Raw genomic sequence first — 71,526 nt, forward strand, 5'->3', positions numbered from 1 at the left:
TGTGCTGTTAAGAAATATTATAGTGTGTTACAATCTTAATGTTCTTTGGATGAAATTTCAAAGTTGGGATATCAGCAAGGGGACTTCTGAGAATTATGTTATGTATTGTCCTTCCACTGTAACTTTACCTTGTCCTCTTTCTTTGCATCCTTGTTCTCATAATTAAAAATAAAAAAAATTAAAAAAAAAAAAAAAAGAAAAATTTCCCAATTCCTAGGAAAATCATTGGTAAGGATAAGCTTTGCTAAAAGAAAAAAAAGACTGAAAAAATGTGTATAGAACATTCTTAAAACAATCAATTTTCAAATCTAAAATACTAAGTAATATGGTAATGTGCACCGTAAAAGGAGTCTACATCATAGACTATTTATAATTGGGTCTTGAGCATCCAGGTGCCCTTTCTGAAGGCAAGCTGAGAACAAAGGCATTATGATACAATTAATAGAAACTAGCTTGAATTGAAAATAAATTTCAAAAACATACTCAATGAATGACCATTCTAGCAAGAGTCTATGGCATGCAGATGCCTATTCCAGTGACACCTGTGGACAGAAACATTAGATCATATCAGCAAGCATAATCAGATAAAAATAAATAATTTAAAATATTTGTTAAGACATTATTATAATGAACACAGTATTAGGAGTCTAATGGAATAGAGCACTGGAATGCGAAACTAGGGCATCCAACCTATCAACCTATATCTACAAAGATTACTGTCAACAAAAACATTAAAAAGTTATTATAAGCATAATGTTATTAAAAGTAAAACTCTAAAATATTCTTATAGTGAAAACTGTATTGGGAGTCTATGGTTTCCAAATGCATTCTTCAGCTGTTTTTGTAGGTAAAGACACTAGAACATTATTCTAGAAATCTATAAAGAGCGTTAATTGATGACCTGCTTAATCTAAATAGCTGTCTCTTTGCTGCAGGTCTCTTTGGAGTATATAGAACAATATAAGCTGCTGGAGATTTCACAGGTGAGGTAGAGATTTCTTTTTTTATTTTTATTTTCTTTTGGTTTTTGGGCCACACCCGGCGGTGCTCAGGGGTTACTCCTGGCTGTCTGCTCAGAAATAGCTCCTGGCAGGCACGGGGGACCATATGGGACACCGGGATTCGAACCAACCACCTTAGGTCCTGGATTGGCTGCTTGCAAGGCAAACGCCGCTGTGCTATCTCTCCGGGCCTGAAACTTCTTGATCATCAAATTTAAACCAACATTGTCTTACTGCATCTTTACAATAGGCTGTGCAATGCCTTTTCCATTTCACCATAATAGTTTGAAACAGAGAATAAATTGTATTCTTCATGATTATCCTTAGAGTCCATGTGACAAGTCAAGGTTTTCTAAAGGAAACTCCATGTAGATCTGTATTTTTTTTTATTCACTTGCCATCATAGAAAAAACCTTCATATGAATTAGAAGCACAGGTGGCAATTTCCAAATTTCTGACCTTTTTAGAGAATTCCGCTGTGTGTTGCAGTGACTACAATAAATCCTATTATTGCCTCTCGGTTCTTCTTTGAAGAATAGCTTAAAGCAATTTCACAACATGCATGTATCTATTTATCTATGCATTTATTGATATCTACTGAGATATCAAAGGCAAAGATAAATGTGCAAAAATCTCAAGTGCCCAAGATTCTTGGTGACAGGTAAAACATTGAACTGTGGACTTGAACTGGCCTTGGAAAAGTGTATCAATAATAGACTCGGGTCCGGAGAGATAGCACAGTGGCGTTTGCCTTGCAAGCAGCTGATCCAGGACCAAAGGTGGTTGGTTCGAATCCCGGTGTCCCATATGGTCCCCTGTGCCTGCCAGGAGCTATTTCTGAGCAGACAGCCAGGAGTAACCCCTGAGCATCGCCGGGTGTGGCCCAAAAACCAAAAAAAAAAAAAAAAAAAAAAAAAAAAGATTTGATTTGTTAATGTTTTCATAATGGTTTTGGTTAAAATAATCAGCCAAACTTGGAATATTACACAGGAATTGTAATATTGAGTTCATGCAATAAATGTTTCCTAAATTATGAAGTCCAGTGAGAGCTTGATCAGTTCTCTCATCTACAGAACTGAAGTTCTGGAACTGGTCATTTCTGATCCCGATGGTCTCTGCATTAGTGTGAGGAGTCAGTTTATTGTTCCAGTTACCTGTAAGGTCACGGTTTGTTTCTTACTCTCATTGTCTCAAGTAGTCTATTGGCTCTGAAGGGAGACTTGCAGACTTAGATTTGGAGGGTTCCTTATTATGCATCAGTATCTGAGTTTCATCATTTGTGAGAATCCTGCTTCTGACAAGGCATAGTGGGACACAGAGTTTTTTGGCAGGGTTGCCATCTGTGAAAACATAAGCATATGCTTTCCCTCAAATGAGGAGATTGCCAGCAATCCATTCATTATCACTTTTTACTGAAATAGGTGAGTTAATTGATTTTTTTTTTTGTACCTGAGCATCCTCTTAAAGTGTCTTTCTGTAGCGGTATAGAATTCTCCTTGAAAGTAAATTCAAGAAGTTTAGTGAAAATAGTGTTAAGGATAAAAGGTCTGTCAGTGAAAAGCCCCTTTTCTTATATTTTAATAATTGAGCTTTTTCAACTGTGCCTTGTCCCTGAGGATTATAGGGGATACCATTGATATGTTTGATTTGCCATCTTTGCAAAACTATTGAAAAATTTTACTGGTGTAAGCAAGGCTAGTTTCTGCTTTTATGAATTGGGGGAATGCCCATGACAGAAAAACATTGTCGTATGAAGTTGCAAACAACTTTAGCTCTCTCAGAAGTCATCACTGTTGCCCCCTTCCCCTCCAAATACAAATATATATCCACAGCCTCATGGAGATACGGCTTCTTTGGGAAGAAGTTAGCATGACTAATATACATTTGCCATAGTTCATTTGTCTGCAAACCTCGAGGGTCGATATCAGGTACATGTGTTCTTTTATGCAAAGTGTGCAAAAGTACATCTATCCACTTGTTTGGATTGCCTCCGTGGAATAGGATAGTTCACTTGTCAGTGCTGACATTTGTTTGGAGGGTCGCATGTTCTTCTGCAGGTGACTTAAATATTCGCATGGCTAACCAATCATCAGTTTCATTTCCTTGAGCCATTTGCCCTGGGAGGCCAGAATGGGCTCTTATGTGAGTGATGAAGATAGACTCAGAATGCTTTTTAAGTTGGTCCGAGGGTTGCATGTTATTGTTAAGCTGTTTAACACTGTTTCCTGCTCACACCCAAATTGAACTAACTGGGAGTTTTTTGGGACCGAAGAGATAGCACAGCGGCGTTTGCCTTGCAAGCAGCTGACCCAGGACCCAAGGTGGTTGGTTCGAATCCCGGTGTCCCATATGGTCCCCCGTGCCTGCCAGGTGCTATTTCTGAGCAGATAGCGAGGAGTAACCCCTGAGCACCGTCAGATGTGGCCCAAAAACCAAAAAAAAAAAAAAAAAAAAAAAAGAATGCTTTTTAGAAGGGCCTGTGTTTGCTGAAGCAAATCTTGTACAACTTGTTTATGAGCATTTAGAGGCAGTGAATATACTCGGGAACAATCCTATCATGTAAGCTGAATTGTTTACTACATTGCATAGTTCTGAAACATGAAATAGTAAGTAATGTAAAATAGGAAGTTGAGTGGACTTGTGATTTGTAGACACTGTTGTGGTCAGTGATGACCCTTTATGTAAGACACATCATGTAAAACATGGGGGTGTGAGGTATAGGGGAGGAAGATACATTTAAAAAAATTACAAAATGCGTCCTTTTGGAAAAAAAAATCCCAAGCCTTTCCAGCAGGATAATGGGAGGGTGCTTCTGAAAAATCTAATAAGGCTCTTTGAAGGTAATCACTGAGAGGTAATATGGTCCAATTCCTGTGCCACCTCTGGTCCCCTGAGCTCTGCCAATAGTGATTTTCAAGTGGAGAGGCAGGAGTGATCTATGAGCTTGGTTGGAAACAAACAAACAAACAAAATTCCAGTTACAAAAAGCAACCTGGATTTCTCTAAATCAATCTGGATGTCATGTGTGGAAGAAAACATTAGCAAGCTTCTAAATGTTTGATATGTGCCAGGCACCTTGCAAATCTAGCTTCCTCTGTACAGCTCTTAAGCAGGACAACTAGTGATGTGGCAGAAGATGATACAGAAACATGCGTGTTCCCTTTACCTGGGATTGTCACTGTTCTTGTACAAAGGAAGAACAGTGCTTACTCCATGACTAGCTTCCATGAGACCCTCTGCCAGACCCAACAGAAGCTTCATTTTCTATGACTTTTCTTTTGACTTGTCTACCTGGAATCTCTTCCTTTCATTGCCCAGCCTTAGAATGGACCATTTCTCCTTTTTTTGGAAAATGCTATTTAGAAATCGATATCTGAAAGCTATTGTTATTGTATTTAAGGGGATTACTGTCAATATAATTTTAAGGGATGATGATGCTCCCCTTTAATGGCAATTGGACTGGGATACACCCAGGGGGATACAGGGGATACACCCCCTGTAACAGACAACTGCCCAAGTATAAAAAGGTAGAGCCTTGCAGTCAGGGGTCTCAGGAAAATACAGGAGTAGAAAGCCTGCAGGCTGTGTGTGTGTGTGTGTGTGTGTGTGTGTGTGTGTGTGTGTAGCAGAGACCCAGGTCCTGCTGGCCGGGCTGGTTGTTGTTAAGGTGTCTTAGCTTTTAGGTTGTCTCAATGGACATACGTATATGTATATCAATTATGCATATATCAACTACTTATACACACATCTGTTATATAAGTTGTATTAATTAGACATTGTATGAAACTAAATACACAAACATACATTAGTAGATCAAATGAAAATGGAAACATTTGGGCCCGGAGAGATAGCACAGCAGCGTTTGCCTTGCAAGCAGCTGATCCATGACCTAAGGTGATTGGTTCGAATCCCGGTGTCCCATATGGTCCCCCGTGCCTGCCAAGAGCTATTTCTGAGCAGACAGCCAGGAATAACCCCTGAGCAGCGCCGGGTGTGGCCCAAAAACCAAAAAAGAAAAAAAAAAAAAAAGAAAATGGAAACATTTGAGCAGCTTTGTGGCCCATTGTTTATAATGTAGTAAACTGGGTAGTGTTTAAATCTATAATTTTGTACAATTGCAGGTGAGCCTAAAGTAATTTCAGTAAACCATTTCATTAAAATAATGAAAAATAAATACATGTTCCAAAAGATTTAATTAACATTTTTCTGCACAGAGAGCGAGAAACTTCAAGTGAAAAGCTAAAATTCCCTAGTGGAATTTAGACTTATTTTATGTTGCATTTATAGAATATTTCACCAAAAATTAAAACCAAGCAGATTCAAAACTAAGATGTTATTTACATGCATTTAAATGTGTATAATCTTTGGATAATTACTACAGCTATCTTAGACATTTTATATGCTGGTCAGTTGAGAGTGAAGAAAATAAATACCTATTAGATAGTTAAAGAACAGGTCATTTATTCGATGGCTTACAAATATTTCTCTACTTCATCCTAATGAAGAGGCAATTTCTATTAGAATGAGTACTTACAGATGGGAAAGCCTAAGACTTAGATCACTTAAGTACTATTGTACGGTCACAGAATGTTTTCATGTTGCATTACTTCCATGTATGCATTGAGTATTTTAGAAAATAAAATATAATATTTTTTAGAATTAAGTGTGGATTATTTGAATAGTTCAGGAAAACATATTTTGAAATTTATGACAAAAGGCTTTATTTTAAAAAAAAAAGAATATTTCTTCCTTCTTTCTTCTTCCTTCCCTCTTTCTTTTCTTTTTTTTTCTTTTTTCTTTTTTTGTTTTTGGGCCACACTCAGTAACGCTCAGGGGTTACTCCTGGCTATGTGCTCAGAAGTTGCTCCTGGCTTGGGGGACCATATGGGACACCGGGGGGATCGAACCGCGGTCCATCCAAGGCTAGCGCAGGCAAGGTAGGCACCTTACCTTTAGTGCCACCGCCCGGCCCCCCTTCCCTCTTTCTTTTTCTTCCTTCCTTTCTCCTTCCTCCCTCCCTCTCTCCCTCCCTCCCCCTCTCTTTCTTTCTTTCTTTCTTTCTCTTTCTTCTTTCTTTCTTTCTTTCTTTCTTTCTTTCTTTCTTTCTTTCTTTCTTTCTTTCTTTCTTTCTTTCTTTCTTTCTTTCTTTCTTTCTTTCTTTCTTTCTTTCTTTCTTTCTTTCTTTCTTCTTTCTTTCTTTTCTTTCTCTCTTTCTCTCTCTCCCCCCCTTCCTTCCTTCTTCCTCCCTCCTTCCTTCTTCCTTCCTTCCTTCCTTCCTTCCTTCCTTCCTTCCTTCCTTCCTTCCTTCCTTCTTCCTTCCTTCCTTCCTTCCTTTCTTTCTTTCTTTCTTTCTTTCTTTCTTCTTTCTTTCTTTCTTTCTTTCTTTCTTTCTTCCTTCCTTCCTTCCTTCCTTCCTTCCTTCCTTCCTTCCTTCCTTCCTTCCTTCCTTCCTCCCTCCCTCCCTCCCTCCCTCCCTTCCTCCCTTCCTTCCTTCTTTCCTCCCTCCCTCCCTCCCTCCCTTCCTCCCTTCCTTCCTTCTTTCCTCCCTCCCTCCCTCCTTCCCTCCCTCCCTCCCTCCCTCCCTCCCTCCCTTCCTTCCTTCCTTTCTTCCTTCCTTCCTCCCTTCCTTCCTCCCTCCCTCCCTTCCTTCCTTCCTCCTTTTCTCCCTCCCTCCCTCCTTCCCTCCCTTCCTTCCTTTCTTCCTCCCTTCCTTCCTCCCTCCCTTTCTTCTTTCCTCCCTCCCTCCCTCCCTCCTTACCTCCCTCCCTCCTTAACTCCCTCCCTCCCTTCTTTCCCTTCCTCCCTCTCTCCCTCCCTTCCTCCCTCTCTCCCTCCCTCCCTCCCTCTCTCCCTCCCTCCCTCCCTCCCTCCTTACCTCCCTCCCTCCCTCCTTACCTCCCTCCCTCCCTCCTTACCTCCCTCCCTTCTTTCCCTCCCTCCCTCGCTCCCTCCCTCCCTCTCTCCCTTCCTTCCTTCCTTCCTTCCTTCCTTCCTTCCTTCCTTCCTTCCTTCCTTCCTTCCTTCCTTCCTTCCTTCCTTCCTTCCTTCCTTCCTTCCTTCCTTCCTTCCTTCCTTCCTTCCTTCCTTCCCTCCCTCCCTTGCCTTTCTTGGTTCTCTTTTCTTTCTTTCCCACACACAGTGGCACTCAGGGGTTACTCCTGTCTCTGGGCTCAGAAATTGCTCCTGACAGGCTATGGGGACTATAATGGGATGCTGGGATCAAACCTAGTTTGGCCACATGCAAGGCAATACCCTCCCTGCTGTGCTGCTTCAGTCCCTATTTATTATTTATTTCTGACTGTATTTGTTTTCTTTTTCCAGGGCTCCCAATTCATGGGGACAGTCATGGTATAAGTGCAAAACTAGGGATTAAGCTCAAGTCTTTCAGCTTGCCCTGGAAAGTTCTAAAACCCCTGAGCCTGCTTTGTTGTTGTTGTTGTTGTTGTTGCTGTTTGTTTGTTTTTGTTTTTGTGTCACACCCGGCAGTGCTCAGGGGTTATTCCTGGCTCTATGCTCAGAAATCGCTCCTGGCAGGCTCGGGGGACCATTTGGGGTGCCGGGATTTGAACCACCGTCATTCTGCATGCAAGGCAAACGCCTTACCTTCATGCTATCTCTCAGGCCCCCTGAACCTTCTTTTGAGTCCTTCATGCTGAGTTCCAACCGAGCCAGGCTGTGAGGAGTGCTTCAGAGCCTGCAGCGTGCTTTAGGGTTTGAACTTACAACCTTATACTCACTGGGTCATAAGCCAGAGCTTCTTAAATGTTTTCAATATGCGATCCCTTTTCAGTTGAAAAAAATGCAGCAGGGGTAAGTGCTGCCCAAAACACTTCAGACTCATTATGTGGCTGATTTTTATTTGAAGTTTGGTTGTTGTACTTTCAGAAACTTACACTTGCCGGACTTTTGGTGACTGCCACATTCAGCTATGAGAACCATGGCACACAGTTTAAGATCAGCTTCAAGCTACTGAAACATCATTCCCTATTTGTTATTATTTTCAATTCTTCTTCCCTTTCTCCTTCTGCTCGTGTATCTATGACTGGGATGCACACATGTGGCCTGCCCTGGAACTGGCTGAAGGTTGCCCTATTAGGCTATAAATACTTGAACAAGTATGTGGCCTTCCACCCCAGGGGTCCCAAACATTAAGGTTCCTGGGACCATGCTTGGAGCTTTGGGGGTGCTTCTACTTAGCATTCCCTAAGGCATCCAAGATGATGATGTTTTTAAAAGATTTTGCAGACTGTGTCTTTCAGCCATGAAATGAAAAGGGAGCTCCTTCAACCTTTAAATAAAACAAAATCAGAACCTCAGCGAAGGATTTATAATGTTTAATTTTTCTTGAGCATTGGCAAGTGACTTACATGTGTGTGCTCTGAGTATTAAAACACGGTATGTTTCTAAAGTAATTAGCTACATACATGTTTGATATTTCACAATGAAATTGGGACAAAATATGGACTTTTATTATTCAAAAGCTTTGTTTCTTCTCATTAGGCTATAGACCTGTAAAAACTGACAAACTGAAAATGATTGGGAGGTGGGGAGGATAGGTACAAAAGAAAAAGAAACTTGAATTCAAAGTTGAGTATAGCTCTAGACCAGAGGCCAGACTAGACCATCATTTACTGTGACTGAATGAAATGAGTTAATTACAGTGAACTATTTGGTTGTCCAGGTTAATCACCTTCTACACTTGTCCTATTTTGTTTTTTCATCCTTTCACTGATGAATATCTAAAATTATTTCATTGTCTGCTGTTTGTCCCATGTCATTAGAACTTAAGTCCAGTTTATCTTATCCTATACAGTGTCATATTTGTAGATCTTGTGCCTGAGAGTAAATGCTGTTGACTGAACATATAGGTATTAATTCTCTGATCTTAGGGCTTAGATTTACGAATGAATCTCAAATTTTCATTAAATGGTATGCACTGTGAGCAATTTTTCAAGTAATTATTATTATATTTTAGATTGACTGTGATATTTGGAGAGAAAGGGAACTCATTACTGGAGAAAGGGGGAAAGGGAGAGTATTAATTGGCTCAAACAAGTAATAATCACCCTTAAGTATGGGGTGGGAGTGAAGCAGCAGAAATTAGTAGCTTTGGATTCAGTGCCTGGCATTGATCAGATTCTTTGGAGTGGGATAATGAAGACTAAATTTTTAATTTGGTCTTAGAAGTTTAGCACCATGAAGGTTTAGCTCAGTTGGATAAGCTAATTGCCCAACAGTGCATATCTCTGATTGGTGTGCAATTGTGTGAATAGTTTCTATTCACATTACTGCTTGGCTCAGAGAGATAATACAGGGTTCAAGGTGCTTGTCTTATACATCACTGACTCCAGTTTGCTTTCCAGTATCCCTTATGGTTGTCTGAGCTCTGCCAGAAGTCATCCCTGAGCCAAGAGCAAAGAATAAAACCCAGAACTGTGCTCACGCCTTACTTAACTTTTCCCACCCCCAATAAATTAAAATAAAATTGTGCTGAGTTCAAGTATGTATGTACACACTAGACTTTGGTTCTCCTGGTTTATGTAGTCCATATTTTCTTCAATAAATAAACTTAATATTGACATTATACTCTTATTTACCTTTCATCATTGTTGAGTAGACATAAAGACTGAAAAGGTATAAGCATGACACATGAAGATAGAAAACATATGATTTGTTAGATTCCACTCAGCTTTTATTCAAAACAAAGGCATTCCACAACTTCCTTTTTCCTTTCACTAACCTCTTTCACTTGTAAAAATCTACCTTAATAAGTACTTTTGTTTCTCACTTGACCCTGCCCTCCCAGTTGAATTTGAACTGGTCAATAAAGAGAAGTTTTGGTTTGGCAGGCACAGAGGCAAGAAGACACCTGATTCCATAATTCTCTCTTCTATGCCTGGCTTGGTTTATTTTTTTCTTTCTTTTTTTTTTTTTTTTTGTTCTGGGGCCACACCTGGTTATGCCCAGGGGTTACTCCTGGCTATGCACTTCGAAATTGCTCCTGGCTTGGGGGACCATATGGGACGCCAGGGGATCGAACCGTGGTCCGCCCTAGGTGTGTTTAAGGCAGTCACCCTGACACTTGGCTACCACTCCTGCCCCTGACTTGATTTATTAATTCACGTGGCGACCCTGCTTCAGACCAACTCACCCAGCGTTGGAAATACAGTATGGTAATTTATTTTGCAACGAATCAAACACAATGATTAAACAGAGGCATCTGTAGCACAGTGGTTAAAGCAAGTAATTTTAGCAAAGTTGGGGAGTGCAAGGAAAAATAGTAAACTCTAAAGTGAAATAGGACTAGTAGCTAACCCTGAGGATTATGAGAGAAGACTTCAAAAAGGTTTATTTTCAAGGTATATAACAGGATTTTAAATTTTTTGGCTTAGACCCACTTTTCAATCTTAAAAATTAAGGACCCATCTAAAAACCTATGTCAATTATAATGATCTGTACTGTAATGAAAATTAAAATCAAGAAATTAAAATAATTTTAGGATCAGAGTGATAGTACAAACAGTAGAGCACTTGTTGCAAAAGATCTATCTGAGTTTAATCCCTAGTACTTTATATGGTCCCATCCCCTGAGTATAGAGCCAGGAGTAAGCCCCAGCACAAATGGTATGGCCCTAAAACAAGATAAGAAAACTAAAACAATTTAACTGATGTTTGTATCTCTCAAGCCCACTTATCTCTCATCACTCATCCCCAGGACTGCTTGGCTTTGGTTCAACTGGAGGCCAATTCAGTTGCTTGAGGATGATGCAGAGTTTGAGGCTCAAGTGCTATCCTGGTTTCAATCTGTGATGTTCAGGGGACAGAAGGTTGTTAGAAATCTGAATGGGAGTGTTTGCATGACATTAATATACATCATACAATGAGTTGGGCATTTGTCTTGCATGTGTGTAAGAAGAAATTGACTATTAACCAAAAACAACGGCATTTCCCCATCTTCCTCCTTCCATTTTTTTAAATTATATTTATTTATTTATTTATTTATTTATTTATTTATTTTTGGTTGTTTTGGGGCCACACCTGGTGATGCTTGGAGTAACTCCTGGCTATGTGCTCAGAAGTCGCTCCTGGCTTGGGGGAATCATATGGGACACCAGGGATCGAACCACAGTCTTTCCTAGGTCAGCCGCGTGCAAGGCAAACGCCCTACCACTGCACCACTACTCCGGCCCCTATCTTCTCGTTCTTTAAATCTATCCCTTTAATATGTAAAAGGCCACGTGGATCACTCAACCCTCCCCTGTCTGGTGGATTTTTATACCGGGAGAATAAAGAAAGGACAGTCTGGCTTTGGAGCACAGAGAGAGACACTACAAGGCGAGAAGCCACTAACTCCATGACTCTCTTCTGACTGGCTTGGTTTATTAATTATCGTGGCTACCCTACCTGCTTCAGACCAATATGTCTGGGGTTGAAAATACACGGGTGTGGTTATTTCACAACATAGGATTTATTTTTACAAGTGACGCTTGAACAGTGAGGACTCGAGAACCCAAGAAGACCACAACAATGGTGAGTGATTTTACTGTCTGATGGATTACCGCTATCATTTCCTTCAGATAAACTGAGTGTGCAGTGCCCTTAACTGAACATTGCTGCACATGGCCACCATTCTGAATGGCTTCATGTTGTTCTGGTCTGGTTGCTCAGCTGCCCCACCATCCATGATAGCAGAGATCCTCTCAGGTCGGACGGAAGCCAACCTGAGAAGGGGAGAGAGTTGAAAACTCTGAGCAGCATTTCAGAGGCAGAGGCTCACCACTTTTCTTCTACCTAAGGTACTTTGTGCAAGGATGTCGGCCTCCCAACCTGTAAGAGCTTAGTGAGGTCACTCATAGGGTAGAAGCCAATGAGAAAGCCCTATTTGATGGGAACCAACAGCAGGGATATGTGTGGGTCCCTCCAACCAGTTTCCTGCCCAGGTACTGAAAGCCTTTCTGTCCTAGGACTGTCCTAGGATATCCCAACAGCTTACTACAGGAGGAGAAGATAAAGGAGAAGATGGAGGATCCAAGCCCAACCGAAGCCCAACTGAGGAGAAGCTGCTTTCAGAACCTCCTGCAACTTTCTTCTAGGTTAATTTCTCCATCCTATTTGTATGGGTCACTATATTGCTGGTTAAACAACGTGTATAGTTTTCTATTTATTTTTTTAATGAATGAATTAATTTATTTCCTGTTATTTTGGGCCACACCCTGTGACGCTCAGGGGTTATTCCTGGCTATGCGCTCAGATATCGCTCCTGGCTTGGGGAACCATATGGGATGCCGGGAGATCGAACCACGGTCCGTCCTAGGTTCATCCTAGGTTAGTGCAAGACAAACGCCCTACCACTTGTGCCATTGCCCTGGCCCCTAGCTGTATAGATCTTAATAGCTACTCATTTTGTTCTATGCCCCACTGAAAAAAGATCATTAATTAGGTATGCAAATTTAGTGGTTAAATATTAGTTTGCACAATTCTGGGGAAATGCATAATGGTGCTAGATTTTGAAAAGTTCTCAGCTATCCAATTGGGAATGTTTCCCAATTGCTGTGATACTTGATTGTGTAAACTATTCTCAAATTTCTCATATAGAGACATTTCTCAAATATTAACTAGAAACGTATTCTCAAATTATGTCTACAAAAATGTTTTAATGTCTTCGTCTACAGAAGTTGATGGAAAAGGAACTTGGATACTATAGATCCTTATTACAGTTTTCATTATAAGAATGTCTTAGCAGCAAATTTATTTTCAAACTGTATACATATCTGAAGAAATGTTTTTATAATTTTGTTTAAAGAAGTTTATGGAAGGGCCCGGAGAAATAGCACAGCGGCGTTTGCCTTGCAAGCAGCCGATCCAGGACCAAAGGTGGTTGGTTCGAATCTCGGTGTCCCATAGGGTCCCCCGTGCCTGCCAGGAGCTATTTCTGAGCAGACAGCCAGGAGTAACCCCTGAGCACCGCCGGATGTGGCCCAAAAACCAAACCAAACAAACAAACAAACAAACCCAGAGTACATTCCAATATGAGTATGCAAAAAGCTTTGCATCTTTGCTATAAGGAGGGAATTTTGGCCTCATTTCTTGAGAAAAAGAACTTTGAGAATCATTAATTAATAACAATTAATAGTTAATCAATAATGAATAGTCAGCAATCACTAATTAATGACTCCATAAAATAGACAGATGGTTACAGAGGCCCGAGGAGGACTGATGCAGGCGTTCGGTTTTCTACCAAGAACAGGACATCAGAGAATACATTTTCCGAGATGGCTCAGTGCTCCTTGCAGAGTGCTCAGCTCTGAGACTAATATCAGAGACTATTTGGATGTCGCAAGACGCAGTAAGGAGGCCAAGAGGAAGCCAGGACACAACCCTCGGAACTCGGAGGGGCAAAAAAAAAAAAATAAATAAAAAAAGCAGAAGGAAAAAAAAATGGTTGCGATTCCTTTGCCAAGAGCTGCCGCTGGCTGGGTGCGGAGCTGCGGGTGGGCGTTGAGAAGCAGAAGCCCGCGTGGTGCCTGCGGCGCGGGGAGGAAGATGGACGAGCCGGTTGCTAGGCGACTCGTGCCGGTCCCGCCCTCCAGCCGGTTGCTAGGAGACGGCCGCCGGTGGGTCGGTGGGAGGGCGGGGGCAGGCGGTTGCCTGGGTCTGATGGACAGCTCTGTTGCTAGGCGACTCTTCCTAGTCCCGCTTCCGCTCCCTTAAGCCGGTTGCGGAAAGACGGCGTCCGGAGTGGGCGGGGCCGGCGGGGCCCGGTAGCGGATGACGGACGGCTGGGTTGCCAGGCGACCCCTCAGGCCCCGCCCCCGGTTGCTAGGAGACGGGGTTACGTCGCTAGGAGGCGAGCGACGTGCTGACGCGGATTATGTATATGAGCTCGAGCCGCGGGCTCTCGGCCTTTCTTGGCGCCGTCCGCTCGCTCGCGGCGCTCCCTGCTTGTGCCGGCCGCGCTTCCCCCGGTAACGGACGGCCCGGGCGGGAGCGGGGAGGGCCGGGCCGCCTACAGGCCGCGCCGGGCCGCGGAGGGGCCGCCCTCCCGTCCGTCCGCGTCGCGGCCTGAGGCCTCCCGTCCGCCCTCGCGCCGGCCTAGCCGGGCTGAGTCCAGTTGAACCGGATCGAACCGGGCCGAGCCGGATTGAACCGGTCCGAACCGGATTGAACCGGCCCGATCCGCCTTGCCCGGGGTTCCTGGGCGGGGGAGGCCCCGCCAGGCTGTCCACGCGCTGCCCAGACACGTGGCGGCCGCCCGGGAGGCTCGGGACGAGAGGCCGGGGCCTGCCAGGGCCTGGGCGGCTGCCCGGAGGAGGAAGATCGGGGGGTCGGAGGGATCGAGGAAGGAAGGATGGGTGGGGAGGGTGTTGGGGCGCCTCTGAACAAAAGGGGGTGTGTTGTGCGTGTGTCCATCTCCATCTGCCCGTCTGTCTGCTGCGTTCTGCGTGGCTGACTGCTTAACAAAAGGGAGAGTTTGTGTGTGCGCGCGCGCACCCCGGAATTTTGGCTAAACCGAGGGGCCCTTGGCTGCTTGCCCCCCCCAACCCTTCTTCATTCTTTCCTGATCTTGGGGTCCCCTTCCTGCAGATTCTGCTATGGAGGTGTACCCCCCCCCCCATAAGGTGTTTTCTTTTTGTAGCTCTGGTGTATTTTTTTAGGGTGCTGGGGTATTCATTGGGAATGTTCCCTGGCTGCCCCACCTGTAAGGTCTGTGCACTGACCACCCCTGGGGACATCACACCCGTCCGTTCCCCCCCCCCCCCCAAATGGACAGGCGATGTCAAGATCTGCTTTATTAGCTTTGATGGGAGAAGCGTCCTTCAGATTCTTTGGATCTGAGCAGATTTAAAGGCCTAGGTAGAGATGATGGCTCGAATGAATTTGGTGGGTCGCTCCCCCCAGAAAACAGACTGGCGGTGAGATTTCAGAGTCCAGACAAAAGTGCTGAGATAGAACAGTGGGGTGGGGTGGGGGGGACAGGCTCCTGATGTCGTCATCCCTCTGGTTAGGGAGGGCAGATGTCCCCGCTTGGCTCAAGGGTAGCACCATGCTTCATGCTTGCTTACTCGAGATGGGATTCTTGGGCTTCGAGCCCAAGGTGGCCTGGTATTCAGGGCTAATACGGAGGTGACTTGTGTTGCTGCACATTTTGATGCAATTCCAAAGTTTTGTGCCTTTTCATTGTTTATTGACGGAATTTGAGCTTAGCGATCTTTTATTTTCTGAGGTAAAGAGCACAATGGGGACATTTCGGCATATTTATTGAGTGATTGCATATCACTTGTTTTTAAACTAACCCTTGGTGTTCCTAGAAAGTAGGTAATGATATTTTAACAGGAAAACTTAAGGTGCAGAGTAATTAAAGACTTATGCATGGATTGCATAATCATGGTTTATGAAGACTTCATATTGGCTTTTAAAGGAAGCTTACCTCTGCACTGAACTACTATAATACTTGTACTTAAGCTTAACATTGGAAAGCAAGTTTTCCCTGTTTGCTTTGGGGCCACATTCTTAGTTGTTTTACTTCTGGCAGTGTATTCTCTGCCCCTTCAGTAACATTCTTTTTCTTCAAGTTTGATTTTATTGCAGTTGAGGCGATGTGTTAGAATAGCATTCACATTTTTGTCAAAAGCATTCTTCGCTGTGCTCGACGGAATCACACTTAAGTTCATAAACAGCATTAATCCCTACAAGCAATTTGTCCATGTAGCTGGATGTATGTAGTTGGCTCCTTCCTTAGTTTTACATCTAGGCATGTCTTTTCTGTATGTAAATACGTAAAATTTACATATTTTCCATATTTATGTTCGATGTGAATAGATTTCTTTAGTTTGTTAGATCTGGGCATATGTTTCTGCTGTTTGATCAGATAGTTCTCAGTATAATGAGATCCCTTCGAAAGGAGTGTCCCATTTTTGCCTAGGACTTTGAGTCAGTTCTATGTTGAGATTTGATATCCCTGAAGTGGAAAAGTGAGAGAAAATGAAAAGTAATTTTTTTATGAGGTTGTGTTGGAGCCAAATAGAGTAAGTGCTCAGCCCCTTCATCACTGGAATGTTTGAACAGAGCAGCATTGTCTGAAATTCGCTTAAAATGCATTGACAGTGAGATATGGGCCGAGGGAAGTCCAGGGAAACCTCACTTTTAGTCTAATGCTGTTTTCTAGATGAAATTTGCTGGAAAACACGTTGTTTTAGTGACAGTTGTGTGTGTCCAGTCTTTTAGGACTTCACCCAGTTGTGCTCTGCAGGCCTTGCTCCTGGCTGTGTTCTGGAGGACCTTAAGAGATGTGGTCCCAGGATGGAACTCATGTCACCCTGTACAAGCAAGTGCCCTGCTATCTCTCAGGCCCCCAGTAATCACTCACCTCTTGGAAAAGAGAAGTGACTAGTTGCCAGCTTCCAAGGGATGACATCTTGATTTTGAAGTAGTAGACTGGACTTGGGTTTTGGAATCAGTTTTAATTTTTGTTTGTTTGTTTTGGTTTTTGGGTCACACCCAGCAGTGCTCAGGGGTTACTCCTAGCTCTGTGCTCAGAAATAGCTACTGGCAGACAGAAGGGGGGAACCATCTGGGATTCTAGGATTCCAACCAACGTCCATGCTATCTCTTCGGATTTTTAATTTTTAGTTTTTTTCATTTACCCCTTTTTTAAATTTTGATAAGTAATTGCTTGATACTTAATTTGCAAAGAAGAGGAAAGCATATAATAGTCTCTTACAGAATTGGTTCCATAGCATTCTTGGAAATTATTGTAAGGAAGGAGAACGTGGGATCTGGGGCAAGGTACTTAGTTTGCTTTGCTCATGGCTGTCTTGTTTCAGCCCTCAGTACTGCATATGGCCCCTGAGCACTCCTGGAAGTGCCCTTCCCCCCAAGAAAGAAGAATATAAAAAAACCCAGTTATTCTAGAATGATAATTTATTTGATAGTGTGTGTCTGAACATCTAACTATTACAAGACCACAAAATAAAACCGCTTATGGTCAGATTCAGTCACATTTCCACTCTTTGGTGGAAGATTTTTCTGTGTTCAAATGATCAGGTGAAGGTATTTTCATCTATTGTAATGCATTTCCTTGAAGTCCATCTATCTAGATGTTAGTATAGTGATGTAAGATCTTATGATTGTGGGGCTGGAGAGATAGCATGGAGGTAAGGCATTTGTCTTTCATGCAGAAGGATGATGGTTCAGATCCCGGCATTCCATATGGTCCTCTGAGCCTGCCAGGAGCGGTTTCTGAGCATAGAGCCAGGAGTAAACCCTGAGCACTGCCGGGTGTGACCCCTCCCAAATATGATTGTTTTTGCTTTAAGTATTTTCTTATGTTTCTTGTACATGTGTCATATTTGGGTTTTTCTAAATATCCATCTTGACAGCATCGAATGGGAGGGAGCCTTTAGTTGATTTACATTCCATGTAACACTGATGTTCAGGTTTGTGTGGATGTGTTACATAGGCATGTGTGCAATTTTAGTTTGTCTAACCTATTTTCAGGTTAAGAAAAAATGTTACTGCTACTTTGGAAGTAATTTTTCTGTATCCTTTGGAGGAATACCCTACACTGGAAATACTATGCAAAAATTAAGGAACGTAGACTATTTCATCCCTCCTTGTTTTCATCCTGACTTAATGTAATTTGTTAACACGCTACTCTACACAATCAGATTTTCTTTAAAATATCATCTGGGGTGAGGTCTTAGGGTGCATCCTTCATGTGTGGGATCTGGGTTGGATCCCCAGGATTGCATGGCCTCTTGAGCACCGCCTGGTAGCTGCTGCCCCCTCTCCCTCACAGTACCACTTTCTTCGGCCTTAGCATTTAGCTGTTCGTTCTAGCCCTCACTCGTGTCCCCTAAACACTGCTTGCCCTCCTCAAATTTATTGTTTTACTTGTTTAGCATGCTTAGCCCAGTCTTGCATTAAACTCGTTTTTGTATTTAACTCTTCTTTGCATCCATTTTTGGCACAGCTTGCTTTTCTGCCGTAAGAAGACACCTGGAATTTTTATTAGGGTGCTTGGTTCTTTTTGCCTGAAAGTCCATTTCAGCTTAGTTTTTGCTTTGGGCCACATCGGTCTTCAGTTCTCAATAACGATCAAACCTGGGTTTCCTCTCTAGGACAGCATTTATTACACCTCATTGAGCTATCTCACTCTTTTTTCTTTTAGGAATTCTGAGGTGAGAAAAAAGCTCAGGATAGAATGTGGGCTTCAAAGGCAGAGAAAACCCCAGTACATATCCCAGCATAATAGGCCACCTTTTTAGAGAGAAAAGAGACCATGTACCAAGGCCTTTTTTTTATTCCCGTTCTTGGGCCACATAGGCTTGAGGGAACATATGGGATGCCAGGAATTAAACCAAAGCAAATCCATTGTACTCTTCTGGCCCCCTCTTTTTCAAAAGGATGCTTCAGTCTTTTTTTTTTTTTTTTTTTTTTTTGGTTTTTGGTTTTTGGGTCACACTCAGCAGTTAGTCCTGGCTCTATGTTCAGAAATCACTCCTGGCAGTCTCAGGGGACCCTATGGGATGCCCACATTCGAACCACCGACCTTCTGCATGCAGGGCAAACACCTTACTTCCCTGCTATTTCTCTAGCCCCGATGCTTCAGTCTTAAGCTACTCAGTTTATTGTGAAGATTTGGGACAACATTGTGTAGTGTTTTGGCTCTATTTGTGGGATTTTTTTTTAGGACTAATTCTTGGCTATTCTCAAAGTATTTTGCCCATTCACTTCCAGAACTTGTATTAAAGCCTTATTTAGAAATGTGTATTGTGGGGCCGGGCGGTGGCGCTGGAGGTAAGGTGCCTGCCTTGCCTGCGCTAGCCTAGGACGGACCGCGGTTCGATCCCCCGGCGTCCCATATGGTCCCCCAAGAAGCCAGGAGCAACTTCTGAGCGCATAGCCAGGAGTAACCCCTGAGCGTCACAGGGTGTGGCCCAAAACCCCAAAAAAAAAAAAAAAAAAAAAAAAAAAAAAAGAAATGTGTATTGTTGGGGCTGGAGCAATATTGCAGCGGTAGGGTATTTGCCTTGCACACGGCTGACCCAGGATGACCCTGGGTTTGATCCCCAGCATCCCATATTGTCCTCCAAGCCCGGAGGGATTTCTGAGCACATAGCCAGGAGTAACCCCTGAGCGCCACCGGGTATGCGCCCCCCCCCAAAAAAAGAAATGTGTATTGTGTGTTGAACTCAGGACTTGACACATGTGAAATGTGTTCACTGAACTTTTAAAAAAATCTTGAGGTACTTGTTGATTCTTTATTCTCTATTATAATTTGGAAGATATCTTCTAAGTTTGCTTCCAGGTCACTTAATTCTCTCTCTAGCTGTGTTTAGTCTGCTGTTAAATTGACCCACTTAGTTTTGTGATCTTTAGACATTCAACTTTTCCAAATTTGCTATGTCACCTTGAATTAGGTAGGTGACTGTTCATTGCAAATAACGGCCACTATTTTCAATAATCGCCACTATTTTCAAATCTGTAAAGCATGTGTGTTTTGTCTGCATTTGTACTTTTGTTTACAGTCTGACACTATTGAAGTCTTTGTCAGACTGCTTTTGTTGTATCGTCTTTGTGTCTATTCTTCATCTACTTTGCACATTTCTTGTCTGAATTATTTGAAATCTTAAGGTGAAAGAACTTTTCACTTTAACTGTCAGTGTAGGAACAGACCAGGACCACTTGAAGCAGTTTGGGGTTTTGAAGACAACAGATTATATGAATTGAAGCTTTTGTCTGGGACAAAAAAATTTTTTTTTCTCTCTTGGTTTTTGGATCATACCCGGCAGCACTCAGTGGTTCCTCCTGGCTCCATGCTCGGGGGACCATATGGAATGTCTTCTGCAAGCATGCTATCTCTCTGGCCCTAGGACAAAATTTCTAAGAAGATAGCATTTCAGAATTCTTCTAAAGATATTGGCAGATTCAGGGCTTTTGATTTTACCCCCATGTAGTTAACTCTATGTTAACTGCCTAGGTTCAGATTTAAGATTGAGGACTTAAGTTTATCCATTGGTTTTCTGTATTTGGAGTTAGTAATTCCTTATTTTATGGGCATCTCCCTCTGCTTTTGTATCTTCAGTATATTACTTTATGCTTTCCGTGATTTTCTTAATTTGTCAGTAGTGTTGGTATACTTGTCTTTGCAAGGAATTTAAATCATTCAGGTCTCTTAGAAAGCAGAAGCACAATACTCCAGATTTTTTCAATACTGTCTATCTCAGTAGGAACACTAGTTTAGACATCAGCCTGGATTCAGAGCCACCAAATGTTCAGAAACAAAACAAATAGCAAAATCAACTGGTAACATGGCTTAGAAAACCTGACAATGACTTAATGACCTCATTGTGAGGTGTTATAATTTTTCTTACTGTGCTACTTAAAAACTTTATTACACAATTACTTTGTGTCTATTGGAGGAAGGCAGGCTTGGCAATGGGTGGGTATGTGGGGACAGTTGGGGGGGGAGGAGGATTGGTCTTAAAGCAAATGTGTTCTGAGCATCTGTGTAATACATGGTCTTTTAAGAAAGTAAGTTTATAGGGGCCAGAGCTATAGCAGCGGTAGAGCGTTTGTCTTTCACGCACTGATCCAAAATGATCCCCGGCGTCCCATCTGGTCCCACTAGCCAGGATTGATTTCTGAGAGCAGAGTCAGAAGTAACCTCTCTGAGCGTCACATGGTGTGGCCCAAAAACCAAAAACCAAAAAAAAAAAAAAAAAAAGTAATTTATTAATAAAAGAAGACGGCAGATTCTTGTCTGATAAAATTGTCATTGATGTTGATTGCAGTAGAAAGAATATTAAAACAACAATGTACTGGGGGCCGGAAAGAGTACAGAGGGCTTGGCCTTTTCCTTGCACCCCATATGGTCACCTAACTTTGCCAGGCCTAAGCCCTGAGCAGAGCGGGGTGTGACCCAAAACAAAACAAAAAACAGTGTAGATGTTAATCTAAGCTTCACTCTTTTTCAGTATTGTATTATCTGATAATCAGCTTCTGGAGCTGAATTTTCATTTTAGATAACATTAGCATCTATCCCTCCATGCATGTTGGTTCAGACTCTTGACATGAAAACCTCTAAAGTGGACATAGACATTTCAGATTTGCCAGAAAAGTTGTAGAAAAGTTCAGAGATAACTTGCATGCTCCATATCTTGTGTCCTCTGACACAAGCATTATTGCTCAATACCTTTACTGATCAACTGGTAAGATCCAAGAAGGATCTGCTTCCAACGGTCCTTCCAGCAAATGTTTTTGTGGGGACATAGACCATTGCTATGGAAAACTCAGAATGGACAGAATTTTTCAGATATAAAGTATATTGTTTACCAGTGGTCAAACATGAATTTGCTTAGAGCATTACCAGGAGGGAATGCCTTTGTTTTGTTCCTGCTTTTTGGAGCTAGTAAAATAGGACAAAAGTTGTTTGCTTGGGGCCGGGCGGTGGCGCAAGAGGTAAGGTGCCTGCCTTGCCTGCGCTAGCCTTGGATGGACCACAGTTCGATCCCCCGGCGTCCCATATGGTCCCCCAAGCCAGGAGCAACTTCTGAGCTCATAGCCAGGAGTAACCCCTGAGCGTTACCGGGTGTGACCCAAAAAACCAAAAAAAAAAAAAAAAAAAAAAAAAAAAGTTGTTTGCTTGAGCTAGATTTTGCTGCAGTTAAGTTGAACAATCTGAATACAACTTTAGACTTAATTGTGTAAAAAGTATTTTAAAAAATCAAAATGGGTAGATTGCCATTATGGTTTGAGTGAGTGTGTGTGTGTGTGTGTGTGTGTGTGTGTGTGTGTGTGTAAAGGGATTTGGAGGATAAATCTTTTAGGCCTTCACATTTTCCTTAAAGAATCAAGGGCAGGAGGAGGAAAGGGCACACCTGTATAGTGATTAGATTTAGGTGCTTGCCTTGCACACAGCTGACCAGTTTCTAATTCTTGGCCTTTCTTCGGGTCCCTCAAGCTCTGCCAGGAGTCATTTCTGAGGACAGAGCCAGGAGTAATCCCTGAGTACTGCCATCTGGCCAACTGACAATACTTGAGTTACTCCAGGCTCTGCACTCAGGCTCAGGAGTGAACCCGGGCTGCCTGTGAACCCAGCTTTCTGCTATCTCTCTAATCCCAATGTATTCATAAAAACTGGAATTTAGAAGTTTCGGTATTATAGAATTAAAGAATTTATTAAATTTAATTGATTGAATTGCAAACTTAAATTTAAATTTTTTAAATTCTTTATAAACAGTTAAAGAATTAGATACTGTTTTCAGACTACCAAATATCATTTAAGTATGAAGGAAAACTAAAAATTGAAAATTGAAGCATAATCTTTTTGTTTGTCTTTGGGGCCACACCATGTGGTGCTCTGAAGTCACTCTTGGCGCAGCAGTGCTCTGGGAACTCTGCCGGGAATTGGATCCAGATCTATATGCAAAGTATGCTCCAGTGGAGTTTTCTTTAGGCCTGCTTTTTTTTTTTTTTTTTAGCTATATGTAGGTTGTAGATGTAGGTTGTAGCTATATGTAGCGCTTTTTTTTTTTGCCTCCTGATTGGGTTTTTGTCATAACATCTATATATCTGCTATGAAATTACCAACTCATTTTCCACTTAATCTCGTTTCTTTATTTGCATACTGCAGTTTGAATGTGTTGCTTTATGTACCATGAATGGGATACTATTCAGTGGCTTGATAAAGCAGTTAAATCCCTGCGTTTTTATTTTTATTTTTAATTTTTTTTTAATCCCTGCATTTTTAATACCATGGTCAGCTTGGAGCAGGCAGGTTTCTGTCAGATAGTTATATGATTTGACTTGCACAAATGTATATGACAGAGCATCTCTGAAGAAGTTAAATTGAGCTCTGAGGTTAGGAAAAGGATGAGTAGGGCTTTTCTATTGGATCTGGCAGAACTGTTGATGTTGAAGTGATTATAAGCATAGGTCCTTAGATTATAGTTTTTTCCTGATCTATTCTCATATGAATAGCTACACTGGCAACGAACATATTTCAGTCTTGAATTTCAGTAGCCAGATTGCTGTCTAGAAAGATACTAGTTTATAAATACAATAAGAATGGCATATGCCTCACAATGCCCATGCATTTAAAGAAAATCCTAGGACTGCATGTAGAGTGCTAGCTTTGCACGCGTCGACCCAGGTTTGATTCCTGGCCTCCCATATGGTACCCCAGCACTGCCAGGAGTAAGCCCTGAGTACAGCTGGGTTGTGGCTCAGAAAACAAAAACAAGAGGACAGAACAAAATATCCTTTCTGATTTGATAGGCAACCTACACTCACTCACTCTTATGTGTTTTGCTTGATCGGCCATTTTCCTTTTTATTTTTGCATTAGTGTTTGTAGTTGCTAAATATTTTACTGATGGTAGTCAATTAGCAATATTACTAGACAAACTACTAAACTGCATATTAATAACGAATGCAGTAGAACTCATTAGGAACAAGAACTAGTTCCTTTGTAATTTGTCTATATTGTTTTCTCAACAAATAGCTCACGACTGCTGAAATCTCTAATTTTTGGGCGAAGAACAGTAAGCCCATCGATGTCATGGATCATAAACCCTTTTTATTCCTTTTGATGATTCTGATATACAGTGATTTCTTGTAACCATTTAGTCCTTATATGATTCTGAACATGTGGTAGGCAACTTGTTTGCTAAGCAGTTACTTACTAAAAATTGCAAGTATTCCTCTTTTAAATTTTATACTTTTTAAACATTGATGTTTTTCTCCTTAGGTACATAGAATTTTTACAGCATGGCGGACATTGACAAGTAAGTGACAGACTTTTCTATCCCTGAAACTCAGCTTCGTTTTTTGTTCTATGATGTGGTTAAGTAGCAGTGTTTAAGTGCATGATCATGATTAATGCTTAGCATCTACTATTGTCAAAGTTGGGTAGTCAGTATATTTAAGACAGAATACAGCACATATAGTTATTGTCACCAATATAGTGAATGTGCCACTTTTTATAATGTGCACAGTAATGAATCATAAAATAAAACGTGCAGAAATCTCTTTCCCTATATGTATTTCCCAGGGATTTTACTATGTGCATTGTAATGTAAGCTTTCCACACAAGAAGCTCCTAAAATGTATTTGGTAGAAATTAAAGAATAAAAGGAGTTTGCACTCCTTTCAAATACAAGCTTTGTATATACATACCACTTGCTCAGTTGCATCCTGTACTTCTTGCCACAGATAGAAACACTACCTTGCCTTCTTATCTAATTTATTTCTTTGCTTTTCTTTACTACTTAGCAACATTTTTGCCATACCTATACAATCTCAAGTAAAATTTGTTTGAAAATTTGAATAGCAAGCATAGTAACCACAAAGGGAAAATAATGTCAGCACTATTAGTTGGAAGTGGTCAGATTTAAAAAAAGGAGCAGGCGGTTATTTAGATCATAGGTCTGTCTTCAACTTTCTAAATTTTACAAGGATTGATTTTGGTTGGAGATGTCTTGTAGAATATAGTTTTAATTACATTGACTTGATGGAGGTTCTAGTGTGGAAATCTTACTCAGATACAATCAGGATATGGGTGGGGCCGTATTAGTTTAAATTAGAATTTTATTGTAGCCTGTCTCAGAGAAGTCTGTAAGACAGCGCTTGGGGGTGAAGGCTGTATAGTGCTCAGTTTTGTGGGTGCACTTGGGAGGGGGTAGAAGTAACTTAAGGACAGCTTAATACAGCAGAGTCTGGCCAAACTTCTCATGTGTGCTGCTTCTGTGATGATTTCTCTTTAATTGTGTTCTTCCCTCAAATGGGGGCTGATGACATTGTAACTATCTAAGGTTGTGCCTTCACAGCTGTCATTGTGAGTCTGTGAGCCTCCAAGTAAATTATTTTGAGAGGTCATCGCTAAAAGTGATTCTCCTTACTCAGATTTCTGATAGTTGGGTAGACAGTTCCAATTTGGTCACACATTTTCCCCCCAGACTTCTGATTTTAATTTAAAGTCATTGTAATTTTTATCATTTGTTGGTGGTTTTTAAAAAAGCATACACAGGGGATATTCTTTTTTTGTGTTTCTTCATTCTGAAGCCCCTGTTATGTACTATGTTGAATTGATTCTTTGTCTTTTTTCCCATCTGTGTTGCTTTGGTCTTTCTGGACAAACTGAAAACATCTTTTCAACTCTTGCATTCGGTTCCTAAATTTCAGCTACCCTTGTTTTGGATAACTTTTCTCTTTTCTTGTACATAATATCTTTTCTCTGGATTTTTCTTTCTGTTCTGAAATTCTCTACCCTTGTTGATTAAACATTTGCCTATTAGAGGAGGAGGTTTGCCCAAGTTAGGGGAATTGCCAAGTTTGTGCGAGGTCATCAAGGAATTTGGCATTTTTTCCCCTCCAGGACTGTTAAATCATCCCTTGAAAAGGTATCTGGCTTAGTGTTTTGAAAGCCAGATTGAGAAAATTGTCCACATATGTATACAGTTGAAAATCACTGTTAGGTAGGTAGGTTCTCTTAACTACATGGCCCTTCAATCATGGCTAGTTGAACCTTCTTTAGGGAAGAAATTGTCATACTTCTGTTAGGTATCAGGAATTTTAACTGCTCACTGATTGTTGGTGGAGTTATCCACCTTCATCATTAGAAATTCACGTAGATACTGTGTTTGGGCTACTTTTTCGCTTTCCTTCGATTCACACTTACATTCAGTTCTCAGTGAAGTTACAGTCCTTGTTTTCTTTGTATTTGTGTATTGGGTTATAGGGGTAGTGGCTTTGGATACGTGGATATGTGCCACTTGCCATCTTAATCTTGTATAAACTTAAAAATAAAAGAAATTATTTTACTTAGTGACTTCATTTCCCTCTTCTCTCCCGGAGCACACACATTAATTAATTTGGAAAGTTTGTGAGTCCTAGGAGATGGAAAAGAAGTGTGGGTTCTTGTTCTTTAAAGCAGGAGCCAGAAATGATCTGTTGAGGAAGTTAGTATTTTAGGCACCTGGGGTCATGTAGTCTCTACATGCTGTATTTATCTACTCAGCTCTGCCGCAGTGGGAAAGCAGAGCTGGTAGTCTAGAAATTCATGTGTTCATGTGGAAGTCAGTAAGAAACCCTTAAGTAAAATGGGCTAGATTTAACCATATGTAGTATAGTTTGCGCCCCTTTTATAAATTCTAAAGATTGATTTACGTTCAATATGTAGTTGAAGTGATAATGAAAAAAGTACTGTTTTTCCCCATCCAGTAGCTAACTAAATATGCTAAAGTTTATACTGTCAGAAATATCTTAAATCTATATTTTCTGATTTGAAGACAGTTATTCCTTGACAGGAACTTAGATGGTGCTAGAAAAATATAGCTGGCCTTTTTTCTTTTCTGGTAACTTTCAAAATGCTGTTTCTAGTCAAGAAACATCTACAAATTGACTTTTAAAAGTGTGAAAGTACACCAGGGATATATGATATGATATGTGTGCACCACTAGTACATGCCTTCCTTTTTCTTTATTTTGGGGCCATACCAGTGGTGATTGTGATGTAAAGCATATTCTAGTCCTTTGCACTATCCATATTTTTCTTAGCCTTGTTCTAATAGTTTAGGTGACATAAGAACCTTTTCTTACTAATTCTTAGCTTCTCTTTCTTTAAGAAGTCTTTTCAACGACTTGTCTAAAGAGTCTTTTCAACAACTTTTCTTTCTCTTGTCTCCTATGAAGTGAAAATCATAGTGTAAAGAGAAAACAGGTTTGTACGGTTGCTCCATGACCAGCAGGGACCCAAGGTCCTCCTGTTTCTCAAAGGACTTCACCCATCACTGTATCTATCCATGTCTTGAACATCTGCTTCATAGCTGCTGGTACCTTTAAGGGAGACATCCTCACATTTTCCCCACTACTTTGCTTTTTTAAAATATCTTTGCTAAAATATAGTCTTATTATATCTAGCTAAAAGGTAGGCTAAGAATGATAGACTTTTGATCAGTGACTATTGCATAGTAGATATATACATTCTGTATTACATACCCTGAATAGCTCATTAAGTCACATTTTTAAAGCTTGAAGTATAACTGTTATACGTGCTATCATTTAAGATAGACTTTTAAGTATTTCTAATTCCTATTTGCTTATGGAGTTAGAAAAAGAGATTACCTCTTGAATTTAAAATATTTTTATACAAGGCATAGTGACAACAAATTAGGTTTTTCTGTAATTTTTTATTGTTAATTTTTGTAATTGGTACATATGAACCTTGGTGTGATACTATGATATTGTAGCAAAGAACAAACTGAACTTGATCAAGATTTGGATGATGTTGAAGAAGTAGAAGAAGAAGAAACTGGTGAAGAATCAAAACTCAAAGGTATTGTTTTAAATTACTTCAGGAGGCAGTGATTGTTAATGTGTCCTTTGGATGGGAGTCACAGTGCATTTCCATTTTGGATCCTGCTTCCTGTACTCTGACGCTTGCTTCAGTACAGTGAAAGGCTGGAAGTAAGGGGAGCAAGTGGAGGCTGTGTGCTCCATCAGAAGCTGTGCAGACCCCTTGTTGGTGTATCATGGCAGAGCTCCTGAGTTTGGTCTGAATTCAAAAATGGTTTGATGGAGCTTCTAAACACTAGTTTGTTAGATTACACCTTGTTTTAACCAAAACAATGATCATCCCTGGATTTTTTGTATCTCTTTGTTTGTCTATAACTTGTTTCACCCAAAACAAAGATCATCCTTGGTTTCTTTGTATTTATTTGCTTACAGCTTGGCTTTACCCCCAAACAGAGTACCACATGTACAGACTTGGATGGGACTGGCTCAGGATAGCCAGAGCTACTGTCCTTACTCCACCTGGGGGTGGTCTCTGTATTCTGTAAATACTACGTGTATTTTACCTCTCTTACCTAGGGTTGAAAATATAGTGTATGGGACATACGTACATCAGTTGTAAAATCACCCCATGTTCCTTATCTCCAACTGCGGGTGAAAGAATCTGAAGTAGGGTCACTGCACGAAATAATCCAAAGCAGCTGAGGGTGAAACATGTAGTTTGGAATTCTTGTGCCACATATTGAGAAAACACAGACACAGACACGCACACACACACACACACACACACTTGTGCCTCATATTGAGAAAACACACAGAGACACACACACATATGTAGTCTGGCATTTTGGGATAAAACCAAGTTGTAAACAAAAAGATACCTAGAAGCCAGGGATGATCTTTTGTTTTCAGTAAAACAAGGTGTAATCTAACATTAGCTTCTGACCTATTTGATATCTAGTATGCACTATTTTAAAAATCCATTCTAACCAAAGAACAAAAAGATGTATTAAATTTACACAAAAACATGGAAGGATTTCTTGAGCAAATTTTAGGGTGTGGTGGTGGTAGTGCAGTACTGGGAAATTAAACTGCTTTAGATGATGCTTGTGTTGAGGTACTAAATAACACAATTTTGAAGCCAAAAATAAGACTGCTGAGCTTCCAACTTTATCTCAAGAGATAGAGATCTGTATCATTAGTGGTCAGTATTCATATTTTACAAGTTATGCTCATTGTTACTATTGTACATTAATCAAATTAATGTTAATCATTGAAATTGACCTTTAAAACCATAAATCGGAGAAAGGTCATTTTATGTATCATACCTAAATTGAAAATATGAAATACGATATTTAGATCGAGACTTTTTTTTTTTTTTTATTCTTTTGGGCCACACCCGGCAGTGCTCAGGGGTTCCTCCTGGCAAGCTTGGGGGACCATATGAGATGCCAGGATTCAAACCACTGTCCCTCTGCATGCAAAGCAAATGCCTTACCTCCATGCTATCTCTCTGGCCCCAAATTTTTTTTTTTGGTTTTTGGGTCACACCTGGCAGTGCTCAGGGGTTACTCCTGGCTCTACGCTCAGAAATTGCTCCTGGCAGGCTTGGGGGACCATATGGGATGCCGGGATTCGAACCACCAACCTTCTGCTTGCAAGGCAAATGCTCTACCTTTATGCATGCTATCTCTCCGGCCCCGAGATAACTTTTTCTATTTAAGAAAAACATGCTGTCTGGAATGTTCACATTAAATTTTTTGTGTGGATTTGATTATGTAATTTTAGAGGTTTAGCTTCCCATCTCTTGAGTACAATCAAAACCACATTACCACCAACTATGTAGTGCCATTCCATCACCCAAAAGATGGCCTAAGAAACATTAGATTTTTTGTTCAGTAACGTTCAAACACTACATACAGCCCTCGTTACATCACTAGCTCATGGTATTTCTCCCAGGTTTAATATTTTAATTATTTGCATATTGTTTTTTTTTTTGTTTTTGTTTTTTGTTTTTTGGTCACACCCGGCGATGCTCAGGCTATCTGCTTAGAAATAGCTCCTGGCGGGGCAGGAGAGGTGGCACTAGAGGTAAGGTGTCTGCCTTGCAAGTGATAGCCAAAGGACCACGGTTCCATCCCCCGGAGTCCCATATGGTTCCCCCCAAGCCAGGGGCAATTTCTGAGCCCTTAGCCAGGAGTAACTACTGAGCATCAAACGGGTGTGGCCCAAAAGACAAAAAACAAACAAAAAAAAGAAATAGCTCCTGGCAGGCATTGGACCGTTTGGGATGCTGGGATTCGAACCAATCACCTTAGGTCCTGGACCGGCTGATTGCATTTTCTGATAAATGCTTGCTTTCAAAGAGTGATACTAAGTCATAATTAGGCATCTGAATGAAGCTTTGAGTTTTCCAAAATGCAAGGTGGGTAAAGTACAAACTAATACAGGAAGAAAAAATATTGTGTTAGGAGGTATGATAGAGGCCTTGAGAAATGACACGCAATCATTAGGAATCTGGTTTTAGAACATTTAGATTTTCCTAATGAATTTTCTTTAACTTGTTCTCATTTCAATTTATACCAGCAGTTTTATGAACCAGTCAGGAAAATTTAAAATAGCATAATAAATTTTATAAAATCCTCCTTTCGATGCCTTTTTTTTTTTTTTTTTTAAAGCGCGTCAGCTGACTGTTCAGATGATGCAAAATCCTCAGATTCTTGCAGCCCTTCAAGAAAGACTTGATGGTCTGGTAGAAACACCAACAGGATACATTGAAAGGTACAAGTTCTTTTCCATAGTTCCTTAATTTCTTCATTATAGGTGTATCAGTTTTGTAGTCCATATAGAATTTATGTGCAAAGAGAACGTTAATATCTGTTAATATCTAGTGTAGGATATTTGGGAATGAAAAATTATGCCAATTATCACCAAATTCGAGGTGTTTAATATTAAAGTTTATTTCAGTTCATCTTCATAGTAAGTATATTCATCTTTGTCTTACTGAGGTTTGTTAGAAACAGATTCAGAAGGAATACTTTTTTAAAGTGGTGATTAAAGAAGTCAATAACCTTGCAAATAGTTTTTTTTTTTTTTTGGTTGAAAGTTTTAATACGTTTGTCTTTATTTTAAGATTCATCCTACTTATTTATCCATGTCTTTTTTTGAGTAGTTTCTAGCCTTTCAGTGTTGTCCTGCCTTAATTACGTAGTGTGTGTCTCCCATATCTTCTCATTCTTTATCTTTGATGTAGACCTAGTTGGCCTCAAATTTCCATCAACACAAATTCCCATGGATTGGTTATCCTTGTGTATTCCCTCTTCAAGAATCTTGTCAGGGATTCCTTGTCTGGGATATGTCGTCAGCAATGGAATTGCTAGTTGTAGTATCTGTAAATCAGTGCTCTAGTTTGCCTTGAAGAACTATCCAGTACATGACAGCTGCAATTTTATCCCTTGTGTCTCTGTCAACAGTTCAGCTTCAGAGTTATTTTTGTCTTACAAATCTAAGGTGCTATTTTCTGTAGGGTCCTCATACAGCAATGCTTGAAGTGCTTGGTGCCAGGGATCAAACTTATACTGGAGCTAAATCTTGCCCCTACTTGTACTTTGGTTTTAGTTGAGTTTCATTGTTATACTTTTAATTCTCATGTGTGTCTTTTGTTCTTTCCTATTGGGGTTTCGGTTCCAAGTTTTGTTTTTATACTTTGCATAAAATCTGATGTGTCACTTTTAGCTATTTGTAACATCCATAGAAAGAAATTCTTGATTTTTATGTGTTTTTTTTTTTTAACTTGTGACTTGTTCTCTTGAAGTTAAATTGAAATATTTTCCTACTTTTGTTTACATAACTTACTAGATTTACTGTTTTGTTTTACTTCTGGTATAGTTAAGTCTTTCAGTTCCTTTATTCCCTTTTGTTAATGAACAGATTTTTATCACTTCTACTTATTTGTGGTACCATCTTTATATGCATTCATTCTTGACTTGATTCTTATATTATAATGTCAGTTTTAGCTTTATTCATTCACATTACACCATGCTGTGCTTAGTTTTCTTTTTAACATCTGGGCTAGTAAATACTGTGTTTCATTCTTTAATGAAAAAAAATCTCTGGTTTGATGTCTGAAAATCCTTTTATTCTATGTCAATTTTAGCTGCTCTTTGACTTTTTAATATATATATTTGGAAATAGGTTTCTGATAAACTAGCTTTTCATCCTTGAATACATTTTATCATAATGTATTATTGTTGCTTTTTGTTGGGTGTTTAAGACTTTTTCACTTCTTTTGATTAGTGAAATGAGCTTGTATGTATGTATCTATGTGTATATAAGTATATAAGTAGGATACATTCCATAATGGTAATCCTTACCTGGTTTTATTTATTTATTGATTTATTTTTTTAAAACTTTATTTATTAATTGGTTGGTTGTTGGGGCACACCCAGTGGTGCTCAGGGGTTACTCCTGGCTTTGCACTCAGAAATCGCTCCTGGCAGGCTGGGGGACCATATGGGATGCTGGGAATTGAACCTGGTCCCTCCCGGGTCGGCCCTCCAGGGTTGCTTGCATGCAAGGCAAATGGCCTACCAGTCTGTTGTCTCTTCAGCTCTACTTATTTTTGGGTCACTATTATTGCTTGGGGGGTGGGGATTGTGTAGTACTGGCGATCTAAACTGGGTTGGCAGCTTGTAATACAACTTTCTACATGTCTGGGACTGGAGAGATAGCACAGCTGTAGGGTGCTTTCCTTGCATGCAAGCGGCCGATCTAGGATGGAATGGTTCTAATCCCGGTATCCCATATGGTCCCCTGAGCCTGCCAGGAACAATTTCTGAGCGCTGCCGGGTGTGACCCAAAAACCAAATGCCTACATGGGTGTGCCATATACACTCTTTGAGGCTTCTTGTCTCTTGTTAGCTGACTGTTAATCAAGATACAACTGCTCAATGAAATGAGCAAGGTTGCTTTTACTTTCCCTTCCTTTGTAGGGAGTATTTATCTGTTATTATTCTTGAGTAATCCTTGAGTAGTTAGAACTCTTAAAAATTGACTTGGGCCTCAAAGGTTTGTTTGAGACCCAGTTGTCTTAAGGAATCTTCCTTTTTTTTTTTTGGTTTTTGGGCCACACTCAGCGGTGCTCAGGGGTTACTCCTGGCTATCTGCTCAGAAATAGCTTCTGGCAGGCACAGGGGACCATATGGGAAGCCCGGGATTCCAACCAACCACTTTAGGTCCTGGATCGGCTTCTTTGCAAGGCAAACGCTGCTGTGCTATCTCTCCGGCCCCAGGAATCTTCTTTTTATGCCAGTTTTTGTAAGAAATTGTTATTCAAATTTTAAAGTGATGAGTATGTAATAATGTTTCACCTCCGTGTTGTATTTTATACTTGGGATTTGGACCACTCCTGGTTCTTGGGCTATTTTTGACTCCTGTATCACTGACCTAGTGGTGCTCAACATATTTCTTTAAGCTCTTCTGGCTTGAATGTTATTGTTTCCTTATTATTGGGGCTTGCTATTTTCCCAGCTTCTTTATATACTTATTCATTAGATTTTGAAAAATTCATCTGTAATGTTCATCACATTATTATTTTTTTTAAAATTAAATGTTCTGTGACTATATGCAAAAATTAAACAGCTCAGGTCTATATTTATTTATTTATTTATTTATTTTTGGTTTTTGGGCCACACCCTGTGACGCTCAGGGGTTACTCCTGGCTATGCGCTCAGAAGTTGCTCCTGGCTTCTTGGGGGACCATATTGGACGCCGGGGGATCGAACCGCGGTCCGTCCTAGGCTAGTGCAGGCAAGGCAGGCACCTTACCTCCAGCGCCACCGCCCGGCCCCTCAGGTCTATATTTATATTGTTTCTCTTTATTTGTGGTTATTATCTGTTGGGGAGGAAACACAATTTTATCTCCCAAGCAAAGAGACAATATTGGGAACAGACCCCCTCTCAGGAACACCAGGTCATAATTGAGTGCTGCCTTGCACACACAGGCCCTGGCCCCTCCTCCTTGCAAAATAGTTTTCATTTAATTTAACCTCTTTCTACCTATAATTCTGTTGTGAGTTGGTGTATTTTGGAACTTTTACTAAGTATGTATTATGATGTGCACGTCCCTTATTTTCTTGTTTTAGTTTACTAGTAATAATCTGTGTTGAGGTAGTTTTTGATAGTATCAGACAAAACCTTTAATAACAAATGCTAAGATAGCTTTTGGTCTTCATTTGTTTGGCACATCTTTTTCATCTTTTTTATATTCTCTATTGTGACTGTTTGGCTTTCTCTTTTTTTATTTTTGGTTTTTGGGTCACACCGGTGGCGCTCGGGGTTACTCCTGGCAGGCTTGGGTGACCATATAAGATGCTGGGATTCAAAACACGTTCTGTCCAGGGTTAGCCACCTGTAAGGCAAATGCCCTACCGCTGTGCTATCACTCTGGCTCACTGCTGTGCACTCAGAAATCGCTCCTGGCTTGGGGACCATATTGGAGCCAGTTCCATCCTGGGTCAGCTGCATGGAAGGCAAATGCCCTACTGGCCCCTCTTGTAACTTTAAATTTTGTATTTCTTTTTTTTTTTTTTGGGTTTTTGGGCCACACCCAGTAACGCTCAGGAGTTACTCCTGGCTATGCGCTCAGAAGTTGCTCCTGGCTTGGGGGACCATATGGGACACCGGGGGATCGAACCGTGGTCCATCCAAGGCTAGGGCAGGCAAGGCAGGCACCATACCTTTAGCGCCACCGCCCGACCCCTAAACTTTGTATTTCTTAAGCTTAATGTGTCTTTGGACTTGCTTGCCTTTTTTTTTTGTTTTGTTTTGTTTTTGGTTTTTGGGCCATACCCTCTTGACGCTCAGGGGTTACTCCTGGCTATGCGCTCAGAATTCGCCCCTGGCTTGGGGGGGACCATATGGGACGCCGGGGGATAGAACCGCTGTCCGTCCTAGGCTAGCGCTTGCAAGGCAGACACCTTACCTCTAGTGCCACCTTCCCGGCCCTGCCTTTTTTTTTTTAAATTATACCTTTTTCATTTCTGTTCTTTATTGAATAGGTTTTTTTTTTTTGTTTGTTTGTTTTGGTTTTTGGGTCACACCCGGCAGTGCTTAGGGGTCACTCCTGGCTCCAGGCTCAGAAATCGCTCCTGGCAGGCTCAGGGGACCATATGGGATGCTGGGATTCGAACCACTGACCTGCATGAAAGGCAAATGCCTTACCTCCATACTATCTCTCCAGCCCCTATCGAATAGTTTTAAATCTTTTGATTTCAAAGTTAATATTTTTGAAGTTTTGTTATGGTAAAATGACTCATAGCTAATAGATGGTACTAAACCCCTCTGAATTTCCCAAATTCTGTATTGTTCACAAATATACATCCCTTTAGTTCTGTTCATGAATACCTGGCATATTTGCTGGAGTCCGGCAGCTTTTATTTTGCTTTCCTATTTGAATAAGAGTATAAAATTGGGGGGCCGGGAAGGTGGCGCTAGAGGTAAGGTGTCTGCCTTGTAAGCGCTAGCGTAGGACGGACCACAGTTTGATCCCCCGGCGTCCCATATGGTCCCCCCAAGCCAGGGGCGATTTCTGAGTGCATAGCCAGGAGTAACCCCTGAGCGTCAAACGGTGTGGCCCAAAAACCAAAAAAAAAAAAAAAAAAAGAGTATAAAATTGGAAGCTTCTTGTATACAGGATTTTCTTTTTAAGCTGATGCCAATTTGACTTGCTTTTTCCCCTCCCCCTATTGGATATAATTTAAATGAATATTCTATTTTTAAATATTCATAGATCTTATTTTTAGGGTTCTCCCAATAGTTAGGTTTTCTTTTTATTGCCATGTCTATAGTCTATGGTCTTTTTTTTTTTTTTTAGTTTTATGATCTTTTTTCCAGAGAAGTTATTTATTTCTTCAACTATCCATCTTCTCTGTTTATCAACTATTGTTATTCTTGTCCATTCTTGTTTCCTGTTCCTTTCTGGTGAGATTGTTAGCCTGCCTCATTGACTGCTTATTTTCCAGTTGAACCTATTTTAATCTGTGTGTAGGTTGATCGTTTTATTTCAGTCTATTTCATAGCTAGTGTTCCTGTTCCTGTTTCTAATTTTTTTGGTATCGTTAATAACTTTTTCCCATTTATTTAAATATATTAAATTCTTTTAATTCTTAGTCTTACAATTCTGCTTTAGATAGAAGTTGTATTGCAAAAGTAGTTGTTTTGAGAGCTCACATGTGCTGGGGTCATGTTATCAGTTATTCCAGTAATTAATAGTAGGGGAGAGATAAAGGTTAGATAGCTGTTCAGGTCAGTGTCATTCTCATGAAGTTTAACAAGAAGGGAATAGAATAAATGTAAATCCAAGTTGTTTGACATTTTTCAAGCTCTTTTTTCCTCCCTTTGCCTTGGGAGGAGTCTGTCCTAGTGTAATGCATTATACTCGGAGAGGAGAGTCGGTGATTATTTTTAGTGTTCATCCCGGTTCTGTAGATAGAAGCTGTGTGTGTATATATATGTGTATTCTTGTTTCTGCCTGAAATATTTGCTGTTGCTAAAGATTAGTTTTGAGATATAGAGATTCTAGTAGTGGCTCTGGCTAATTTATTTTGTTTTGGGGCCATACCTGGTGATGCTTCGTGCTCAGGCTTCATTCTTGGAGATCCTGGGAATAAGCCATGTCAGTTGTGTGCAAGGCAAGAGCCTTATCTATTATACTATTTCTCAGCCCCATTTTATTGTCTTTACAAAATAGTAAGCTTTTTTCAGTTGAAAGAGAAATGGGGCTTGACTAATAGGCTTAACTAAAGTAGTTAAGTCAGGGAATTCTGGGTTCTGATTCTTGGTTTCAGGCATTTTTTTTTGGTTGTAGGGTAGAATTTATAATTTAGTCATTCTTAAATGGGCTCAACTTCAGTATGTAATCTTTGTAAAAATCTGTATTTCACCTTGATAAATGCTAAATTGTATCTTAGTAAAGCTGTTAAAATTTTAAAGCCCCCTCAAACATTTAAAACGTAATTTCAAATTCCAAGTTAAAGACTGAAATAGAAAAAGTGGCATAGCATGCTGTCCTTTCCCAAGCTTCATATATGTACATATTTGCTTTAATTTTAAGCATGTTGCTGCTATTATTTTTAAAGAAAGTTATTCCATGACAGTAACTCACTTTATTCATTTTGAAGCCAAGACACAAGTGTTGAGATGCCCACTGTTGGGTTTGAGGTTATGATGCAAGTTAAGGTTGATAGGATTTTTATTTTCTTACCAATACTTAATTAAAATGCTTTATAAGGCCTAGAGGTGCATGCATTTGTATTTAACATAAATTCCTATTGAGTGAAGCTTTTGTTTATTCACTAACGTTTATACTTCCAGTAAAGACATAGGCTAATGTTTCACCGTGATGCTCTGTAACTGATGCTTTGTAACCTTGCAGCTTGCCTCGGGTAGTTAAAAGGCGAGTAAATGCTCTCAAAAACCTTCAAGTTAAATGTGCACAGATAGAAGCCAAATTCTATGAGGAAGTTCATGATCTTGAAAGAAAGTATGCTGTTCTCTATCAGCCTCTATTTGATAAGGTAATGCTTTCTATTGTTTTGTCTGTCTAAAGTTCCAGAAAACAGTAATTTCCTGGAAATAAAATTAATGTACAGGTTATAAGGATCATTAAAATATTTGGAAAAAATTCAACCACAGCAATTGAAATTGTGATGTGTATTAATTTAATTCGAGCCCATAGTGAGGAGTAACTAGCTTTTAGCTTGGGTATTAGTGTTTTTATTTTATTTTAATGGCAAGCTTGCTTTATCTTAATCATTTCAGCGATTTGAGATCATTAACGCAATTTATGAACCTACGGAAGAAGAATGTGAATGGAAACCAGATGAGGAGGATGAAATAGCGGTTAGTGTCTTTATCTAAATGTGGAAAATTATTTGGTTTGGTGTGTTGGGCCACACCTGGCAGTGCTCAGGGATCTTGTACCTAGGATCAAAACCAGGATTCCAGCCCTTTGTGATATCTTACTACCCCATGGTTTGTTGGTTTTTACTTTTGCTAGTGCATGTAAATTAAGGAGATAAGAGATTTTATCCAGAGATATGGTCCAGCTATATAAATTGTGCTGTTTTTATCAAGGAGGAGATGAAAGACAAGGTCACAATTGAAGATGAGAAAAAAGATGAAGAAAAAGAAGACCCTAAGGGAATTCCTGAATTTTGGCTAACTGTTTTTAAGAATGTTGACTTGCTCAGTGATATGGTTCAGGTAAGAGATTACTTGTAAAAACACAGTTTACCTTAAAAAGTAATCATTTGAAGTTGATGTGGATGGTGACTATTTGGTATTGCCTTTTATAGAGATTTTTTTCCCTTTGAAATCATAGAAGGAAATTTGCAGCTTTTTAAAATAAGTTATAATTCATTTAAAAATTATGAGATTGGGAGAAATAAGTTCCAGGAGCTAAGTGCATACTTTGCATGTGCTCTTACCCCAGCACGTCATATGGTCCACTGAATTACAGCCAGTGTCACTAGATGAGCCAGTCCTTCAGTCCTGTCTTGTTTTTGATGCTTAGTGTGGAGTAAGAAGAGGAAGATTTCAATTTTGTTTTGGTTGGTTGCTTGTTTTTAGTTTTTTAGGTGATAGTTGGTGTTCAGGGGTCCAGGATCATTCAGTGACAATGCTGAGGAAATTAGAACTCTTATGTGCAGTATTTGAGTTTCAGTCCTTGGAGCTGTCTTCTCAGTTCCAGGTTTTATTTTTATTTATTTTTTTTGTGGTTTTTGGGTCACACCCGGCAGTGCTCAGGAGTTACTCCTGGCTCCATGCTCAGAAATTGCTCCTGGCAGGCACAGGGGACCATATGGGATGCTGGGATTCGAACCGATGACCTTCTGCATGAAAGGCAAACGCCTTACCTCCATGCTATCTCTCCGGCCCCCCAGGTTTTATTTTTATGAAACAAGATAGCTTTTATGGAACTAAACTCGAGAGGAGGATCTGGAGCAGGTGGGGCATTTGGGCTTGATCTCTCAAATCCCGTATGGTCCCCTCGGACTGCCAAGAGTGAGCCCGAACACAGGGCCAGGCATGGCTCCTGAAAATTGGGCAGGGAGGGCAGTGGAATTGATGAGGGGGAAAGGAGGTATGGAAGGGATGAGGGAGTGGAAGAGAGGGATACAACACAGGCTTCTTGAGGATGGAATAAGATAAGAAATGTAACAGAAAAGCAACATACACGTTCAAGGAAGAACAGTAGCTTCAACAGCAAGCCCCTAGTCCAACGTTTTAACTACAAAGCACTTTCGAGTTGGAGACATAGTTCAGTGGTAGGAATATGTTCTTTGTTGTGGAAGGGTCTGGATTCTATTCCTGGCTGGCGCGAATGCGCGCTCACACACACAGATACCACTGGGCCACAGACCTAGCATCACTGGGTGTGGCCCAACCCCACCCCCAAATAATAATATTGGAGTTGGAGAGATAGTATAGAGGTTTCATCCTTGGCACTACTTAATATCCACTAAGAATAAACCCTGAGCTACAATGAGGGGAGGGGTATGGTTCCCAAACCAAAGAGACTTTGGAGAAAACAAGGCTTTTTCTCCTGAAAGGACTACTTGTCACAGGAAAAATTGCCTCTTGAGAAAAGTCAACACAGATGTCACCTTTTCTATGAAACGTTCTCATTATCAGAAATATATCTTTACGCTATACTACCAAATACAATGTAGTTACTTGTTTATTTTGATTTTTGGATTCATGAGCATTAATTTCTTTGGAAAGAATCAAGCAGGAAAGTAGCAAGAAAAGGCTACAAATGTAATTGGGACGCAACATTTTTTGTTTGTTTGTTTTTGTTTGTTTTTTGGGCCACACCCGGCGGTGCTCAGGGGTTACTCCTGGCTGTCTGCTCAGAAGTAGCTCCTGGCAGGCACGGGGGACCATATGGGACACCGGGATTCGAACCAACCACCTTTGGTCCTGGATCGGCTGCTTGCAAGGCAAATTCTGCTGTGCTATCTCTCCGGGCCCAAGGGACGCAACATTTTTAAAATAATTATGCAGTTCTCTATTGGGTTACCTCTCTTCTACCAATGATAGTGTAAGAACTTAGGTAAACTAGCTATCTTAGCATAAACCACACTTGAGAATCACTCTTAAACTTCATAAACTATGTTATGCAAAACTTAAAAAATAAGCTCAGTATTGCTCAATACTAATCCTATAAATGCCATGTAAGATACTGATCATAATATTTTCTTAAATCAAAGGAACATGATGAACCTATTCTGAAGCATTTGAAAGATATTAAAGTGAAGTTCTCAGATGCTGGCCAGCCTATGGTAAATAACTTCAATTTTGTAATATTGGTAATATTTCCTGTTTTCAGGCAGATGAAAAGCAGTATTTAAGGGTGGAGATAAAGAGAAGTTCAAACTGTTGCTTGATAAATCTTAGTTTTTGTAAGAAATTAATGAAGACGGACAGTTGAGCAGTATTTTCTTTTCTTTGAACACTGTTTAAGATAAAAGACTTTAGAGGGGACAGAGAGAGAGAGAGAGAGTACAGTGATCAAACACTTGCCTGCTCATTCCCAGCCTGGGAGGCTCTTATATAGTCCCCCTGAGTTTTCAGGCACATAACACAAGCCAGGTGTGGCCTAATAAAAAAAAAAAAAGAAAAGAAAAAATTGATGGCTTCTTCCAGTCCATTTTTGGGGAGGAAGGGAAGACCTTTATTTTTATTCAAAGTGTGGCTAAAATGTTTTGCAAATATATAAAATAATTGTGAGCTGAATAAACTCAGTTTTTAATTTGTGCTTTTAGTATAATTTGGGCTTATCTGACCCTTTCTTGGGAAAACGATTGATATGGGTTATGCTTTACCAGAATATTAAAATTTGTGGTACAGGAATTTAATCAGTGTTTTTCTTTCTTTAAGAGTTTTGTCTTAGAATTTCACTTTGACCCCAATGACTATTTCACAAATGAAGTACTGACAAAGACATATCGGATGAGGTCGGAACCAGATGATTCCGATCCCTTTTCTTTCGATGGGCCAGAAATTATGGGCTGTACTGGGTGAGTTTAATGTACTACTTTAATAGAATTTGTCCTGATTTTCTGTTATTTGATAGTCTCTAATCTGTACACTTGTATATTGTACATGTTATTTAGTTTATCTTCACATTTTCTGCAAAGTGTTTTGAGAACATACTTTTCTATAGTTATCCTGACTGATAGACTATGGCAGATAATTCTCCAGTGGGGTACACATTTATAATTGATTGTGCTATTAGTAAATGTGTTTTTGGGAAAATAATTTATTGAGGAATTAAAATAGATAGTATAGAGAGTGAGGCACTTGATTTACACACCCCTGAGCCTACCAGGAGTAATTCCTTAGCATAGTGTCCTGAGCACTTCCTGGTATGCCCGTAGCTAAATGCAACCAAAAAATCTTTGTACTTTTGCAGATGGCAGTTGAACCAGATTTCTCTCTACATAAGATATTTTGTAGGAAAATTTTAGCTCTCCTAAGAATGTGCTGAAGAGTTTTTCCTTTACATTTAAGGTGCCAGATAGATTGGAAAAAAGGAAAGAATGTTACTTTGAAAACGATTAAAAAGAAGCAGAAACACAAGGGACGTGGGACAGTTCGTACCGTGACCAAGACAGTTTCCAATGACTCTTTCTTTAATTTTTTTGCTCCCCCTGAAGGTATGGTATTTACTTTTAAATACCATGTTGTAGTATTGATGCTTGTTCCATTATAAACTACATTTAATTTTTATATTAATTTTAATATCTTCTCAATTTTTCAGTTCCTGAGAGTGGAGATCTGGTAAGTTTCTATTTTCTATGTTCTCAAAAGTGGGAAATGGGTTATTTGCTGCAGGGGTGGGGGGTGGTGTGGTTGTTGTTGTTGTTGTTGTTGTTGGTGGTGGTGGTGGGGTGTGTGTGTGTGTGTTACGTGTTTTAGATGGGAAACTACATTGGAAAAATTATTTTATTCAAAGTGCTTAAAGCATTTCCTCATTCAGTCCTAAAAAAACCTAAAGAGCTCTTTTCTTCAGAAACAGAATTGTATAAGGAATTCAATGCAGTAGTTTTTATTCCCCTCGTCGACTATAGGAAGTCATTTATGATACATACTGAATTCAAGTCACATTCTGGTGAAAGCTAATTCCAATGGAATATAACTTTATATATTGTTAACCAACCCTGGTCAATCTAGGAAGGCAGTGTAGAATGGGTAAATGAATGGGGCTGGATGGTGATGGGATGGATGGGCCTTTCTCCTCCATCCCTGGCCACACATCTGGGCCTCAGACCTGCAACCAATGACCTGTTTCAGTGCTCATGAGGTTAATTTGAATAATGCCAGCTCTGTTTCTGTGCTATGCTGTGTTATTAGATAGAAATCCTACATTTCCTAGTCTTTATCCAGTAGGACTTTATCTGTCCCCTCAGGCATTGTATTGCTTTAATATTATTTTTTATGAAATGTGATATTATGTGTCATATAAAAAACATGTTGGAAAGCATTATTTTAACTTTTATTTAATGCTTTTGGTAATTATTTTACAAGGAAGACCTAGTTGTATCAAGTCATACTTGTAAGCAAAAAAACCCTTAGCAGTAGTTCTGATTTTTGTTTCTGGTTTGTAAGTAAAACCTTACTAACTTTTATTGAAAACTTGTCAAGTTAAGGCAAGCATGTGTGTGGATATTTACACATATGACTGGTAATACACATAAGCTAAATGTTAGAATTATAACACAAAATCAAAATGCTTCTCTGTATTATTTAATACCCCTAGTCTTGCATGTGCTAAATTAAGTGACCACATTATCAAACTCTTTGCATTTATCTTTTGAAAATTGAACATAGGATGATGATGCTGAAGCTATCCTGGCTGCAGACTTTGAAATTGGTCACTTTTTACGTGAGCGTATAATTCCAAGATCAGTGTTATACTTTACTGGAGAAGCTATTGAAGATGATGATGATGATGTAAGTAATATGAATCCTACAGTGAAAGTTACTTGGTGAGGGAGGGAATGAAAGTCAGAATCAAGGAGAGGTTTAATTAAAAACATTTTCTTAAGACTCAGTCATTCAAAAAACTGGGCTAATTATTGATGAGGCTTCTTTTTCCACTTGTAACACTTCTGATCTGAGAAATGCATTGTAGCCTTTAGTTTTAAATTTTTAAGAAAAACTTAAAAATGGTTTGTTTTGTTTTGATTTTTTTGGTCATCATGTATTCAGAAATTGTCTTTTTTTTTTGCTAGTGTGTTTTTCAACTTTTAGATTTAGTTTGATATCATGTGGGTTATAACCATAGTATAGAAGCTATACCAGTAGATGACTGTTTTTCAATAGACCTGTCCTTAGTTATAAGAAAGGTTGAAAGCTACTTGTGAAGGGGGGTGTTCTTTTTGTGACTGAACCCCAACTACAGACATGTTTGTAATCACGGTGTTTAAATAAAGACATAATAAAAATAAAAAATAAGGAAAGCCACTACTGTTTAGATAACATTCTTTTTTTTTTTTTTTTTTTTTTTTTGGGGTTTTGGGTTTTGGGCCACACCCTGCGGTGCTCAGGGGTTACTCCTGGCTGTCTGCTCAGAAATAGCTCCTGGCAGGCACGGGGGACCCTATGGGACACCGGGATTCGAACCAACCACCTTTGGTCTTGGATCGGCTGCTTGCAAGGCAAACGCTGCTGTGCTATCTCTCCGGGCCCTGGATAACATTCTTGAATCCTTTTAAATCCTATTAGGAGTAGTTGGGGACTTGCTTATTAGGATGTTTTAGAGGCCAGAGTGGTAGGATAGCGGGAGGGCATTTGCCTTGCACTTTGATGACCTGGGTTCAATCCCTGGCATCTTGTATGGTCGACCGAATCTGATTCTAGGTGTGGCCCAAAAGCAATCAACAAACCTGAAACCAAAACAAAAGATTTCTGGGGCCAGAGAGGTGGCGCTAGAGGTAAGGTGTCTTGCAAGCGCCTTGCAAGCGCTAGCCAAGGAAAAATCGCTACCATGGTTCCATCCCCCGGCATCCCATATGGTCCCCCCAAGCCAGGGGCAATTTCTGAGCGCTTAGCCAGGAGTAACCCCTGAGCATCAAATGGGTGTGGCCCAAAAAACAACAAAACAAAACAAAAAACCCAAAAGATTTCTTAGATTTAGTGACACTATGTTTAGTCAGTTTATATTTGTTAATATTTGTTTCTGACTAGACAAATTATACTTAGAGTGCTTTTTAAGTGCTTATGATAATAGTTAGAAGACATACAATTTTATACAAATGAATAAAAAATGATTAAGTGAAATTAGTTTGCCCTTCAGATGTTTGGGTTGTCTTTATTGGTGGTATTCTAGTAGGCTTTAGGTCCTCTTTTGTGCCACTGGGCACTATCGTAGTTTAGAAGTACTATGCCCAGTAATAGTCTCAGTCTCATCATAGTTTATCCACAGTTGGACAAGATTTCTCTTTTTTTTTTTTTTTGATCACACCGGGCAGCGCTCAAGGCTTACTCCTGGCTCTACGCTCAGAAATGGCTCCTGGCAGATTCAGGGACCACATGTGGGTTGCCGGGATCCAAACCGCCATCCTTCATGCAAGGCAAATGCCCTACCTCCATGCTATCTCTGTCCCTGGACTAGATTCTTGAACCATTTTTGGTCATTGTAGATAATGGCACTGGACGATTTTTTGCAGTTATGCTACCTTTATCTGTTTTCATAATTGTTAACCTTAGAGGAAAGAATGCTTGTTTTTTATAAACTAGTGGGTGCAATGTTTGATATAATCAATGCTATTCTGAGGTATTTATTATCTTCATTCACACTCCATCTTTTTTTTTTCCGTTTTATAGTATGATGAAGAAGGTGAAGAAGCAGATGAGGTAATGTTTACCAGATGAGCAAATCACTCAGTTTAACAATTGAGAAATAAATGGAGTGACTTACATATCTCTTTGCCGTAATCATTATTCTGTGATAGAGAATTAAAAGTGCTTGTGGAAAAAGTATTTTAGAATTCTACAGCCAAACAATGTATGTATAAGGTTTCAATAAATAAATTGCAAAACTCAGAACATTTTTTTTATTTCAAATAATTCTGTTCTACTGCAGGGTTATCAGCTCTTTGAAGAAGTCAAAAGCTGCAGTAAACTTTTCCAACGTTGGCTGCAGTAGATCTTTTCCATAAAAGCTCTCTGGATGTCTCAAGTTGTGTTGGGAAATTTTTCCTATTAGAAGCTTTCAAATTAAATTGCCTTGTCACCAAACTCTGTAATCATGCAAATCTCTTGATCTGTAGTGTAACTTGTATTAAATTCTCCCTACATTATGAGCCATTTCTTCATACTCTGTACCTACTTCATGGATGCATTTTGAACTTTAATATAGGAAGGGGAAGAGGAAGGAGATGAGGAAAATGATCCAGACTATGACTCAAAGGTGAGTTAACTAAGAGCTACTTTATGTCTAGTCAGCTACTTTTTAATGAAATTCATTTAATTTTAATTTTCTTTTGGCTTTTCAACTGAGACAAACGTTTTTGTTTTTGACTTGGTGTTTTTCAGGCTAAGTAAACCTAACCCTTATGGTTCTACTGTAATCACATTATCTTGGGCATTTAAAAAAAAAGTTAGGGGCCAGAGAGATAGCACAGCTGTAGGGCGTTTGCCTCACAAGCAGCCTTCCAGCTTGATAGTGGTTCAATCCCAGAATCCCATATGGTCCCCTGTGTTTGTTAGATGCGATTTCTGAGTGCAGAGTCAGGAGTAACCCCTGAGTGCCGCCTGGTGTGACCCAAAAAACAAACAAACAAACAAAAAAAAGTTAATAGGAAAAACTTTTAAACTATATAAAAATGCTTAAAATTATTTGTTATTGGTTGTATTCTCAGGTGTGTTTTTCCTTTTAGGAAAGTTCATAAATGGTCAGGTTTTTAATTATTTGAACACAGAAGTATACTTTAGAATAGGGAGACATTGCTGTCTTCGGAATTTTTCAGCTACCTCTATTCATCTCTAAGAATCTCACCTAGTTTATTGTTTCTGCAGATTAGTCATCTCAGTTAATAATTTATTGGCCACAAAATTATTAAGCCTGCTAGGATTAATTTGAAACTTATTGGTTTCTTTTGAATGCATATATATTCATTTGCTAATGACTATACAAAATAGCCAAAGATACATAATCTGCTACACAGGTAAGAGGGTAATTAGAATTTATTTTTGTTTTTGGGCTGTGTACTCAAGGATTACTCTTGGCAAGTCTTGGGGGAGGGGGACCATGTGGGAAGCCAGGGATCGAACCCAGTTCAACTACATGCAAAACAAGCACGCTATCTGCTGTGCTTATTGCTTAGGTAGTTAGAATTTAAACTATTAACAGATATGAATTACTCTTAACAGTTAAATATTAATGAAATTAGTATTTTGAACCACTGATTTTGAATAAAAATAATGGATAATAATGAGCACATTACTTACTAAGATGCCCAAGATGGTCTTCAACTTTGTTTACTTGCTGCTATTTGGGTGAACTGCCATTGCTATATACTGTTTCTTTAACTTAGAAAAAATGTGAGCGAACACTGAACTAAAGTGACTCAGTAGTTAATCATTGCAGGTAGAAAAAGGTCGATTGATTTGTTGTTTTCTTTTGACAGAAGGATCAAAACCCAGCAGAATGCAAGCAGCAATGAAGTGCGTGTGTGGCCTTGAGGAGAACCTGCACTGGAATAGCCTAAATACAACCGTTATTTACTTATAGCCTTATGTTTTTGTATTTTCTTAGTAGACTCGGTCATTTTTTTTAAGGAGAGGAACTGCTATTTTAAAGACCAGTTTGTTCTACTTAGCATTTTAACCTTGATTCCTCTGCTAATACATTGAAGGCACATTCTCATGCATGTTCATTCATTGCTACCTAGTTTGGTTCTTCCAGAGTATTTTCAACCTATAACTGTTATGTAACAGTTAATAAAATGAGGACTGTCTCTCAGGCTTCAAATTTATAGCATTTTTTAATTTGCCAATTTTTTCCCCCAGAAGAACCAAAATATTTACTCAGTGGGAGTTGTTGAATGAATTTTTGAGTTTGCTTGCATTAGCTGTGCCTTTCATTAATTTGTTATAGAAATGTAGGACTTACTAAGACTTCATCATGGGGGGAGGTAGGGGAACCTTTGCCGGACAGCTTTATGGTTAAGAATTTCCAGTAAGATCCCTTTCAGTGACTTAGATGATTAATGGATTTTTGTGTTGTAGATAACTGTAAAGAATCTAACTCAGTATAGTTTTGGTTAACACAAGGAGATGAATAAAACCTAGTATTTTCAGAAGTTAGTCTCACTCATTATTTTAATTCTACTTTTGAGTTTTAACCTCCTTAAATAAGCATCTCTTCTTTGTGGTAGGGTCTACCTTCTGCTTCCTGGAAAGGATGAATTTACATCATTTGACAAGGCGCTTTCAATTTTTTATTCTTTGCTTGTTTCCCAGATTAAAATAAAAATGGCATATAATTTTAGTTCTCAGAAGATAATGTGTTAATTTTGTACTAATTCAGGTAGAAGTGAGGCCTAGCTCAAACTCATTTTTCTTCCCAATTTATCATATTGTTGAAGAAAGGGAGCCAACTTTGGGAGAGGTACTACATATAACAAGAAAGTAAAAAGAAAGACAAAAACCTCATTTTATTTTCTCTGTTTAGAACTAGAGAGAAGGCTCCAAGCCTTTGATTAATTCCAATTCTTTATGAGTATGTCATTTACCCGTGCTTCCGTTTTCTATGTATTAAAATGGGTAGTACTGTTTACTTAACTACCTCACAGATAGGTTAAGGCATTATTAGCTAAATTTTATAAAATGATCCTCAATCTTAAGAAAAGAAAAATGTCCCTCAATCTTATTAAAAGCTTAAAAATTTGGACCTGTTTGTGTCACAGGATCTTCAGCATATATATCAGAGCTTATCAAACTTTAAAACAAGTGTTTTACAGTAAATACTGCTATTCTGGATCAACACTTCTAGTTATTTTCTTGTGTGTGGCTCTTTTTATAAACAGGAAAGAATGGGTGAGTAATTGAAGGTTCATCAGTTATTTTTAGATATTGTAACTATGACCAGATTGATTGTAGCAAATACTACAAAGATCATGGAGCGACCATAAAAATGGCAACTTTTAGAAGTAAGAAAAAAAAATGCCATTAAATTTTAGACCATAGAGCCACATTTAAAATACCTCAGGCTAATTACTGTTAATTTTTTGGTGATTATCTTTAATATGAACTAACTGGATTATAATTGGAAAGTTCAAAGTTCCTGTTCTTAATAAAAATTACATTGAGGTCCGTTTTAGACATAAGAGCTTTCTTTTGGGGACATTTAGTTTCAAGAGTATGAATGCATTTTGCTGTTTGGTACTATCCATTATTCTGAGATTTAAACTACTGGAAATCCTTAACCAAATAAAATAGATTGTAGGGGAAAAGATGAAAACACCTTGTGTTTTTATTTTCAAAATGATTTTGGTTGTTTTTGATCAGATATTTATGTGGGTTTTGTTTTTGTTTTGAGTGCTTGTTGCTCATCGGAACATACCTTTTCCTGAACTTTACACTGACTAAAGATAGAATCCCATTTTTGTGAACTTAAATAGCAAAAACCACTATTTCCTCCCCCTCATTCCTTTAGGAAATAATGTCACCAAAGTAAAGGGTAGATAGCATTTCTTTTGTTACATCAGTGGGTTTGTGGTTTGCAGAGGATTTGCTTTCTTAATAAAGATGTTTCAAGGGTTGTCAGTGTTAATGCCATTTCTCCAGTTCATAAATGGTTTTATTCCACTCGAGACATCTGCAATATTGTAATTTGAAATCCTTAATAAAATTTGCATTTAATTTTATAAAATGTATTGGTGACATTCTGGGTGTTTTTTAAAAATAGGAATATACATTTTTTTGATTACAGTAGAGATAAAGCATAGGGAGCACCATGCATAGTGGGCCATTTATAGCCTATAAATCAGTAAAGAGAAATCTGTAAAGCATCCTGCTCTTAAGTAATTGCTATTGGCAAATGAGAACAGAATTCCACAGTTCCTACAGATTTTACACTTGGGTAATCTACAGACTTCTTTTTTCTACATTCTTAGTTACATTTCTGTAGTTTTGTTTCAGCCTGGGCACTGGCTTAAATTCTCTAATATTTTTTCCTCTAGAAATAGTAAAATTCCATATAAATAAAACTTGGAAATAACATTTATCATTCTTTCTATAGTCATATAAGTAGTAGAATTTAGCAAAGAATTCTCAAGTTCTTGGGTCCCGAGTGATAGCAAAGTGGTAGGGCTTGTGCCTCGCCACGAGGATGATCCAGGATAGACGGTTCAATCTCGGGCATGCCATATGTTCCTTTGAACCTGCCAGGAGCGATTTCTGAGTGCAAAGCCAGGAGTAACGTTTTGGTTGTGACCCAAAAAGCCAAAACGAAAAATTGAGTTCTTAAATTCAAGTCTTTTAGTTGATAAGTATGTCAGTGTTCTATTTGCGTTATTTCTCAGAATTATTACATCTGATCCACTGAAATATTAGTGTTTTTATGACAAATTATGTGGAATTGACGTATTGGAATGGTACTTTAAAAAAATGGGATTCTACCTCTATTTCCTCTTTAACACTTAATAACAGACCTAAACAGAAGGAAAACTTAGCTTTAATAGACTTTAATTTTTCTGTAAATAAATTAAGTAGGTATAAGCCCCCCTATGGTCAGAATTAACTCGTTTATATTATTGCTGCTTGGGGGACATTTGTTGTTTGAGTTATGAGGTCAATTTTCATTACTAAAAATGAAGATTAAATTTGTGAAAACTATACCATACAAAAATATTAAAGCTATTTAATCTTGAATTATTTGAATGCTTGGTATAGATTAGTTCATCTTTTAAGTTAGTCTTAGAAAAATTTTAGTATTTATTTATTTATTTATTTATTTATTTATTTATTTATTTATTTATTTATTTATTTATTTATTTATTTATTTATTTATTTATTGGTCTTTGGGCCACACCTGGCGGTGTCAGGGGTTACTCCTGGCTGTCTGCTCAGAAATAGCTCCTGGCAGGCACGGGGGACCATATGGGACACCAGGATTCGAACCAACCACCTTTGGTCCTGGATTGGCTGCTTGCAAGGCAAACCCCGCTGTGCTATCTCTCCGGGCCCAGTCTTTATATTTTTAATGGACATAACTGGATACTTTAAAGCATATGCTCTTCATAGAAAATTTAGGAAAACCCATGTGCTGATTTGATTTTTCTCTTACGCCCTTATTGTGTCCATATTTTTATATATACACACATTTAATATTCATGAACTGGGTTATTTTGAAAATGTGCTCATAATTTAAATGATTTGCTAATTTTAAATCTCATACCCGAAAAGTTAATATAAATGATAATGGTGATAGGTGTGCCTTGGTGATTCTGTATATTGGTTTTAGAAATCCAGATAAAAATACATTCTGATAGCAAGTCGATATCAGTAAGTTCAGGAAAAATGGGAATATATATGAGCTTTAAGGATAATGTATGATTGCTAAAAACATTAATTTCTGTGTTAGCGAATTATATTTAAAACAGTATACTTTCTTTCTCCCTTCCTTCCTTCCTTCCTTCCTTCCTTCCTTCCTTCCTTCCTTCCTTCCTTCCTTCCTTCCTTCCTTCCTTCCTTCCTTCCTTCCTTCCTTCCTTCCTTCCAATATCAAGATCTTAACTAATTTTGAAGTATAAAATAAACTAAAATCTAGGAATAATTTATATTGATAGAATAAAACAATACAGTTGCTTAATTTATATATTGGGAAATGTAGGTAGGTTTGTGCCCAGTTTTGAAAGTTTAATTTTTTAAAAATAAAAGTAAGGATAATTTGCCACATTCACCTACTGTCATCTAAATGTTTAAAAACCAGCTATTTAAAAGACAAACATGTGGGCCAGAGAGATAGTACAGGGATTAAGATTCATATATTGGTCCCTCTGTGCTGCTGATGTGCCCCAAAAAAGTTAAAAATTATTTTATAGGAACCAGAGAGATAGCATGGAGGTAAGGCATTTGACTTTCATGCAGAAGGTCATTGGTTTGAATCCCAGCATCCCATATGGTCCCCTGTGCCTGCCGGGGGTGATTTCTGAGCATAGAGCCAGGAGTAACCCCTAAGCACTGCTGGGTGTGACCCAAAAACCAAAAAAAATTTTTTTTATTTTATAAATGAACATTTTATTAGAAATAATGGTTTTGGATGCTGACTTGCTCAATATAGATCTAAAATCTAAAAAAAATTTTTTGGGAGACTTTTGGTGCTCAGGAGTCCATCTGTGTTGCCAGAGGCTCAAACTAGGTTCAGTCACAGGCAAAGCAAGTATCAAGTACCTTATTACCTCCTTTATGGTCTCTAGCCCAAGTCTTGCAGCCAGGGGGAACGGACCCTGCTGTTCTTGGATGCGGTGCTGGATTCAGGGCAACACTTCTCTGCTATCCTGGACTAAGTGACCTCATGTACTCTGTTCTCCAGTCTCTCGTACTTTTATCATTTACCCATCCTTTTTATTCCCTAAGACTTCTCCGAGACCTGGACATCCAGGCTAGATGGTGAGATGTGTTTTTCTTGAGCTTTTAGTTTTCCATTTTGTCTTTATTATAGGGCTATTCTTGGCAGTGTGTATGGCATAGTGTGGGGCAGAGAATTGAACCCCCCTCAGGGCTTGCAAAGTTTGTACTCCAGGCAAATCTTGGCTCCAGGTGGAATTTTAGGTTTAGGTCAGGCCAGAACATCTGCTTGAAAATTAAGGGGCCTGATTTTGCTGTTGACTTGATAAGCGATCCTTGAACAAGTGTGTGCATACAGTTTTTGAGGCCCACAGGTGGTGGTTGAGGGCCATTCCTGTCTCTGCTGGTTATTTGTGGCAGTGCTCAGGAGGCTTGTGCTGAGAATTGAACCCTTGAGTTCATAATATGCATTTAGCCCACTAAGCTATCTCTCCACCAGAGCTACTAGCACTCAAGCTGCTAGAGCAGAGACATTGATGTTTTCACTTCCTTTCCTGGAAAGTGATTATTTTGGCACCATACTTGGTGATGCTGAGGGACTGGGGACATGCCGGAGATAGAATCATACATAGCTTCTGCAGGCATTCCTGTTTTGAGCCATGTCTTGCACCTGGATCTACCTACTATGCACCTGGATTCTTGTGTGTCTCATAACCACCTGGTTGCTTACTTTTAACCGTGTTCTACTTCATGTAGCAACCTAGGGCTGCTTTCTCACTATCAAACTGCTGAACTTCCAACACTGGGTCTACTGGGAGGGGGGTACTATGGGGGAATACTCAGCACAGTTTTGCATATGTGGGTCAAATAGGATTTCCTCTGAGTTAATCTTATGGGGACTAGAGCATCTCTGTATGGTGAATACAAGAATACTCCATGATAGGCTAGAAAAGATATTGGGGCTATGTTTTATAAACTTCATTGGGACTGATATTGCTGGCGATTGTTTAGTAGTTCAAACCACTCCCAGAATTGAATGGATTTTGCAGGCTTGGAAGTTTCTGCTCTGCTGAGCCTTTGGTTTTCAAGACGGGACTGGAGTCATCTGACATTACTGATTAGATGTTACCTGGCGTGAGACCTAGACTGGAATGTGGCAGAACTTCAAGGAGATGCGGCCTCCTGTGTGTATGTCTTGGGGAGTACCCACAAAATAGCCTTTTGGGGGAGCTACACCCGATGACACTCGGGTTTCTCTTGGCCGTGCATTCAGAAATTGCTCCTGAACCATATGGGATGCTGGGGATTGAACCCAGGTCCACCTGGGTTAGCCGCGTGCAAGGCAAATGCCCAAACACTGCTATCGCTCTGGTTCCTCTCTCTCTCTCTCTCTCTCTCTCTCTCTCTCTCTCTCTCTCTCTCTCTCTCTCTCTCTCTCTCTCTCACACACACACACACACATACACACTTAAAGTGGGAGAATCATCACTTCAGTGATCCACTTGGCCACAAATTAGACACCCATTTTTTAATGGGAAAAGCAACTAAATCTGGTCATAGGTTCTTATTTGTGGAAAATCAAACTTTGGGTGAAGTAAAGCTGGGGAGGTTGCACCTTGGGTGCAAGCTTAGATAACTTCCAAAATCATCTCTAACTTGATACCTGAAATGCCTGCCCACTCCTGAAGACACCAAGCACCAGTGCTTTTGAGTGGTGGCGTTTTGTGATTCCATTTTCTTCAGCTGTGTCCTTGGGAAGCCCCTCTCCTGGGAAAGCACAGGACTGTATTTGGGCTTCCTTTTGGCTGTATTTGGGGAACTGCAAAGTCAGACAGGAACCTTGTGCTTGAACGAACACTTTACCTTAGTCTTGACTCTGCAGCCTTGGTTTTTGTGTTTTTTTGTTTGTTTGATGCTCAGTGGTTACTCCTGGCTATTCGCTCAGAAGTCGCTCCTGGCTTGGGGGGTCATATGGGACGACGGGCGATCGAACCATGGTCCGTCCTAGGCTAGCGCTGGCAAGGCAGACACACCTTCCCTCTAGTGCCACCATTTCGGCTCCGGTTTTTGTGTTTTTACTTAGCACTTAATATTATCATTGGGTTCCCGAGCTCATTTGATTCAGTTTGCTGAGTTTGTACTAAGAATAGCAAGTTTCCATCTTTTAGTTGCCGTGGCAGCACTTGGGTCTGTCTGATCTAACATGACGTAGTACACTGTCCTCCAAGTTTAACTGCAGGTCTATTTGGGAGTGGAACATGATGAGGAAATCCTTGATTTCAGGCAAGGAAAATGAAGAAGTGAGATTTGAACAACTTTAAAGGACAAAAGATTTGGAGTGGGGAATGCAGATGCACAAGCTGGTAGGGCTTGGGGTAAGGAGTTGGGATTTTCTCTGGTTTAGGCAAATTGAAGATTTAAGGGGAAAAACATGGTAACAGAAAACAGTATGACTTATCAGAGAACAGGCTACCAGAAAGGCCTAGGTGAGAAAGGAAAAATTAGTTTGTTGTCAGGATGGATAGATGACTCTTTGACAGTACTTTTTTTGGGGGGCAGCGCTCAGAGGTTACTCCTGGCTCTGCTCAGAAATCACTCCTGGCAGGCTTGGGGACCATATGGGATGCCGGGATTCGAACCACCGTCCTTCTGCATGCAAGGCACAGGCTTTACCTCCATGCTATCTTTCCAGCCCCGACAGTACTTATTAATTTTTATTACTATTTTAGTTGGGGCACACCTGTCCTCCCTACGTGTGTTCACATCCTGTTTTTTACCTCTCAGACCTCATAAACCAAAATTTACTTGCTGTTACACAAAGTGATCGCTAGGAGGCATTAGCTCACCAACTAATAAGGCAAAAACAGACAAGCCTGGGCAGTATTCTACTATAGTTAATGTTTAAATATGAAGCTAGAATATATGATGTCTAATGAATATAAATTAAAAAAGGTATCTGGGACGACTAAAAAACGTCAACCTCGTATTTATTAGCCGATGCCATGAGTTGAGTGTGGTTGGCATTTTTCTAGTTTGACTTTTTTTTTGTCTTTTTTTTTTTTTTTTTTTGGTTTTTTTTGGGCCATACCCTGCGGTGCTCAGGGGTTACTCCTGGCTGTCTGCTCAGAAATAGCTCCTGGCAGGCACAGGGGACCATATGGGACACTGGGATTCGAACCAACCACATTTGAGCCTGGATTGGCTGCTTGCAAGGCAAACGCTGCTGTGCTATCTCTCCGGGCCCCTCTAGTTTGACTTTTTAAGACATCTGAATTTTGTTCTCAAATTTGATAACCGCTATGAGTTTCTACTGCATGTTGCAGATTAGTATATTAAGCAAAAATTATTAAATATCTTCAAGTCTAATGATTACTGGACTTTTAAGCAAACACTTGGTTATTTAACTGCCAAGAAAAAATTTCTGCTTCAGTTTCATTACTGCAACTCATCCTTTTGATTAGTAAAAAAAAAATCTAATATTAGAGTTGTGGTTTATATACACAGAATGTTACGTTGTATGTTGCTCAAGAGGATGGGTTTTAGAAAAGCATCTCTTTGTTTTTGGGCCACGCCCAGCGGCGCTCAGGGGTTACTCCTGGCTCTGCACTCAGAAATCACTCCTGGCAGGCTCTGGGGACCATATGGGATGCCAGGGATTGAACCCAGGTCTGTTTTGGGTCGGCCACATGCAAGGCAAACACCCTGCCACTGTGCTATTGCTCCAACCCCCAAACAAGCATTTCTAATAGCACTGAAGGGACCTAGTATGAGGTGAGGTTAGCCATTTCAGAGACTCACATCCAATACATAGCATAGTAATTTAAAGAAGTTCATAAAATTAGGAAACTTAATCAAGGATTTTAGACAGACTAGTAGGCCTGTGGTCATCTGATATATTAGATTACTTGCATATGTAAGGCACTAGTTTAATGAATGACAAGGGCATTGAATTTAAAATTTAAGGGTTCATCTTAAAATTGCTTTTGTTGAACCTCTAACTATATGCCTAGAATTGTATTAGATTGGTGCACACAGTTCAGCACTAGGGTACCAGGTGATTTAGTTGCATGAAAGGCAAGCACTTCTGTACTATATGGCCTGTCTCCTTAACCCTTTAGGCAAAATCAGAGATTCAGATCCTAGTTGGGAAAGGCCAGAAGTAAGCAATTGCCATGATAAGTAATAGAGATGCCATACATATGTTATGGGAAACATTCAGAAGTAGATGGTTGCAATTTCCTGGTTTCTGTGTCAATAAGGTGAGATTTGAAGAAAGACTAGCCTGTGATCAGAATGACCCAGACTACTATGATTAAAACAGGTGACCAGGGATTGGAGAGATAGGATGGAGGTAAGGCATTTGCCTTGTATGCAGGACGGTGGTTCGAGTCCCAGCATCCCATATGGCTCCTGAGCCTGCCAGGAGTAACCCCTGAGCCCTGCTGGGTGTGGCCCAAAAACCAAAACAACAACAACAAAAACAGGAGACCAGAGCCATTGCAGTAATTTAAGGGAGGTGATGACAATGAATGAGGGGGCAATGAATCTGGGAACTTGAAGGGATTTCATGGCCCAATTTGTGGAATGAGTATCAAATGAATAAAGGATTACTGGAGTCAGGCATGCTTCAAAACGCACGAGTAGGATGGAGACCTCAGTGTTTAATATTTAAAAGTGATTAAAGTAAAAATAGGGCCAGTGCTTCTAGCTTACTTGCCAAACCATGATTACCTGGAATGCCTGGTAATTAACTTCAAATTCAAAGAGTGCAGGAACCCACGCCCCTTCTTGTCCATCCCTGGCACTGAACGTCAAAGGGGCTCTTGCTTTCCCATGCATCTTCAAATTTTGTCCACCTCACCAGAGGCTCAGAGGATCCTATTGGATCGAACTTGGGTCAGGCACTTGCAAGGAAAATGCCCTCCCTTGCTTTGATATCACTCAGGCTCCTAGGGCTTGGTCTTTGAAGGAACTGTGTACCTGGAGTGTAGTCTAGAATGAATGAATTCTTGGTGACATATTTAAAAGGTCAGGAGGGCTCTGGAGTGGACTTTTGAAGGATTATTGCTTCCAGGATTCAGCTGACCCTGATGTAGATAGACGCGATATATACTGGAAAGGGAGCTACCCAGATCACACCATTTGCGAAGGTTCCATTAGGCATCCAAATAAAAAGCAGTGTAGGAGAAAATTTGCCCTGACCTAGAATAAACCAAAACAGAAGGATATTTTTCATTCTAGCCAGCAAGTGATTTTTAAAGAAACCACTAATGCCAGGCTTGAGAACCAGTTCAACCCAGGGATTTGTTGTGTGTGTGTGTGTGTGTGTGTGTGTGTGTGTGTGTGTGTGTGTGGTTTTTGGGTCACACCCACCAGTGCTCAGGGGTTACTCCTGGCTCCATGCTCAGAAATTGCTCCTGGCAGGCACGAGGGACCATATGGGACACCGGGATTTGAATCGATGACCTTCTGCATGAAAGGCAAATGCCTTACCTCCATGCTATCTCTCCAGCCCCGCAGGGATTTATTTTAACCTATGCTATGTATCCTCTTCTTCCAGGGGCTAGTTTTCAATATTCTGTTAGCAAAAGTTCTATGAACCCTGCTTCCTAGAGGCCAATAAATATCTCGACTTTTGTTTCTAATCAACATCAGGTTTTTTTTTTTTTTTTTTTTTGTGGTTTTTGGGTCACTCCCGGCAGTGCTCAGGGGTTACTCCTGGCTCCATGCTCAGAAATTGCTCCTGGCAGGCACGGGGGGACCATATGGGACGCTGGGATTTGAACCGATGACCTCTTGCATGAAAGGCAAACGCCTTACCTCCATGCTATCTCTCCAGCCCCTCAACATCAGTTTTTATTCCCTTGTTGGATGTGTCATTTTGATTTTTTTTTTTCTGCCAGACCATACTTAGTGGAACTTGGGAGCGCATGTAGTGATAAAAGTCATGCTTGGGGATCAAATTCAGGCCTCCCTCATGCCAAGTATGCATTCCAGTTCTTTGAGCTGTTTCTGGCCCTTCCTTTAGGAACATTATTTTCGGGCAGGGCTAATAAGCAATTGTATGTAAATTGGGAGCATGAATATGGGGGTCTTTGACAGACTGAAAGGGTATATCAAAACAAGGGTGCACCTGTCAATAAAAGGACAACTCGATTGCTCCAAGGTTTGGGGAAATCTCTCTGGGAGGTCAGGGATGAGAATTCTTTTCCTATGAATTTAACTGTCTTAAGTTTCCAGTTCTGTTATTATTTGTGAGTTGGTGGTGAGTTGGAAATAAAAGCAGAGCTTTCTTTCATCTTCCAGTCTCCTGATTATTAAGATTTCTAGTAAGTGTGCTGTAGGGAGCATACGGCGGACCTAGCCTTCCAGCTGCTTATAAAGTCACTGGGTTGTGAAGTGCCCACTGGAAATTGCAGGTTTTCAAGACTGGTTATGCTACAGTGCTTCAGGAAGGCCAGGTAGTGCACACATTTCAGAGTAATTCACAGGAGAATGATGACACCAAGCACATCTGATCTTCCCTGAACTCATGGCTTGGGGCTCCCAGACCACGTTTTACTTTCCTATCTAACTGAGCTCATACTCTAGTTTTCTACTGGCTATGTCTTTCCCACTTTGCCAGCTCTCAGAGACAGAATTCGTGAGCTCCCTTTCCTCAGGAGCTGCAGAATGCCACTCCCTCCTGAAGATAACAGCTGGTGATGGAGAAATCCTCTGGAAGGCTCACTCATCCCACAGAGGCCGGAAATGAACTGGGATGTGGGGCAGCGCTTGCCATGGGAGTGTTTTTTTTCTTTCTCTTACGTAATCTTTCTAGGAATTTGTGCCTGGCTTTCAGAATCACTGTTTTCCTTAAATGGCATGTAATCCATGAATTACGCCAAACTGGGAAGTGCATTTCGGTGACCTCGCGATCCAGCTGGAATTGTCCCTTTTGTCAGCGGTTTCTGAAACTTGAGTCAGGACCCTCCCTTCCTATGTTAAAGTGCGCCTTTGTTCTCCATTGGGATTCAGTTCAAGTTTCCCATGTATGACATACAAAAGAAGCGATTTACTCGCTTCTCCTCCAAACGCACCTCTCAACTTCCCCTTCTCGAGTTCTTTGTTCCAGCCATAAGAAACTATCCAATAAACTTTGCTGGGCTTCAACTGCAAGTCTTTGCCTTTGGCCTTAGACAACTGGCTTCCTTATGGCTCTTTTCTTTCTTGCTGTGTGATTCTTCCTAAGTAGTTGGGGGTTCTCTTTATGCAACGAGTATTGTTGCAAGTCAGCCCCTGAAGAGGATGGAGGCCTTTCTCCTCCAGCTCAGACCACACGTCTGTTACCCTGTCCAGTCGGCGGTTCTGAGGTGAATGCGGCGGGAAGAAAGCCAACAAACAGGCAGTCAGGCTTCCGAAGAAAACAGCTCTTTATTTCGTGAAGATGCCAAAGCCAAAAGGCCTAAGAATAGGTCCAGGACAAAAGGCCCCTCGCCTTCCACAGACCCTTGTTTTTATGCCCCAGAATCAGGTACCACCCAATGGTGGGATCAGGTACCACCCAATGATGGGAGCAGAATGCCAGGTCACACCCTAGGGTGGGGCACAATCACCGATCAGGGTAGGGTCAGTCACATAATAACCCCATTAAAATGTTTTATATCGAGCCTGGAGAGATAGCACAGCGGGGTTTGCCTTGCAAGCAGCCGATCCAGGACCAAAGGTGGCTGGTTCGAATCCCGGTGTCCCATATGGTCCCCCGTGCCTGCCAGGAGCTATTTCTGAGCAGACAGCCAGGAGTAACCCCTGAGCACCGCCGGGTGTGGCCCAAAAACCAAAAAAAAAAAAAAAAAGTTTTATATCTTTCCACCAAGTAATGAATGTTCTTTCTTGCTACTTAGTTCCCCCGGAGCATCTATAGAAATGGTTTAAGTGTGGGCATAGGAGGGATGAACTGGGAACATCTGGCTAAGCCTTAGACAAACTCCAAAGAGGAGGGAGGCCTTTGAGGACACAGGGGCCCCCGGACACAACCTGGATTTACTCCCACTCTGGTTGAATGCCGGGGAGCTGTACACAAGGCTCCAGAGGTAATGCAAGAGGGAAAGCCAGGGGCCCAGTGAAGACGGGAAAGGGAGAGGAGAGGAGGGCCGAAGTGGACCGGAGGGGAGCGCTATTGCTCCAACAGTGTCCCAGCCGCAAGATTGAGAAGAGGGGGACAGAGGAGCGTCCAGGACAGTCCAGGCGGCTGCGGCCGTGCTCACCCCGCAACTTGGCCCCGAGACCCCGGCGGCGGGGTGGGGCGATGTGGCTGTGGCTGTGGAAGTGGCCGTGGGGACAATGTCAGAGACTCTGGGGCATTCCCGGGCACTCTGCGCGCTCCCCGGGCACCTATCAGGAGCTAAGACAGAGCAGCGCGCCCCGCCGACGGGGACCTGGACAGAGGCGGACGATGGACCCGGAGCCCTCTGCGGAGCCTGGAGCGCAAACGGACCACTCCGGGGTTCGGGTCCCCGCCTCTGCGCCCAGGGGGAGCAGCAGCGGCTGGGCGGCGGGAGGCGGAGCCGGGGCGCACGGGGGCAGGGCGAGTCGGGGCCGCCTTTTCCGCCGGGCGACGCGGGGCGGTGGGCGGGGTGGCCCTTTGAAAAGCACCGCCGGCAGGCTCGCCCGGTGCCCTTTCGCCGAGCGCTCCCCGGACCGGCCGCACGCGCCCGACGCGCCCGACTGTCTCCTCCAGCTGCGCCTTCGCCTTTTGCGCGCGCTCCGGGCCGGGACCGGTGTCGGGACCCTGCAGACGGGCGACCACGGCGGGACCCCCGGGATCACCCCGTATGCCGAGAGGATGCTGGAGAGTAGCGGCGGCTGCAGGGCGCTGAAGGAGGGCGTGCTGGAGAAGCGCAGCGACGGGCTGCTGCAGCTTTGGAAGAAAAAGTGCTGCATCCTCACGGAGGAGGGTTTGCTGCTTATCCCGCACAAGCAGCTGCCGTCGCATCAGCAACAGCCACAGCAGCAGCAGCAGCAGCAACAACAGCCACAGCAGCCGCAGCAGCAGCCGCAGCAGCAACAGCAGCAGCAGCAGCTTCCACCACATCAGCACCCACCACATCTGCACCCCCAACACCAGCATCTTCAACATCAGCCCGCCGAGCCTGCGCCCCAGCCCGCGGGCCCCGAGCAGCCTCTCAAGCTCAAGGAGCTGCACTTCGCCAACATGAAGACGGTGGACTGCGTGGAGCGCAAGGGCAAGTACATGTACTTCACCGTGGTCATGGCCGAGGGCAAGGAGATCGACTTCCGCTGCCCGCAGGACCAGGGCTGGAACGCCGAGATCACCCTGCGCATGGTGCAGTACAAGAACCGCCAGGCCATCCTGGCCGTCAAGTCCACGCGCCAGAAGCAGCAGCATCTGGTCCAGCAGCCGCCGCCGCCCCCGCCGCCGCCCCCGCAGTTGCCGCTGCACCCCTGCCCGCACCCTTGCGCGCACGCACACCCGCACCCGCACCCGCACCTTCAGCCGCGCGCGCACCTCCCGCACCCGCATTCGCACCCGCTTTCGCACCCACCGCCAGGACCACCGCAGCCTCCGCTCGGACCCCGGTTCCTGCGCAGCGCCTCCAACTCGGCCTGAAGCCCAGCGCAGCGCAGCGCCCGGGATCCCCACTCCAAACCAGGTGAGCGCCCAGGTGCGTGCGGGGCGCGGGGCCGACTTTTGGGGAGTAGGTGAGTGGGCAGCCCAGTCAAGAACTGAGCTGGTGGGTTGGTGGGAGTTACTCACCTTTGCCAGATTGCCCAAGGTGGTGGCAGATGGGGAGCGGACTGGACACCCGGGGAGGACAGGCTGGGGGTGAGGGGACTCAGCACCCGTGTTCCATGGAGAGTTTCCAAGCGCCCTTGAGTGCTCACTTGGATAGGCTGGGTAGCACACATCCTTCCAACCCACCTCGGACCCTCTCCCGGGAGTGTTTCCAGGTTATTTTGGGTGCTCAGGAGGACAGGCTGGGGTGGTCAGCACTTGTCCTCCCTGCTCACCTCGGACCCCCTCTCTGGTGAGTGTTTCCAGGCGCACTGGGGTGGGGTGCTCACGGCCACCGAAGATCGCTGGGGTCCTGGGGCTTCAGGACTCGGAGTGGCTTGGCTTCACTCCCTGTCTGTCGTTCCCTCCTAGGTTCTGAGCTCCCGACTGAGCCACTGGGACTGTGCATGTTTTCTCTGGTTTCCACTCGGATGGACAAATACGAGAAGTCTTCCCAGCCCTGCCCGGCCCTGCAGATCCAGTTGTTTGGACCATCACCGGGCTAAGAACTGGAGATTCTTTCACCTGTTTCCTTCCCCGTGTTCTCTGCAATCCCAGAGACTTCTTGGAAAGGACCTTCCAGTATGGTGGACTTCTAGGAGCCAGGGTGTCCTATAATTTTATTTTAATGTATTTGGATGTATACGTTTATTTATTAGTTTTTGTAAATTCTTGTTCTGAGACATTTCTGAATGTAGGCCAATTTTCAAAAAAAAAAAAAAAAGATCTTTTTCAAACACTGATTCTCTAGTTCTGAGCTTGAAAAAGAGAAAAAAAAAGTCAATGGGTATTGGTGAGGAAAATGCTAAGAATCTATTTAGGGCATTTTTTAGAAGTTCTGACACTCATTGTGATGCCAGGCGATTGGAATTAAATTCTGTGATTTCACTTTCTTTTTATTTTCTTGTTTACTGGAAACTCCTCCCCGCTTCCCTTAGCCATATATTTTTGTGGAGAATAGAAATAGAAAGAAGCTGAATGTTCAGAATTGCGTAGCTTGAAAATCTGATTGCATTCCTAAAGGGAAATTAGTAGTTATTATAACTGATTCAGAAGATTTTAATCAGCCCAACAGATGACAGGATGTTCCTCTCTTGAAATTACGGTAAAGGCCTGTTTGTTTACTGCAGGAAAAGCCTGGCTTTCTATCACCTGTATCTGAAAAGGGACCATTGGCACATTTCTTTGATTCCTGAGCACAAAGTACTACGTATTTTCATTTAAAAAAAAGGTGGGGGGCTGGTGTCGGGAGAGAATCATGAGATTTAATTGAGGGGATAACTATGCTGGTATTAACTAGGGATGAGCCTTCTCGGAGAGCTTTGGACATGTCCCTGAATTACTTTCTGACCCTTTTTACTTTGTTCTAGAAGTATGCTCTCCTAGACTCTCTTCATTGAAGTTAGTTTGTCAGTATTTCCAAGAGTTAGTTGGCAGAAGTCTTTGGTTTTGTGTAGATAACAACAATGATCTGAGAACCAACTGTCAAAGAATTTTATAGCTTTGTAAAAGATTTGAGGGGTATATGTTTGTTCTTCCATTGAGTTAAGCCAGAAATTGGAAAAGGAAGGAGAAGATAAAAGTGGATTTTCATGAAGGAAACAACCCTAGTCTTGTTTCAGCTGTTACTGGTTCAGGAGACTGGGGAAGGAGGAGAGAATGTGCCTTTAAAGGTTGAACAAAACCTCTTCTGTGTGGGAATCAAAGGATGGTCTAAAGCATGAGGGCAGGTGCTCCTTCAGCTGGAAGAAGCCTTGTGAGAGCAGGTTCCCTGGGACCCAGAACCACTTCCGGTCTTCCTTCTTGGAATTCCTGTGGGCTCTCTGTTTTTCCCATTCCCCTTTTCACAAAGTCTTGGTTAGTGTTTTTCCAGCTTCCAAACTGGAGACTTCCAATTCGTTCATACTTAGCAACATCACTCCTCTGCTCAGTTATGTTGTAAAGAAGTGACAATAGAGTGGGGAGGACACTTGCCTTGCATGTGTCTGGCCCAGGTTTGATCCCCAGCATTCCACCTGGCCCCCTGAACCCGCCAGGTGTGATCCCTGTGTGCAGAGCCAGGAGTAACCCCCAAATACTTCTGGTGGCCCCAAAAGACAAAACAAGCAAAAAGAAATGAAAATGGAATTTTGTGTTAGAGATGCCTTTCTTCTCTCAGTCTGCAAAGGGTCAAATTATGTGTTTAATGCAGTATTTAAGTGATGAAAATTTGAAATTACAATTCATCCAAAGAGTTGTGGGGAACAGCTTAAGTGGATGCCCACTTCTGCCCCCTTGAAGTTGCAACTGTGAATATGGGCTGCAGATTAAAAAAAATACAGATATAGGGTATCCATGTTATATATGTACTAGATGAAGTTGCAATTGTGAACATGGGCTGCAGATTTAAAAAATACATATAGGATATCCATGTTATAGAAGTACTATATATGCAATATATAGACATATATATAATACACAAATTTGATGATTCACTCAGAGAGCCAGATCAAAGGTGTTCTTAAGTAAACTTCAGCCTCTTTGGAATTTTTGCTATGCGTTTTAATCATGGATCAGTTCATAGTGTAGTCGACATACATGCCTCTCATATAACCTCGATTAAACCACAGAGGTTGGTTTATTTTTTTTAGATAAAAGGATTTTCTTTCAGATTCTTATTTGAAAGTTACACCCCCCCTTAATCCATGCCAAAAACTTTTAAAAGGGGGTCACATTCTTCCTACCCACCTAGTACTTTTAGAATAAAGACAGGTATTTCTAAAACACATTTGCATGTAGGCCAGGTAGCATCTTAGAAGAGAAACTATGTGGGCTCCCTACTGACCTACTGCAAAAATTACCCCTCCCTAAGAGTTCTGGTTGGTAATGAAACCTTCAGGAACCTGGTTTATTGTCTTCTTTTTTGTTTCTTGGGTGCTGGAATGTTTATGTTGAGCTGATCCTGCTAGTGGCTCACTCCCTGGACTAGATTGCTCTTAGTATTTTACTGTGAAACCTCAGAAACTAGAAAGGAGAGAGAAGGAAGGGTAGTTTTTAAATGATTTGACATGGTCATTTTTTGTAATGACTTAATTTTTCTGGGACAATGCAAACATACTTAAGAAAACTTAACGAAATAGGAATGCAAAGTGTCTGGTGTGTAAGAAAAGAATCGGGCCCAGTGAAGGTATTAGGAGAACCTAACAAATGACTTTCCAGGACAAAGAACAAGATACTTCTGCATAAAAGAAGAAGGAAAGGGTACATCCAACAGGAAATCCACCCTTAAAAAAAGTGTAAAGTGTGAAAAGTTAGGAAACTTAAAGGACCATCCTCGCTGGAAACTGAACTTCATCCTGAATCTTGTTGGCTCCAACTTGGAGAGTATTTGTGAGGACAGAGGAGGGAAAAAAGCAAAATATAAGTTCTCTGACCTCACGGCGCTTTCTTGATGCCCTTTTGTGTGGGCTCGGCATACAACATTGCTGTGTCAGGCCACACCACATGATGAAGCTCCTAGATATACTTTCTTCATGGAAATCCATACAGCAAAGATCATGAGGGTATAGTGAATGGCTACAAAGGACTCTTTCAAAAGGAGCATGTCTCTCTCTGAGAGGAAGTTGTGGTTCTCCCATCCTGGAGAAGTCAAAGAATGCTGTATCTCTGCAGTTCACATCTTTCTTCTTTTCCCCCCAATGGAGGTCATAAGAAAACCAACTCCTTGTAGGAATATTTGGCCTCAATGTAAACAGGATTGGAGAATGTGGACTAGCTGACAGACTTTGCAGACTCTTTCCCCATTTACCAAATACCCCATTGCCCACCAAGCCCTCTCATTTAAAATGGTACATTATCAACTTTGCTGCCACCATAACAAGCCTGAACTGTGACTTGGCATCAGCATCAGGGTTCAGTAACAGATATGAGGGGGAATCTGGGATGGTCCTGGGAGCCACCCCACAAAATTTACAGAATTCATTCGTGGGATGAATGAACACAGGCCCCATTTTTTCTCTCTTTAGTTTGTGAGTGTCAATTGACTTTTTCTCCTTCGGCTTTATCAGTGAAATGTCTTCAACAGAAAAAATGAAAAATTGAGAACTGTCAGGCTGGGCAGGAAACATGTTAGTGAATTCTCTCAAGAAAGCCACACCCACTTACCTAAGGCAGCCTCAGTTGTATTAACTGTGGACTTGTATTTGGTGGATTTTTTAAGGACTATTTTTTCAATATTGGCCCTTTTGAAGGATACTTTTGGGTCTGTAGTAGTGAGCACTCAATCCAGAGTCAATATAGGATTGGAGGGTGCAGTATTCATGACTTTGCTGGAAGGACTTTTCCAAATGGAATGAGAGCCCAGCAAGGTTTTCTGTGGAAAGGAGACTGTTGGGTGAAGAAGCAGGAAGCAGGGGACTTGGGGTTATTAGTTGCACTTCTACCCATGAGCTGGAGAGACCCTCCCCATACCCCTATGTGCTTGGTAACTGATGACCTAGGCCATAGGGAGTATCTAACTAGAGCTGGCACTATTAATAAGTAGGTCACTATTTATTTTCTTAAGAAAAATGAATTCTTGGTTCCGTTCTACTGTCAGCTTTTTTAGAGTTGGAGAATACACACCTGCAAGCTTTGGAATAGTATCACCGTGTACTCAATGTTTTCAAAGCTATCACCTGTGTGAGCTAATGGGGGGGGGGGCTCTAATTGATGTAAATATTTCTCAAGTGATTTGGGAGAGAGGTGGTTTATTTTTCATATTTTCAGAATACATTCCATTTCAAATAAACTCTTATGATGACCGACCTGTGATCCTTGGAGATCTGCTTCACCAGGCAGATGCGCTGACTGTATCTCTCCTTGGGAGGGCTCCCCGGGACAGGGTTGTTTTAGACACTACAGTGTTCTGGGAGAAAAGGGAGGATTTTTTTTTTTTTTTGTTAGTTTGGAGGTCACATCCCACAATTCTTAGGACTGGTTCCTACCTATGCACTTGAGTGTTTCGGAAGACACTGTGGTACCAGGCATACATTCTGGACCTCCTGCATGCATAGCTTGGATGCCCATCCATTGAACCATCTCTCTGGCCCTCGAAAGTACCATTTCTGAGGCTGAAAATTCATTAAAAAAAGTTGTCTGTAAATAACTGAGTTAGGAATATAGAAATTCATGACAATCATTTGATCCAATAAGTAGCTTTCGGAATACTGAGTAATTTGAGGAGTTGGAAGAGGGCCTAGAGGTCTGGGCTGGAGCCCCAGGTTCTATCCTGGACACTGACCATAAAAGGAATGAGCATGGTGTTGGGAGTAACACTTGAGCACGACTTGCTATGGCTCAAAGGCAGACAATACCAATGAGTTAATTGTGAAGCCTCCTGAGTTTTGTTTGTTTGTTTGCTTTGTTTTGGGGCCATATCCATCAGTGCGCAGCGGTTATTCCTGGCTCCATGCTCGGAAATTACTCCTGGCAGGGTCAGGGGACCATATGGGATATTGGGAATTGAACTCAGGTCAGCTGCATGCAAGACCCTCTTTGCTGTGCTATTGCTCTGGCCTCCAAGTCTCCTGTTTTTATTTTTATGTATTCTAATATATTCTCTCTCTCTCTCTCTCTCTCTCTCTCTCTCTCTCTCTTCCTCTCTTTCTCTCTCTCCCTCACTCCCCTCTCTCCTCTCTCCCCTCTCTCCTGCATTGCAGAGGTATGTAGATTTCATTGAACCAGATTTACTATCTACAGAGCATGTGCTCTAGCTATTAGGCCATCCTCCAGATTTTGTTTTGTTTTGGGCCTGTACCCAGCAGTGCTCTTGGCTTATTCCTGCTCTAGCTCAGAAATCACCCTTAGGGCTTAGGAGACCAGAGGGAGTGCCAGGGATCAAAGCCAGATGGGCTGTGTACAGGGCAAAAGCCCTACCCTCCCTGGCCCCAAGACTTGATTTTCTTTTTCAAAGAAAATAATGTCACTTTCCTCTTTGAATAGCCATTAGCATCTAAATTCCTTTCCAAGCCAAAAGATTTCAACTTAGGAAATTGAATGACAACTTTTTCTTCTTAGTCTCACATGGGCAACTTTAATATTCCAGGGTTTTACTATTTTTTTTCCAGAAATAAAATCTGGAAAGGTGAATTACTGCTGTTATAAAAGGACTTCGGATGAACTCTGCGAAATGCTTTTATATAGGCAGCAGTAAAGCCGAGTTGGGAAGAGGCCGGCTTTGAATCAAGGGTCACAAGTACTGTCATAAGCTCCTTGTGTTCAGTGTCAGCTTGTTATAACACAGATGAGAGAGAAAATATTCCTGGCTGTGATCCCTGTCTACATTCTCCCCCATGTGTGTGGATTTGCTCTGGACACTCCAGTTTGCTTCCACAGTGCACGCACACATGTGCATAGCAGTGCCAGTGGCATGCCAGAATGGTTCCCATTAGTGTGTGTGAGTGAATATGTGTGTGTATGTGTTTGTGTGTGTGTGTGTGTGTGTGTGTGTGTGTGTGTGTGTATGTTATACTAGGAAAATAGCGTTAATAGCAATTTCTAACTTTCTGTAGAGTTGAAGCCACATTTATTTCTGTGTCACAGTGGAGGAATCCTATGAGCACAATGTGACAGCTGTCCAGAGTGACTGACAGAGGCAGACCTGAGGAGCAAATGGGCCCGATGAGTTGTCACTAGTGAGGTGCTCACATTGGCCTTGCTTCACTTGGAAAACCCCTTCACAGGAACCCCTGGTCAGTGGTCCAGAGACCCATTTCCCAGCCAGGGGGAGGGGCTGTATGTCTCCCATGGACCCCCAGGATTTTCCAAGTGAAAATCTTACAAGTATGTGTATGGGGGAGCATAGTGTTGGAGCAAAAGTGAGTTTATTCCTGAGATCATGGGCTCTTGAATATTACATGAAATATTTGCAACATTCTCAGGTGCTTAGGAAGTGATCAGATCTCTCACAGTTTAAACAAATGTCCAGATATCCCCAATTTCCAGGCTTTTGTACTAGGGCATAGCTTCTCTTGCCTGTCCCTTGATACCAGGCCCAGATCTCTGCCTCAGGGCCCCCCTTGCATTGTCTGGTTGCCTTCAGAATATGACAGCTTAGCCCTATCTCTGCCCTTTGTTTGCCTGGGGTACCCAGTCCTGAAGTGGCACCTCTGAAGTGGATCTGTGTCCTCTTGTGGGCCTCCCTCAGGTATTGCCTAGCTCCCCTGCACCCCTTCTTTCCTCATTTCCAGTCATGAGCTTAGGTAGTTGGATGAGAGGCTCTACTGTCTTGCCCTCCCTCCGGGCACCAGTGAGGACTTAAGAGGAGTTGCCTAGGGGAGCTTCCTTTCCCCTTCTGCCACCACCCAACTTGCGCCATCTCAGTAACTGGATGACCTGGGTGTTATGTGGGTGGCAAGATTTGGGAAATGAACTGGGTTACCTGGTGCCCCTTCCTTCTGCTGCGCTCACTGAAACATCAACACAGGACTATGGCATCAGTCGGTGTGTTTGTGTGTTTGTGTGTGTGTGTCTGTGCATGTTTGAGGGGGCACCAAATGGTCTCCCAGGGCTGTAATTGGAAAGGGGAATGGAGTGCTGCCCTAGAGCATTTTTTTGTCTGCAAACTCAGTTCTATTATTGAGGTTGGCAGTCAGGAGCCAGAGGACGTGGGGGTGGGTGATCTGGGGTTGGTGGTTGATCTTGGCAGTTCTCATGCATTGGAGGCTGGTTCCGAAATAGGATTTTCTCTCCAAGAGAGTCTTTCTTTAAATAAACTTTTTATTTGTTTTTTTTTGGGTGGGGGCTATATGGTGATGCCCAGGTTTATTCCTGGCTCTGATCTCAGGAACTACTTCTGCTGGGCTCAGAGGACCTTATGTAGTGCTGGGGATCGAACCTTGCAAGGCAAGTACCCTCCCCACTGTAATCTCTCTGGCACCTCTGGAAGAGATTCTTACACATGAGGACATGTGATCCACTTGGTTCCCCAGTGAGAGTTTGAATCAATTGCTACCAGGCACCTTAGCTGTGACTTGGCTCCTGCAAGTACATTCACTTGAAGCAGTTGATGCTTCCTCAGAATCAAGACTTACACACTTCAGGAAACAGGAAATGGCTCTGGAGGAGAGTCGAGGTTTGCATGATGTCACCCACCACCTCCCCTGCTTTCTCCTGGTGCAAAGTTTATCTGGTTCGTTTCCTCCTGGAGACAGCAACTGTCCTGTGAGCTTTGCCAGTGTGTTGTACTTTGGTGTAGCACTTTGGATGAAGTATTGTGTCAGGGCTGACTCATCACTTGGAAGAACAGAACAGACCTACTTTATGACTGATCACAGTCGAAGAAGGCAAGTCTGGGGCTATTCCAGGCATCATTTCTGTTGAGTTTTTAGCTGCAAAGAGTGAAATGTTCATTTCCTCAAAGGTTTGCTGCGCCATGTAAATAGATAACTGTCTTCAAGGTCCTTCTGAGTATCCCCAACACACATTTGTCTTGACCATGTCTCTCTATGTGTATGTGTGTTTGTGAATGTGTGAATACATGTAAGTCCATATAGATGCCAAGGATCAAACCTGGGTTGGCCGAGTGCAAGACAAGCACCCTCTCTGTTGTGCTATTGTTGGAGCCCCAGGAAGGAAACTCTCCAAGGAGATGCCAGAACAGGTATCTACAGCACAGGAATGTGCAGGTGTGAGAGGGTCTCTGAGTCACCAGCCCTAGGAATTTAATTCTGGCCACAAGACAATGACCCAATTATTGTCAGTATTGCCAGGTGTTCTCATAAAAATCCCTGATGCCTATAAAAAATGATAAGCTTGGACCTGAGTGACAGTACAGGGAGGAGGGCTTTACACTCGGCTGAACCAGGTCTGATCCTTGGGGTCCTGAGCATTGCCAGGAGTGATCACTGAGCACAGAGTCAAAGTTACCCCTGAGCATTGTTGGCGTGCTCCCCCAAACAAACAAACACAAAAGATCACAGGCTTAAGATGCTTGACTGTTCTCACCAGACCCTGTTTTATATTGCTTTCTAGAAAGTGGTGGACAATATTACCTTTTCTCTACCTGGACAAATGATGTGTTGAGACTAGAGCTGAAAATGAGATTTGAGGAGTGTAGACAGAATCTCCTTGTTCATCTTCCCTGATTTCTCCTGACATTTCCACACTTTTGTAAAGGAAGAAAATGGACCTTGGAGGCAAGTCATTTGCTGATTATGAGAGAAAATAAAGACAGAGTTGAAACCTGAACTTGGCTCTTTTAGTTTTTAATACTCTTTCTATTAACCACCACTTTCTACCACTTTGATTGTAAAATAATTTATTTCAATTTAACACATAGAATAACTGCCAGAAATACTTGGAGCATTCGGACATCACACCTACTTTCTCAACCATTTTTAGGGAGTTTATATATACTGGAAACCACTGTTTATAATTTTGCAGTTTAGAAAAGTGAACTTCTGGGGCAGAAGATATAGTACAGTGGGTAGAACATTTATCTTGCACACAGTTGAACAGGATTTAGCCCCTGGCACCCCATATGGTGCCTTGAGTCTACCAGGAGTGATTGAGTGCAGAGCCAGGAGAAAGCCCTGACTATTGCTGGGTGTGGCCCCAACACAAACAAAAAGTGAACTTGAGACTTATCCCTTCCAACTAACCTCCAAGCATCTCAACTCACAAATCTCAAGTTAGAGGAAAAGTCACAGCGGAAAGCAGGTTTTGAGGTAGACAAGATGCAGAAGGGGTGGATTTCTCTTCACAAACTTTGAAATCTGTTGGCCAGACAGAAAACATTGTTTTTCTAAACTGTGTTGAACCATTAGAGCTTAAAAAGGGTGCCAGAGAGATAGCATGGAGGTAAGGCTTTTGACTTGCATGCAGAAGGACGGTGGTTCAAATCCCAGCATCCCACATGGTCCCTCGAGCCTGCCAGGAGTGATTTCTGAGTGTAGAGCCAGGAGTAACCTCTGAGCACTGCTGGGTGTGACCCAAAAACCAAAAATGAAACAAAACAAAACAAAAACAAAAACAAAAACAAAAAAGAGCTAAAGAGCTATTTGGAATTTATTTTATTCTGGGATTCCTAAAATATTCACGCAGTGTGTCCAGAGTTCCTAGTCATTGCTTCCCACCAGTGACAGAAAACTGTAATACTGGCTTGAGGGCTTATCCAGTCCTGTGGGGGGAGGGAGGATTTTAGATGACTATGTAGATTTTCTAGCCCCTCGGTGTAGGCTTTAACCTTTACCAGTGGGAAGATTTGCCAAGGATAATGGCTTTATGGGAATTCATGAGCCCCTAATTAGTGAGACAACTCTCCTTCCAGCACACTAAAAGCATGGGCTCCACATAGCTTCAATTAAAAAGCAATAGTTGCGAGCCCACTTAGAATATTTAATCCCCAGCTGGACAGCTTGTATGGTTCAGAATTCAGCAACAAGAGGCCAGAAGAAGAAGAAAAAGACCAAAGGAGCCCTCATAAGTTTATGATCTCCAGCATCCTGTAAAACTGGTTTTTGGTTCAAAATCCTTCCTGGCCCCCAGGTAATGCCATTATTTCCTTTTCCATACGATGTTCACTCAGGGGCCACGGCTCAGCTCTCACAGCTACTGTCTTAAGGCAGTGGGTTGCCTGATGGTTCTTTTTTGTTTTGTTTTGAGGCCACATCTGGCTACGCTTAGCAGTTACTCCTGGCTCTGTGCTCAGAAATTGCTCCTGGCAGGTTCAGGGTACCATATGGGATGCCGTGATTTGAACCGCCATTCGTCCTGCGTGCAAGACAAATGCTCTACTGCTGTGCTATCTCTCCAGCTCTTGTCTGATGTTTCTTCTGAGTGATGACTGGGAACTCTTGATAAGGGGTGATACTTATAGCCCTCCTCCACTCTGCTCTGACAGCAGATTGACTGCAT

The 71,526-nt window shown here is 41.4% G+C and overlaps 2 protein-coding genes across 3 annotated transcripts; both read left to right on the plus strand.

Moving 5' to 3' along the window:
• The first annotated feature begins 13,835 nt into the window (after positions 1-13,835).
• Positions 13,836-46,666, plus strand: NAP1L1 (nucleosome assembly protein 1 like 1). 2 transcript variants are annotated; one of them, XM_049783740.1, is made up of 15 exons: positions 13,836-13,965; positions 23,753-23,789; positions 27,251-27,336; positions 29,972-30,074; positions 36,727-36,868; positions 37,113-37,193; positions 37,428-37,556; positions 39,566-39,637; positions 40,236-40,375; positions 40,869-41,014; positions 41,119-41,138; positions 42,189-42,311; positions 44,187-44,216; positions 44,446-44,772; positions 45,992-46,666. In XM_049783740.1, the coding sequence occupies exons 2-14, from the start codon at positions 23,773-23,775 to the stop codon at positions 44,506-44,508; spliced, it is 1,152 nt and encodes a 383-aa protein (XP_049639697.1). In that variant the 5' UTR covers positions 13,836-13,965; positions 23,753-23,772; the 3' UTR covers positions 44,509-44,772; positions 45,992-46,666. The 2 variants fall into 2 exon arrangements, with proteins under 2 accessions (XP_049639697.1, XP_049639698.1); XM_049783741.1 differs by lacking the exons at positions 27,251-27,336; positions 29,972-30,074.
• A 12,251-nt stretch (positions 46,667-58,917) lies between these two features.
• Positions 58,918-61,539, plus strand: PHLDA1 (pleckstrin homology like domain family A member 1). Its single transcript, XM_049782871.1, has 3 exons — positions 58,918-59,920; positions 60,011-60,529; positions 61,024-61,539. Exons 1-2 carry the CDS (start codon positions 58,918-58,920, stop codon positions 60,484-60,486), a joined length of 1,479 nt encoding a protein of 492 aa, XP_049638828.1. The 3' UTR covers positions 60,487-60,529; positions 61,024-61,539.
• Positions 61,540-71,526: the final 9,987 nt, after the last annotated feature.

The sequence above is a fragment of the Suncus etruscus genome, chromosome 11 (genome assembly GCF_024139225.1).
Source record: "Suncus etruscus isolate mSunEtr1 chromosome 11, mSunEtr1.pri.cur, whole genome shotgun sequence".
NCBI classification, from domain to species: Eukaryota; Metazoa; Chordata; class Mammalia; order Eulipotyphla; family Soricidae; genus Suncus; species Suncus etruscus.

Bases quoted from the DNA above. Each gene is read 5' to 3' on its own strand.
- NAP1L1 (XM_049783740.1), top strand. The intron at 27,337-29,971 runs GTATTGTTTTAA...TTTTTTTTAAAG, and splicing joins TGAAGAATCAAAACTCAAAG to CGCGTCAGCTGACTGTTCAG. The intron at 36,869-37,112 runs GTAATGCTTTCT...TAATCATTTCAG, and splicing joins ATCAGCCTCTATTTGATAAG to CGATTTGAGATCATTAACGC.
- PHLDA1 (XM_049782871.1), top strand. From the start codon at position 58,918: ATGCCGGGGAGCTGTACACAAGGCTCCAGAGGTAATGCAAGAGGGAAA. The intron at 59,921-60,010 runs AACAGCAGCAGC...CCGCCGAGCCTG, and splicing joins GCAGCAGCAGCCGCAGCAGC to CGCCCCAGCCCGCGGGCCCC.